The 72089-nt window shown below is 46.8% G+C and overlaps 1 protein-coding gene across 1 annotated transcript; it reads left to right on the top strand.

Moving 5' to 3' along the window:
• The first annotated feature begins 20057 nt into the window (after positions 1 to 20057).
• Positions 20058 to 57898, top strand: LOC126534925 (putative phospholipase B-like 2). The gene is made up of 11 exons (XM_050182129.3): positions 20058 to 20298; positions 24492 to 24738; positions 27630 to 27727; positions 31393 to 31622; positions 36143 to 36234; positions 46619 to 46779; positions 53827 to 53919; positions 55244 to 55315; positions 55808 to 55960; positions 56511 to 56670; positions 57646 to 57898. The coding sequence occupies exons 1-11, from the start codon at positions 20072 to 20074 to the stop codon at positions 57835 to 57837; spliced, it is 1725 nt and encodes a 574-aa protein (XP_050038086.2). The 5' UTR covers positions 20058 to 20071; the 3' UTR covers positions 57838 to 57898.
• Positions 57899 to 72089: the final 14191 nt, after the last annotated feature.

The following is a 72089-nucleotide window of genomic DNA, read 5'->3' as shown; positions in this document are numbered from 1 at the left end:
GTACACGAGATTGAGCCGCCATCGTCGTCTCACCGTCGCACGCTTTCACTTGCACATACAAAGTGCGACGCGCGAGGACGATGTTATCAAGACGCGAACCCGGTAGCGCCTGCGCAGAAACGTTGAGCGCCGTCAAAAGCGCCAAGCCCCGTTGTACCTACTAGCAATTGTAAAAACGCTCCCGGGCCACGATTCTCTTCACCTCCAGGCGCCTTCCTCGTTTACTTGGTTCACGGCTTCAGACACCGCCGTTTTTGCGAGTTGGCCAGTTGGGCTTGCGCGTAAAAACCGCGTCGTAGGACAGTATGGTAGTACCGTTCAGCAGCGCATGGTGGCACGGTGGTAAGGGGAGCCTTCTGGCATTCCTCCGTGACAGCTAGCGCTTTGAGAAGCTATCGCGGAGACGCTGCGCCTCTTGTCGTAGCGTCTGCGATCAGAAGCGGTGGCAGGGGCTGCAGGGGATTCTGAATGCGTTGCACGAGGAAGTGGCGCTCGAAGTACCGGTTCCTTCCCGCGTACAGGTAAGGCCAAAGCTACCTTTGGTAAGGCACGGTGCTAAGGGGGAGCACCCTCCCCCCCCCCCCAACAACAGAGTGCAATATAGTACAGAAAGGTACCATCTCCAAACGCATGCTTAACGTATCCTTAACAAGGGGCCGGGGTTGATTTTCAATAAATTTTGCAGCTGTATACCTCTACCGCCCAAGGGAATTTTCGTGTCGTTGTAAGCAAAAAAATTGCCCATACGTGGGCCGATACCAAAAATAGTGCAATGCCGGGCCGACCCGCGACGGATGTGAAGCAGGCGTTAAGCACTCCCCTTACGTGGGCCGATCCCGCACTGTACGAGGTGCAGTTCGCCATTGAGGGGCCAACATATACAGCTTCGCTTGTCATCCTTCTTCACAGAGTGAAATGCACTGAGATTTTTTTTTCTATATCCGTTAACAACAAACATTTTCAGCATTGAAATTTCAAGCATATGCGTGTCAGGCTGTGGTCAAAGCGTTAGTTTAGAGAGTAAAGGACGCTTAACAATTCTTACCCTCAGATTTCGGCGTTGTGGTTGCCTGTAGTGCTAATTAAATGTGCAGACGAAATTCACAGACATACCGGAGCCAGCATAGAGGCCCAGGCGCCCTCCTCGTTCGCTTGCTTCTCGGCTTCAGATAGAAACCGCCGATTTAACCGGCTGGCCAATTACGGTTGCGCGTAAGAACGCCGTGCTGTATCAGGTGTTTGCCATCTTGCAGGAACAAAGAATTCAAGAGAAAAGTGTACACATTTCTTTCGCTTTCTCCAGGCATTTCGGTATTTAGATAAATGAATGGAGAAGACTTTGTCGCCCCTATAAGTACAGAATTATGGTGCAATACTAGAAGTACCTTCCGATGTTCAGGATAAGCACTTACAAAGGGCTGGCATAACCTCGTCACACGCAGCGTCTAACCCCTTAGGCAATAGCTTTCATCGTTGTCATACTTGAACAAGAAATGATATACTATTATATCGTGGTATAACATAAAGCTACACGCAGGCTATGCTATATGCCAAACCGGTAATCACTTTGTTGCCGTTAGTTCTCGTAAAGACTGCTACTTTTTGTCACAGGTACAATGTACCATCACGTACGTTTGAAAACGAATGCCAAGCACATTTCAAATCCCAGAACATGACGCAGCAATCCAGGGTGAAAATGCACCACGACAAAAACCCATGTGACCAATATGGAACTGCTACCTTTATCTGTGTGGTGGCCAAACGAAACGTTGTTTTATTTGGAGAAGCGAGAAAATTGGACTTTCTTGTCCACATACACGGATGTATTGATGTTAGCATGTGCTTGTGCCTGCCGAAGAAAGATGTAGTTTTTCATCTTCGCAAGAGGCAGGTTGGCAATAAGAGGTGCCTGTGAAAGATGGCGAGTCATTAGGACTTTGTTCGGTCAGAGAAGGTTGAACAAATGGCAATGTGAGAGGACGCCAAACAAATCAGACAATTTACAATTGATAAAGTCGATGTTGAAACAAGCAACTGTTGAAATATACACAGATCGCTTTTATGAGTTATGCTTGCATGTCTTACGAATTGAGATACCTGCTCGACACATAGGTCGTTTGTTAATAGCAACATCGTCTATGAGCGAAAAATTGGGTTCCACCTATCTTATATACAATTAGGGCAGAGCAGCAATTCAAGCAACAATACTACTTTAATCAATTTTACAGGAAGAATTCAAATTCACCACGCGTTTCTCCAGCCTGGTAATTAAAGAAAACAACGCGCTGGAATGAGACTTTTGGCAGGAGGACTACTGGTTTGAGAAATATTTCTGAGCCAGTCCGTTACTGTATTGCGAAAGCATCCGCAAAACGGAATTCTCAATATGTGGCATTACATGCATAAGTAAAAAAATTGCTATTATTTCCGCCATACTCAGAGTTACTATACATATATTTACTCAACTTAACAAAATCCTATCTCCTGCAACAGGTTGTCGCGCAAAAAATCATTTAAGTATCTACGTATTACTCTAGTAAGGTGTTGTTATATTTAGCTCGACACGTACAGTTAGATACGCGTTTGTGGTAGAGGATGGGCCTGAGTCTTGGTCAATTATCGGCGCTACTGTTGCGGAGTTTTCGGAAGACATCAGCCGAAAAAGGAAGTGTAGGGAAGTGGGCCAATATGCAATTTCCGGGATGTCTGGCACACTTGATTGTTGATAGAGGAAACAGGCGCAAAAAAATCTAATTTCGCCCCCGCAATTACACTGCGCTAGCTCCTCACAGAAACTCTCCTGTTTGGACGTGACAGCCTTCATATACCATTCGTTTCCACGCGTAAATACGCACTCATGCTGCTTTTAAAGAGTAGCTCACGGAAAACACACCCCGTCGGCTTCCTAATAGGGTCTCGCGTCACGTCACCTTGTGCTACCGGCTCAGAAGGGATGCAGCAGCTGTGTTTATATTCGTGAAACCTCATTATGGTTCAGTTTACGTTGGACGCGCCCGCAAGATTCCCCGCACGTTCAATCACTGCCTGTCGAGCCTCGGCGCGTGCAGATGCGTCTATTAAGTCCAAAGACCCTGCAAGTTCTTCAAAGTTCGCTGAAAAATGACATTAGCAATGACAATCCCTTTACTGTCTAGCAGTTTAATTTGCGAGTAATCAACTTCTCATTTCCGCCCTCACATCTACGCTGCTTGCTGTGGGCAGTTAGCTATTGTGATTCAGGCATACAGGCTGTTTATTGAAGCTTGCCACGCTCCGTACACAGACATGTTGGCTCTGGCCCTTCGTCCATGTCTTGATCACACCTATCGCTTTGCAGTAGTAGTACAGAACGGTGGGAGCTGGCTCTTGCTATACATAGGTAAACTGCTGACAATTTTGATGAATGTAAGTAGTGCCCCTACCCGCACCGACAAGAAATAAAAAATCCTCGACACTCTCAATTAGCCAGGTGTTTTAAAATGCTTAAACTGAATTTCTCTCTGGGGTGAGTAACTCATTTATATAGATCAGATGTAAATGCACGACTAAACGTTCATTGTTTCTTGCTTACCGCAAGCCGTTCACTTCATGAGTGCAGTTTGGCTTAATGCAGCTGAAGCCCAATAATGAGCCTACACGGATGATCGCCAATCTACAATGATGTCGTACTACAGACGTTATATCTGAAAGTCTGCCAAAGGCAGCTTCACATGCGTCTTGAATGCTAGGAAGTACACCGTATTACAGCGAAGCTTTAGTACGATAGCTGATATGGAAGAGAGAGATTACATAAACTCGAGTAGACTTATGTCGACTTACGTAAAACTGCATCAACTTATGTATCAGTTATCACACCTTCTTGCGCTGTGAACAGCCTTTTCTTGCTCTCAAAGTTTCTTAAACTTGATTGAAATTGCTCGATTTGATGAACGTATACATTGTAGTAACGAAATCCTCGACAGTGTCACGTCAATGAAGCTTTCCTCTTTGATTGTGTCTCTTTTATTTGCGAACAAATCAAAGATGCCTCAGCAAACAGGTCTGTGGTACTAAAGTAGGTTGGATTGTGGCATTGCGCAGTTGTCACCAAAACGGCATTATCTCGGTTAATGCTATGACAATTATATCATCCTGAAATCAGCAGATTGGAGCTCATCCTGAAATCATTTGCAGATTGGAGCTCGTTTTTACCTGAGTCCTTGTCCGTGTTGTTGTGGCGCCGTTATTTTCCTTAGGTATGATATCTACGTTTATTTTCAACTACCCCCGCAGGGGCGTCTGCGTCAGCAGGCGTTTGGTGTGTTGCGTCACCACGTACCCGAGCACACGACGGTTGGACCCTCTCGCGTGTAGCCGTGCGCGGCTTAGCCGTGTCTGGGGAAAAGGGGATCCTGGGGGTTGAGCCGATGCTGGGTGTTTGGACCTTTAAGGTCCCCCGGCGGAGGCAACACACCTCTTCGGCCTCGGCTTCACATAGACCGAGCCTCCAGACTGACCCACTTAAAGGAAATCGGCACTCGCCTTTTCCTGTCTCTCTCTTCCTACAACCTTCGTCTTTCCCTTAATTTCCACCTTTCCTGTCTCCTTCTATCTTCTATTTACTTCCTTCTTCTTGGTGGCAAGGGTTAACCCTGTGTGGCTATACCACCTTGGGTACTCCATATTTGGTTATAGTGGCGGCGTACGACTGGCGTCGTGCAGACTTGCATGCAAGCTCTGCCGCGTCCCCTCGTTGAGCTCCGTGGTGGGCGGTCGGCGCTGTTGCCGAATTTTTATATATTTTCATGGAAACTTCTTTCCCCAAACTTCCTGATCGCCCTCAGAAACGAGGGCGCACCGAAAATGTATTTCAGTTTTCGGACACCAAATCCAGAATTTTCCCCGGTTCCATGTTATCCACTCTGAAAAGCCAAACAAAACAGTGCGAAATATTTCGCAATTCCTTGTGTCAACGTCCTTGACTGATGTTCTTGGTCCAGGTTAGAAGGTGTCCAGGATGGCAAGCGGTGACCTACTCTTGGAGCTCCGCGATTTTAAACAACATGAAAAACTACCGAAACTAGTGTCATTTGGGGAGACCCACATAACAGTAACCCCGCACCGTACAATGAACACCACCCGCGGTTTTGTGTCGGATGATGATTTGCTTGAGCTGACTGAAGCGGAGCTCCTGGAGGGCTTCGGCGAACAAAATGTGATCAATGTCAGATGAATTAAAATGAGGCGAGATGGTAAAGATATTCAGACGAAGCACTTAATAATTACCTTTGGTTCAAGTGTCCTGCCCAAGTCAATTGAGGCCGGGTACATCAAGCTCCGTGTTAGGCCGTACGTGCCAAATCCGCTTCGATGTTTCAAATGCCAGCGTTTCGGCCACAGTTCGCAGAGCTGTCGGGGCCGACAAACATGTGCGAAATGAAGTGCCCATGAACACACCACTGAAACTTGCGAGAACCCTCTCCACTGTGTAAACTGTGATGGGGAGCACGCCGCGTACTCGCCGTCGTGCCCATCCTGGAAGAAAGAAAAAGAAATCGTAACAATCAAAGTAAAAGAAAATATCTCATTCAAGCAGGCACGCAGGCAGGTAGCATACCTGCCAATGAAAAGCTTTGCCGAAGTGGCGCGTCAGGGGGCAGCGTCACGACGGCCTCCGGCGGCTGTCCGACCCACAAGCAGTGAGTCGGCAGCTACGCCATCTGCCCCCGCGGCGGTTGCAGCTAGCGCTGCTCCGCCAATTCAGCAGACGGGGCCATCGACCCCGAAGGTGGGCGCAGCCGAGGCTGCCCCAACCTCCGAGGCCCCTTCCAGCGCGGGCAACGGCCAGCGCAGCCAAATCCCTCAGGGAGGCCCATCGACCTCCGGGCGGGTGGGCGCAGAGGCCTTGCCTTCCGGGGCAGCACTCTCTCGGAAAACCTCTCGCTCGCAAGAGCGCTTGTCCGGAGTCTCACAGGAAGCAATGTACAGTACACCTGTCCTCAAGGCGCACCAAACGCCTAAAGAGCGCCGAGACTCGCTCGAACGCTTCAGAAAGGGCAAAACCCCTATTACAGGGCCTCGAAAGGGCTCTGTAATCTAAGACATCCCTTCCGTTTCCGTAAACACGGCACCAATTTACTTTAACATATGGATACAGAAATAATTAAATGGAACATCAGAGGTCTTCTTAGGAACCTTGATGACGTGCAAGAGCTTATCCAAAAACACAATCCAAAAGTGCTGTGTCTACAGGAAACACACCTAAAACCACAACACACAAGCTTTCTCCGGCCGTATGTCAAGTTTCGCAAAGATCGCGATGATGCTGTCGCATCATCATGCGGTGTTGCCATTTTTATTCATAAAAGTATTTCCTGTCAGCGTCTACAGCTACAAACGCCCCTTGAAGCAGTGGCGGTTCGAGCTGTTCTTCTAAATAAACTCGTCACCACTTGCTCGCTTTACGTACCCCCACCCTACAAATTAAACAAACATGAATATCAGTCATTTATAGACGAAGTGCCAGAACCTTATGTTGTTCTTGGCGATTTCAATGCGCACAGCTGCTTGTGGGGTGACTCTCGTATAGACGCGCGAGGTCGTCTTGTTGAACAGTTCTTTTTTTCTTCAGGTGCGTGCCTGCTGAATAAAAAGGAACCCACATATCACTCTCTAGCAAACAGAACCTTTTCTTCAATGGATCGTAGTATAGTTTCCCCGTCTTTACTGCCCGAACTCGAATGGGAAGTTGCGAGCATTCCTTACGGGAGCGACCACTTCCCCATACTGATAAGAACAGCTAAACAAAACAAATATCCTCCACAAGCTCCTAGGTGGAAGGCAGACACAGCCGACTGAGAGAAATTTCGAACTCTCACTAGCATTTCATAGGCTGACATGCCTTCTTTAGAAATTGATGCGGCTGTGGAGTATCTTACAGCATTCATAATAGATGCCGCATCAAAATGCATATCTGAAGTAAGTGGTTTGGCATGCAAACGACATGTACCGTGGTGGAACGGCGAATGTAGGATCGCCCGTAAGAATCAGAACAAGGCGGGGGGGTTGCTGCGCGCTTTTCCCACTGCTGAGAATCTTGTCAACGTTAAAAAAATGAAAACCCAAGGCAGGCGAACCCGCCGGCAGGCCAGAAGAGAAAGTTGGCACAAGTTTTTATCGAGTATTAACTCGTTTAGAGGTGAGGCCAACGCCTGGAACAGGGTTAGTAGGATTAGAGGGCGCGAAACATATTCACTCCCTCTGGTAAACACACAGGGCGATACACTGCAAGACCAGGCAGACTCACTTGGGGAGTATTGTGAGAGCGTGCCAAGTCCAACAAGTTATTCACAATCCTTTCTCAAATACAAAGAAATAGAAGAACGTAAGCCATTAACAAGAAAAAGTCGAGAGAATGAGCATTACAACCGTCCTTTTAGTATTGCCGAATTGAGATCTGCCTTGAGTGCATGCAAGAGCTCCGCACTAGGAACTGGTAGAATCATGTATGAAATACTCAAAAACTTACACAATGATACGCAAGTTACGCTACTTACACTTTTCAACACCATCTGGGATGCAGGGTACCTTCCGATAGCATGGAAGGAAGCCATTGTGGTCCCTGTTTTGAAACAAGGCAAAGACCCTACCTCAGTGGAAAGTTACCGCCCGATAGCCCTCACAAGTTGCATTTGTAAGGTGTTTGAAAAAATGATAAATCGCCGACTCATTCATTTCCTTGAACAGAGCAAAATGCTTGATCCTTATCAGTGCGGCTTCCGACAAGGACGCTCCACAGCCGATCATCTCGTATGTGTTGAAGGAAGTAACCGGGAGGAATTTATGCATAAACATTTTTTCCGATGTATATTTCTCGATATGGAAAAGGCGTATGATACAACGTGGCGTTACGGTATCTTAAGAGACTTGTTTGAAATGGGCATCGATGGTTATATGCTTAACCTAATAGAAAGCTATCTGTCCAATCGTACCTTCCGGGTAATAGCCGGCAATGTACTTTCACGTCATTTTACGCAAGAAACGGGTGTACCCCAAGGAGGCGTGCTCAGCTGCACGCTCTTTATCGTGAAGATGAACACGCTTCGTGCTTCATTACCACCGGCCATCTTTTACTCTGTCTACGTGGACGACATTCAAATATCTTTCAAATCTTGTAACCTCGCAGTATGCGAGAGACAGGTACAGCATGGCCTGAACAAAGTGTCAATGTGGGCAGACGAAAATGGATTTAAGATGAATCCTAACAAAAGTTCTTGTGTCCTTTTTACAAGAATAGAGGCCTGATCCCAGATCCTTGCTTAGAACTATGTGGACAACAGATACCTGTAAACAAAGAACACAAATTTCTAGGTGTTATACTTGGCTATAGACTCACTTTCGTCCACCACATTAAACGTCTTAAAGAAGAATGTCTGAAAACAATAAACCTAATGAAACTTCTGTCCCAGACTACGTGGGGTGGTGACAGGAAGTGTCTAATGAATATCTATAAGAGCCTGATTCGTTCACGATTACATTATGGTACCGTGATCTACCATTCTGCCGCCCCGAGTGCGCTGAAAATGCTTGACCGTGTTCACCATCTAGGTATCCGCTTAGCCACGGGCACTTTCAGGACAAGTCCCGTTGAAAGTTTATACGCAGAATCGAATGAGTGGTCACTTCATCTCCAGAGAACATACATCAGCCAAACATATTTTCTGCAAGTAATCTCTAATCCTCAACATCCGTGTTATAATACCGTTAACGAGATGACATATGCTACACTCTTTTGCAATCGTCCCTCCGTAAGACAGCCTTCCGTAAGACAGACAGTCATGAAATGCATGTTCCACTCCTCGAGCTTCACCTAATGCATCCAGTCAAGCTGCTACCTCCTTGGGAGTGGCAGCTGATGGAAACCGATGTACTGCATCTGGAAACTAGTACCTTTACGGCTGAGGCCTACGCAGTGCTGTAGGCCGTAAAGCATATAAATAAATCAAAACTCCAGAAATCAGTTATATATACGGACTCCCTTAGTGTTGTGAAGGCCTTGATGTCTTTCTGTAACCACAAAAATCCGGTAATTAATGAACTCTACTCTGTCCTGTGCAAAGCATATATATCTAACCAACATGTGATTATATGCTGGGTGCCTGGACATAGGGCCATCGAGGATAACGTTCTAGCGGACCAGATGGCCACATCAATTTCATTGCATGCAGTTAATCCTACTGCTTCGGTCCCTGTCACTGACCTGAAGCCTTTCTTAAGAAGGAAACTGCGAAACCACTGGCAACGCATGTGGGACGCAGAAGTAAATAACAAATTGCACGTGATAGAGCCACAGTTAGGTTCTTGGCCCTCCGTATCAATATCACGGCGAACAGATGTCTTATTCTGTCGCCTCAGAATAGGACACAAACTTGGGACCCATCATTTTCTACTTACTGGAAGTGAACCTCCAACCTGTGGCAGATGCGGCGAGAGGCTGACCGTCCTCCATGTCCTCTTGGAGTGTCGGAAAGCCGAACCTGAAAGAAAGAAACATTTTCCGCTTGCATACCTTTATCACATCCCTCTACACCCGGCTATGTTTCTTGGTAAGGAGCCGCTTTTTAACACCAAGGCAGTCCTCGACTTCTTAAAGGATGTAGTTCTATACGTTATAAGCCCATTAAATTTGTAGAGCATCCTCGCTCCAGAGGATGCCGCTGCGATAATTGTTTTGAATAGCACATGCCTTCAGGCCCTTGTGTTTTAAGGGCTCTAAGGAGGCAGTAGTGCTCTAGCATATCTTGTATAACCTGATATATTTTTAGACATCATATCATTCTTTTTAAATGCGTCTTATTGTTCATAGAACACGTCATAAGTCATCGCCATAATCTTATTGTACAGATTTTACGCACTTTAGCGCGACCATTTTTAAGGCCCCTCTACAGCGACGTCACAACAACTTCATAGAACTCATGATTTCACTGCAAACTCATTAACACGGACATGGCGCTCTTTGGCCATACTTGACCCTTGCGCCATAAAACATCAAACATTCATTCATTTATTTTAAACTACGGGGGAATTGTTCTAGCAGTAGCTTCGCTTCAGCCATACTTGAGAAGGTCAACGGCGCAAGACAGATACGGTCGACAACGTTAGCAATTTCATTTGCAGATGAAGGCTCGTCCTTACTTAAGAGCCGATGTCTGCGTAGTCGCGGCGCCGTTATTTTCCTTAGGTATGATTTCTACTTTTACTTTCAACCACGAGGGCATTGTTCTAGCAGTAGCTTCGCTTGAGCCATACTTAAGAAGGTCAACGGCGCGAGACAGGCACGGTCGAGAGCGCTAGCAATTTCATTTGCAGATTGGAGCTCGTCCTTACTTAAGAGCCTTCGTCCGCGTAGTCGCGGCGCCGTTATTTTCCTTAGGTATGATTTGTACTTTTATTTTCAACCATGGGGGCACTGTTCTAGCAGTAGCTTCGCTGGAGCTATACTTGAGAAGGTGAACAGCGCCGAACAGACACGGTAGAGAACTTTAGCAATCTCCTTTGCAGATTTGAGCTCTTCCTTACTTTAGCGTCCTTGCCCGCGTCGTTGTGGGGCGATTATTTCCCTGAAGTATGGTTTCTGCTTTTGATTTCAACCACGCAGGCTTCACAAGCACAATTTCGCTCGCACATCACGCGAGCTCTACCGTTCTGCAGGTATTTCCGTGATCCTGGCCGATACTGTGACAGTCTCAATTTTAGCTTTGTGAAGCTGATTCATGTTGCGAAAAATTGGAGGTGTTCCTGACACAGAAACTAAAGAAATAAACGAGTCGGCGGAACAGACGCTTCCGTGATAGAACAATACACAGCAGAGACAATGCACCGGTGAGCTGCACGGAAGCAGATGGGATGTGTCCGCATATGTAGGTATGAATATTGGTTTAAAAGTACGCCGTAAAGTTGTTTTTTTCTTTAGGACGTTCAGAAGAGAGTGGCAGAAGATAGATTACATGACAGTGGCAGAAGCTTGTGTGTAGTGAACTATGAAGGAATTATTAGATAGCACGAGGCCACGGATCGCTCAGTCCGGAGGATGGACAAGTCAACGTCGTTTCTGGGTGGTCGTTCCCTAAATGGAAACGCCTGGCTGACTACACTTGTGCGCAGCCTAATATGCTGCAGCTGGTATCGATTACTCAGAAGGACTTCTCTATCGCTACTGTTTCTCTCGTGACCCAGCTATGACATCCGGACACTAGAACGCACTAGTAATTTCCAACAGCCTAATCAAAATAGTCCGCTTAATAGAAAAAAAGTATTTAGGGTTCATGTGTGCAGTATATTACACGCACTCGGAAAGAAATGGCCCGATATCACCACAATATAAGATGAGTTAGGAGCTTCTCGTTGCTGCATCTTCTGGAACTTCTGAAGGACAGCGAGCGCCAAGGTAGGAAGGGACTGTTTCTTGGCCACCGTGGACGCCTTCTCACAATTGGTAGTTTCTCACCAATTATCCGAAAAAAAGCTTAGCGTCACTTTCCCATTAGCCAATCACAACCGGGTCATAGGTGATTGACTTCGTCCCCTGTAATATCTCCCCTTCTAGAACGCAATGGCGCGAAAAAGGAATGATGACATTTATAAAGAGGCCCTGAAACACTATATCTTGAAACTTGAAAAGCAGGCGAGAATTAGGGCGGCAACTTTAGGGGAATATATTTCCGAAGCAATTTCATAAAGACACAATATAAAGGTAGGTATTCAGAATGCAATTTTTGCCTTTTAAATGCGCAGGCACCTCTATGCCTACGAAATGAGAGGCCCGTCCGTCACGTAAGACGATCGCTTTTAACATGGTGCTTGAGCGGCCGCGCCGTATGTAGCCGCCGCCAAAGTACGGTTGATCACGGTTGATAATGGTTGTACGCGGGTGGATAAGGCACTCAAGAGCGATAACGCCTTATAATAATCGGAACCTCATCAGTGCGCCTGCTGCCACCACCTGCAGTAGTTTTCCTACCTCATGATTTACCTTGCGCCACTGTCCGCAACACATCGTGTCGCCGCAGCGCTGCGGTTAACGCTGGTCGGGTGAAACTTCCATAACATTGAAACGCCGGGCTGCATGGAGACATAACAACACGGGATTGCGTGGAGATGAGCAAGTGGCACAACGCCTACGCGTGCTGCCAGATGAGTTATTGCGTGAATTTTTTCCCAGCCCCCCTTTACATGAGGGGTGTGGTGCCGAACGCATGCGATGTTCTATTTACGACTGCTTTCCTCTATTGTGATTAGCATTCTTCGGAAACGTCACCGGCTTTGCGGTATTCATGTCTGTCGGTATCTAACCTTCCTGACGCCATCATAGGTCACCGGGTATGTGCCACTAGGTAGCGCCAGTTTTCATAAAAAAAAGAGCTTGCGGAAAATTTCTGCGACACTAGGCAGGAATCAAATCCGTGTCACGTGCACTCGTCAAGATACATAGCGCAGCGCGTCCTTCGGAAATCGCGAGAGCAGCAGGCCGGCTGCATTGCATGACTCATATGGGACCCATTTTGGCGCGGTGCAATACGGCATGTGGCAACATTCCTTTACTGCTAATCGCATTACCGTCAACAGTCATCGTCAGACGAGTTTACAAAGTTTATAGGCGGCGACAGGAACGATAGGAGGCCCTAGCAGCCGCCGTTTCCGAGTTTTTTGACATGGATCGCCCAATAGCTGACTGTCACTTAAGACCGCGCCCACTGTAACACCATGTAAGCATTTCTATGCACAAATGCATTCAAAATATATCTATTCAGTTTTCAGACTCGAGCCAGCTACCTTGGACAGTGTATGTAAATGATACTTTAGTGCTCGAAAAAGCGTTCAGCCACCAGAACTCCCCGTGAATGCAAGGATCGTATAAATATTGTCGGCTTATGCTCAATGTTTGTCTTGGTTATCTGTGAAACGAAATGTAGTACTTCACTATACTGTAGTAATGTTAAAATATATCCATCCTGTATATTTTGTTTACTGCTTATATACTTCAATATGTATGTCTGTCTATATTGTGCAACGCTGTGATATAAGCAAAACAAGTGGAAGAAAAATATCACGAAAACTGCACTGGACTTGCATAAGTAGCAGATCCTTCTGTATATAGTGCTTTATATTTCCATGACTGCGTATTTCTGTAACATCAAGAGTGGGATTTTCGCAGGCAATTCACCTCGACACTCCACAATTACACAAAATCACATTGTAAAACCATTCTGATAAATTGTGTTTATGGAACTGTGAATAGCATAGTGTAGTTGTGACTGGAGCTCGGAAAGTTTGAAAGGACGCGACCTTCAATTGGTCGATACCAGATCATAGTTTCGTGAAATTTTGTAACCATAAAGTAACTTCTACGTGGTGTAAAAAGCGTATATTGCGTCCTAAGTAAGGAAAGTTTGAACATTTAGCGCAATGAGCAAATTGTTACTGCTATAAAAAAAGGTAATGAGTAAAGTTAACGCGTAATGGCCGGAAATGGTAAGGAAATGTGTGGACAGGCCGCCATTGGAATATAAGCCTGGCAACGATTAACGCTAGAACGTTATCTAGTGAGGCGAGTCTAGCAGTGCTATTGGAGGAATTAGAGGGCAGTAAATGGGATATAATAGGGCTCAGTGAAGTTAGGAGGCCAAAAGAAGCATATACAGTGCTAAAAAGCGAGCACGTGCTGTGCTACCGGGGCTTAGCGGAGAGACGAGAACTAGGAGTCGGATTCCTGATTAATAAGAATATAGCTGGTAACATACAGGAATTCTTTAGCATTAACGAGAGGGTGGCAGGTCTTGTTGTGAAACTTAATAAGAGGTACAAAATGGAGGTTGTACAGGTCTACGCCCCCACATCCAGTCATGATGACCAGGAAGTCGAAAGCTTCTATGAAGACGTGGAATCAGCGATGTGTAGAGTGATAACAAAATACACTATACTGCTGGGCGACGTCAATGCCAAGGTAGGCAAGAAGCAAGCTGGAGACAAGGCAGTGGGGGAATATGGCAGAAGCACTACGAATAGTAGGGGAGGGTTATTAGTAGAGTTTGCGGAACAGAATAATATGCGGATAATGAAAACCTTCTTCCGCAAGCAGGATAGCCGAAAGTGTACGTGGAGGAGCCCGAACGGCGAGACTAGAAATGAAATAGACTTCATACTCTGCGCTAACTCTGGCACCATACAAGATGTGGACGTGCTCAGCAAGGTGCGCTGCAATGAATATAGGAGGGTAAGAACTCGAATTAGCCTTGACCTCAGGAGGGAACGGAAGAAACTGGTACATAAGAAGCCGATCAATGAGTTAGGGGTAAGAAAGAAAATAGAGGAATTCCAGATCAAGCTACAGAACAGGTATTCGGCTTTAACTCAGGAAGAGGACCTTAGTGTCGAAGCAATGAACGATAATCTTGTGGGCATGATTAAGGAGTTTGCAATAGAAGTCGGTGGTAACTCCGTTAGGCAGGATAACAGCAAGCTATCGCAAGAGATGAAAGATCTGATCAAGAAACGCCGATGTATGAAAGCCTCTAACCCTACAGCTAGAATAGAACTGGCAGAACTTTCGAAGTTAACCAACAAGCGCAAGACAGCTGACATAAGGAAGTATAGTATGGATAGAATTGAACATGCTCTCAGGAACGGAGGAAGCCTAAAAGCGGTGAAGAAGAAACTAGGAATTGGCAAGAATCAGATGTATGCGTTAAGAGACAAGGCCGGCAATATCATTACTAATATGGATGAGATAGTTCAAGTGGCTGAGGAGTTCTATAGAGATTTATACAGTACCGGTGGCACCCACGCCGATAATGGAAGAGAGAATAGTCTAGAGGAATTCGAAATCCCACAGGTAACGCCGGAAGAAGTAAAGAAAGCCTCGGGAGCTATGCAAAGGGGGAAGGCAGCTGGGGAGGATCAGGTAACAGCAGATTTGTTGAAGGATGGTGGGCAGATTGTTCTAGAGAAACTGGCCACCCTGTGTACGCAATGCCTCATGACCTCGAGCGTACTGGAATCTTGGAAGAACGCTAACATAATCCTAATCCATAAGAAAGGGGATGCGAAAGGCTTGAAAATTTATATACCGATCAGCTTACTGTCAGTTGCCTACAAACTATTTACACCTTAGACTTCTGTCAAGCAAAGGATCAGGCAGTATTCCGTAAAGGCTACTCAACAATAGACCATATTCACACTATCAATCAGGTGATAGAGAAATGTGCGGAATAAAACCAACCCTTATGTATAGCTTTCATTGATTACGAGAAAGCGTTTGATTCTCTCGAAACCTCAGCAGTCATGGAGACATTACGGAATCAGCGTGTAGACGAGCCGTATGTAAAAATACTGAAAGATATCTATAGCGGCTCCACAGCCACCGTAGTCCTCCATAAAGAAAGCAACAGAATCCCAATAAAGAAAGGCGTCAGGCAGGGAGATGCGACCTCTCCAATGCTATTCACAGCGTGTTTACAGGAGGTATTCAGAGACCTGGCATCGGAAGAATTGGGGATAAAAGGTAATGGAGAATACCTTAGTAACTTGCGATTCACTGATGATATTGCCTTGCTTAGTAACTCAGGGGACCAATTGCAATGCATGCTCACTGACCTGGAGAGGCAAAGCAGAAGAGTGGGTCTAAAAATTTATCTGCGGAAAACTAAATAATGTTTAACAGTCTCGGAAGAGAACAGCAATCTACAATAGGTAGCGAGGCACTGGAAGTGGTAAGGGAATACATCTACTTAGGGCAGGTAGTGACGGCGGATCCGGATCCTGAGACTGAAATAATCAGAAGAATAAGAATGGGCTGGGGTGCGTTTGGCAGGCATTCTCAGATCATGAACAGCAGGTTGCCATTATCCCTCAAAAGAAAAGTGTAAAATAGCTGTGAATTACCAGTACTCGCCTACGGGGCAGAAACCTGGAGGCTTACGAAAAGGGTTCTACTTAAATTGAGGACAACGCAACGAGCTATGGAAAGAAGAGTGATTGGTGTAACGTTAAGGGTTAAGATAAGATCAGATTGGGTGAGGGAACAAACGCGAGTTAATGACATCTTAGTTGAAATCAAGAAAACGAAATGGGCATGGGCAGGACATGTAATGAGGAGGGAAGATAACCGATTGTCATTAAGGGTTACTGACTGGATTCCAAGGGAAGGGAAGCGTAGCAGGGTGCGGCAGAAAGTTAGGTGGGCGGATGAGATTGAGAAGTTTGCAGGGACGACATGGCCACCATTAGTACATGGCCGGGGTTGTTGGTGAAGTATGGGAGAGGCCTTTGCCCTGCAATGGGCGTTACCAGACTGATGATGATGATAATGATGAATGGCCGACGTCCGACCAATTTCGTCGTCATTATGGTTTAAAAGCTACACCAAAGGAGAATGGAAAGTTCCACTTTCCTTTTCCTAAGCTGGTTACCAAGGTTTTGTTCACCAAAGCAATACCAAAGTCAATTTAAGGCTAATTGACAAATTCAAGCCGACATACGATTTGTCCGCCGGCATAAATATTATGGCGCGTAAGAACGAGGGCTATGAAACAGACATGGACAAGACAGGTGCAAACTACCAAGTAGTTTTTTGTCAACCTCGGCTATGGGAGGAAGTGTGTCCACCCACGGCCCAAGCACACGCGTCCCCTGGCCCGACGCTCGGCTTTCTTTAGAGATGAACAGTTCGGCGAAAGAAGCCTGCGCCATGAAAATCAGGTTGCTCAATATCCTTCACACACACACACAAACGCACAAACACACACACACACACACACACACACACACACGCACGCACACACACGCACGCACACACACACACACATACACACACACACACGCACGCACGCACACACACACACACACACAAAACACTCTAAAATGTGGTCTAGGCCGCTCCCATGACGGCAGTTTCCCATGTGGCATCCCGACCGTTGTAATGACCGGCCCGTAATGGCCGAGCGCTTGGCCGAGAGCGCAATTGTACTAATTTCGCCGGTAGGTGGCAGCTCTAGTGTGCCTCCCACAGCCACGGCGAATGTTCAACAACAGTGCCGTCGTCTAATAGACTAGAGGCGCCCACAAACTACACCACGCGAGCACCAGGACAGGGGGATATATCTACCCATTACACAGCCGTTCGGTTTTTGGGCAACACCGAGATCCGAACCCAGCACCTACCGCATACGAGGCGGCTGTTCAATCAAAATGCTATGGTATCGCAAGTAGTTCAACATACACATGAAGCACGCGAATAATATTCAAGTTCACATACAACCTGTGGCGCTTTGAAGAAGAAACAAAAAGGCACACTTTAGCAATATGCACCTGTTTCTACGTATTAAATGGTGTTAAAATTAGGAAATAAATCTCATGTTTAACGTACCTCGTTAATAAGTGGGGCTATGAGGCAACCCTTAGTGATGCGCTCCAGAATGATCTTTATCATGTGGCGTTTCTTAACGTTAAACCAAAGAATAATATATAAACGTTTTTGCATACCGGTGACATTAAGCCCGCTGGGAATCGATCCAGCCCCTCAGACAAAAACATCTACCAGATATACCAGTAAGCGCAATAAGCATAAACCGACGAGAGCATATTGCTTCCTAGGAATCCTTGAGTACTGCTGCGTGTCAGGTTGCATTCACGAAAATCTCAGTGCATGTTCTATGCCCACGTTCTACCCGCGGCGATGGCTTAGTGGCTATGGTGTGGCGCCGCTAAGCACGACGTTGCGGTATCAAATCCCGGCCGCGGCGGCCGCATTTAGATGGGGGCGAAATTCAAAAACGTCCGTGTCCCGTGCATTTGGGGCAGGTTAAACATCCCCTCGTGCTCGAAATTTGTCCGGAGTCCACCACTAGGGCGTGCCTCATAATCAAATTGTGGTTTTGACACGCAAAGCCCCAGAGTCTAATCCGCTCCGAAGTCTCCCACTACGGCGTGCTTCATAATCAGATCGTTGTTTTGGCACGCTGAACTTCAGAATTGATGCTCACCTTCTTGAAGAGCCTGCATGCGTGCGCACTTTCCGATGGCCAGCCTGCGGCGTTCTTTTTTTTTTCCTTTTTATAGCGGAAGCAAATATATGAACACTCCAGGCACATTATATTGAATAGCAATTAAATGGGCATTCCAAGCGCATTTGTGCCGTTGCCGTCACTGTGAGGCTACGTATAAAGTCCAAGGGCGATAATATCGTTACCGCGCGCAGTATTTTGTATGTGGGAGTGAAGAAGTTTATTCACTGGAAAAGGCAGAGCGGTCGGCCGGAAAGTGAAGCATCTTATCTGGCCTGATACTATGCCTAAGGGAAGGGGAAGAGGAGAACAAAGAAGGTCAGTGGGGGATGACGGGAGAAACGAGATGAAAGAACACATGCCACATGTGCTAAAATCGAGCAAGGGTTAGCTGGCGATCGTGGTTCATTCTGGCGCACGCAAGAGAGGAAGGCGAAGAGGAATCGCGCCATCTTCACACGAGCGCAAGGCTCCATGGGGGGGGGGGGGGGGGGGGGTAGCGAGGGGGAGCATGTTCTAGCCCGGGCGTCGGCGCGCGTCCGCCTGGGTTGCTGTATCTTAAAAGCCCCATCTGCGGCGAGGACAGAGTTCACCCGTGCGCTGTGTTTTCATGGCTTAGTTCGTATGGGTGCGAGACGCAGTACGAACGTGAATTCACTCGCTGCTGCTGCCTCGCTTCCTCATTCCAGCGTTTTGGCAGCGAATTTCCGCAGTGATCAAGTTAGATGTGTTCATGTTTGCCTGTGCGCGCGTGACGCCATGCTTGTTAATGTAATTAGGATGTGGACGTTTAAAGTTTATACGGCCGATAAAACTACGATCATTACTTTGTATGGCTGTCTACTCATTTACTATCGCAGCCGATGCTTCGGCGTTCGGACGAAACTGCGACTTTTTCGCCGACGCCATCGGCGCCACCGTGACGTTACGTATCAAGTCCAAGGGCGATAACACCGTCTCAGTGTGCCCCATGCAGTAAGTGCAAGTGAAAGCAAGTGAGGGGAGCCGACGATCGCGGCTCAATCTGGCGCATGCGAGGGAGGAAAGCGCAGAGGAAACGCGCCGCTTCCGTCGCACGAAATGTCGTGGATGATGGGAGGGAGGGAGAGGAGCGGCGTTGTGCTCTGGCAGCAACTGCGTATATCACAACTGGACACAACGGGAACTGATGCTCCCGGCTCCATCTCACGCGCGCAAGGGAGGAAGCGGTGAGGCAGCGCGCGAGATAGGGATGGGGGCGGCTTTTACTCCGCCAGCAACGGCATACTCTGCGCGCCCTATCTTGAAAGCGATCTGAAGGCGGGGCATATCTTTATGCGTGCTGTGTTCTCGCTCCTCAGTTCGCGTTGAAGCGATAGACAGCACGAAGGTTACTTCGCTCACTGCTGCTGCCGTGCTTGCTCACGCCAGCCCTTTGGCAGCAAGTGACCGTAGTCATCGAGTTCTGTGTTCATGTTTGCCTGTGTGAGCTGGCACCATGTTTGTTAATTTAATTAGCAAGCGAATGTTTGCAAGATTATACGACCGATAAATCTAGTCTACTTATGTGCTATCGCAATCGATGCTGCGCCTTTCGGGCGGCACTGCGACTTTTTTTCACTGGATATTGCTATTTGCAATATAAAATAATAATTTAGAAAATGCGTGAGTTACTACTGGGCACTTCCTTCGAGTGAGTGCCTGCAGTACGTACTAATCTTCAGACTCAGATTTCGTACTTTCCGGAGATCTTCGTCACGATTGCCAGCCGAATAATTTAGCAAAGTGCAATGTCATGTCTCCTGCCTAGTCAGTGTTATGATATTTAGATTGATTACACAGTTCTGGGGGGGGGGGGACTTTTACAGGGTTCAAGAAATACATATTATAGGAAGTGGGCATGAAAATATTAGTACCTTAACTGCACCTAGTGTAATCGTTGTAATAGAAGCGTTGCTTTTGACTGTTGGGTATGAAGAGTTAGTTTTGCAGCTCTCTATTAATAACGATCTTTCAACACTTCCTACATGCAATAGCACTGACGCAGATTCGCAATGGAGCAGAATCATCTGCCTGTGGTGATAGCACTGGCAATCTGGGTGAGCTGCACGATGATTGCATCGCAAGGACAGGCGCCCAAATCGGCATGGGTGGCACTGGAAACCGGTTCTCAGAAGCTGCAGATACAAGACGGTCAACCGCAGGATGCAGACTTCTCTTCTGACTCACCTCAACTACCCGTCGCGTGGGGCACCTTCAAGAACGACATAAACGAGAGCGGGTACGAACATATAATCATTGTTCGCTAGACAGGTGGTCTCACGTAAAAGGTGATCTGCCATAGGGGGGTGTTTTATCAAACGCCAGGGAATTGTTTCGTGGTAGCCCTTTCTCATATGCATGCGGGTAGGCCACACACATCTATGTTCTACAAGGACATGTCATTGGACTAGTTGGCGATATTCAAAAATAATCATTCTCGATGCAAAATGCGCACCACACAGAGAAAACGAACACAACTCGCGCTCTGTCATGTTCGTTTTTCCTGTGTGTTGTACATTTTGCGAGCAACATGCTTATTGCTGAGCTATGTGTAAATTGGGCCGGGGTCATGTACGTGCGTTTTAATAATCTGGAAAGCTGAATATGTCAGAGATGTAGCGTAGTTGAAAACACTGATGTTTGTTCAACAATAAGAGAACTGGTAACTGCGAGACTCTTGAGGCATGTAGAGGCCCAACGCTGCACTAGGGAGGCCGATTCTTGATCTGGGGAGGGAGTGTATTGTTAAGTTCAGAGCGCCTTCCTGGTGTTGTCGCACGTAAACTAGCATAGTCTCAGGGTCTCGGCAATTTTTTTTTTCCTGATACGCCACTTTTCACTGCGGGATGTGGCCTGGATGAGAATTCGAAATCGCGAGATTGAGCACAGAAATCCGATGCTTTAGACGAGATATTAATATACAGGGAGGTAGCGACTTGGATTGGACAGCAAACGAAGGTATGCGATATTCTTCTGGATATTAAGAGTTATTTAGGAGTTCTTTCTGCTGGCAAAAGGGGTATTTATACAAGGTTTTGCTGGCGCGGATCCCAGCGCTGGTTGTTATTTGTACAATGCACCCTTTCCGAAACCGTAACGTAATAGAAAGAATACAAGAATGCTTAGCGCGGTGCGTGCTTTGAAGAGCAAGACGGCCCAAAGTGGATCTCTAATACTACATATATAATAAACATGCCTTGGTTCACCCTTTAAACGTGTTTTGAAAAGGCGTCGGTTGCCCCCGGTACATGAAATCTGAACTGTTCAGTGTGTTTTGTACAATCCTTAAACACAGGAGGAGGAGGAATAAACTTTATTAGTAGAAATGAGCCGACGGTAAAATCGTCCGAAGTGGGCGGCGTCCCTAGTCCAGGATGCCGTAGGCCTGAGCCGATAGCTTGGCCCTGCTCACCAGGCGATGCTGGTCTTCAGGGCTCGAGCTTGTCAGCTGGGCCTCCCACTGCTCGACGGTTGGTCCGGTGATGGGCGGTGTCGAAGGGTTTTGTTGACATTCTCATACCATGTAGAGAGGGTATTGGGCGTAGAGCAGAAGGCGCATTTGTGAGTTTAGCTCGTAGGATACATGGCGTGTAGCAGGGTGCCGTGCGAAAATGTGCCGGTCTGTAGTTTTCGAAAGATCGCCGCCTCTTCTCTTGTCAGCTTGGGATGCGGGGGTGGATAGATCCTCCTACCCAGTCTGTAGTGGCTTAGGATATCGGCGTATGTTTTTGGGACGCTATCTTGTTGGTCTACCGATGCTCGTGAACCTGGTGGGATAGCCCAGTGAATGCGGTCTCGGGCAGCGGCATTAGCCGCTACATTAGCCGCCAGGGACTCGTGTCCCGGGGCCCAGACAATGTACAGTCCTGGAAAATTGTCTCGCTTTTCGATGATGCTCAGGGCTTGTTTGAAAATGCGGCCCTTTTGGTAATTTCTACATGCTGTTTGTGAGTCGGTGATGATTGTGATTGAACCTTCCTCTCGCTGGCCCGTAGTGGCCGCCAGGGCTATCGCCGTTTCTTCCGCGCAGTCGATGTCTGGAGTGCTTACCGAGGCCGCTGCTACCTCTTGTCCTTGGCCGTTGATCACGCTGATAGCGTGGGCCGCTCGGTTCTTGTACTTTGCCACGTCGGTGTATCGGATCACGGTGGCCAGCATCCCGAGAAACATGCACCCTGAATACCGCAGAGAAAGGAGGCGAGCGAGAGTGGAAGCTCTAAGTAAGGCCTACGAAGGACCGAAACAAGGAGAAGTCCTTAAGCACAAAACAAAAAATATAAACGTAAACGGCACATGTCGCTCATTGATTGTGCGTAGTAAAAGTTGAGCACCGTTCAATACTTATCTACTGAAAAACTAGCAGAAAAAAGAAGTAAAAGAAGTTGCAGTTTCGCACGAAAGGCGAACCATTGATTGCGATAGCAAATTAGTAAACAGCTATGCGACGTAAGGAAATTAATGTTTATCGGCCGTATAAACGTGGAAACGTTCGCTTAGTAACTGAATTAAAAAGCATGGTGTGAGCGCGCACAAGCTAACATGAGCACACCGCACTCGATAAGCTCGAGAGCGAAGTGCCCTTCGTTGGGTACATCGTTTCAACGCAAGAGGCGCGTGAACGCAGCGCATACAAAGGTATGAGCCGTCTCCAGATCTCTTTCAAGATACGGCGCGCGTTACCGCGTGCGGCCGTGCATAGTACGCACTTAATAGCCGAGTCGAAGCGGCCCCCTCCTTCCTCCCGTGCTGCCTCCATGCATATATGACTTTCCTCCATATATGGAGCGTGATGATGAGGCACGATCGTCAGTTCCTCTTTTGCCCCTTCGCGAATTTAGCGGATGCTTCCGGAGCACAACGCGTCCCCTCCCACCCTTCCGACTGCCCCATGGCCTCTCACGCAACGGCAAAATGCTCGTTACCTCTCCGCTTTCTCCTTCGCGCATCCCACATTGAGCTGCGATCGTCGGCTTCCCTCACGTGCTTTCACCCGCACATACAGCATACGACGCGCGCCGACGGTGTTATCGCCCTTGGACTTTACACAGAACAACACGGCGACGGCAAAATTTTTTTGGAGTGTTCATATAACTGCTATCACAAGCAAAGTGAGAAAATTAGGAAACTTCGCTATTGTTTGTGCAGGACGCGAATTAGCAACAATTACGAAACTTTGTAAGTAAATTACTTAACTGCTCAAAAACAATCTGTTGACTTAAAGTTAGATCAGCAGCTTTCATAACGCTGGTTTGCGACAAGAATTCAATGAATTACAAACGCTTCATTGCTTAGCAGATCGAGTCAGCGAAAATATCGGAGGCGCCAATTTGGTCGATGGCACCGCCGGATGGACACCTCATGCGGTCTGTCGTTCAGTCATCTGTAGAACAGTAACACTTATCCACTCATGAATTGTTGGTCTGCATAGTGCAGTCATTTTGCCATGCCGAGCATCTGAATTCTCACAGCTATCGTAACCCTTAATCAACGTATTATTGCTGTTCCTTCCTTGGTCTCTTGCTTCTGCTAACAAAGTCAAACTAGTTGACGAATTCTAGGTAACCGCTTGAGCTCAGCTCCTTACGAAATGGCGGTTCAATGTTGCAGATAGCTCTGCATGTAAATATCCATCACTACAATTATTAGTACAAATGCGACCTACCTGCACGGGCATCCATATTTAAAAAGTGATGCACAAGATAGTTGATACAAATTGCAGCTCAACACTTCGTGTGTAGCTACCGCCCGTCACCATACGTTGTCCCCGCATTTGGGAAATCCAGTTACCTCAACAAATTCACCAAATTTGTCTGCTTTCAATGATCTAGGGGATGCTGTTTGAAGAGCCACGATATGTGTGTTTGATGCGGAGCTATTATTTTTTGTAAACGTCATGCTTCTATTTTTTTTTCAAACTTTCAAATTTTTGAAAATATTTTTAACAATATTGAGGCTATAAATCGAAATTATGCTTCCACCAGTTATTAGAATTCAACTTTATCTTTCAAGTGCAACAAGTTTCATTAAAATTGGTCCCTGGATTATCTTAGACAAACGTTTGCCACACGGCAAACATGCTTTTACTTTGAAATAAAGCCAGTCGACTTTCCGTTCACAACCTGTAAAAATTGGTATTGCCTCCGCTAAAGCGAGCTCCCAACACGTGTACCTACAGATGCTTGAAATAATGTTTTAGCTATATCCACCGTGGGGCTTTGAGGAAGCAAAATATATTGCCCTGATGACTCCCAAACCATTTTTTATTGTTCTATTAAGGACGTACAGGGACAGATGTTTCGACAGCGACTTGCTCGTTATCTCCCTAACGTTATAATGTTTGTCTCATGCAGTCTTCTTTGCTTGGAACTGTGCGAGCCTATAATTTATTACAATCCTCACGAAGCTTGTTATCATTTCTATCCCGAATTTTAGATGGGCGTTCCTTCAAATCGAGACCAATGAACGTGCGAAGGATGAAGTCCAAGCATATGCAGCAGGGGCCCTGGAGGCGTACCTCACGCGGCAACTGATCGAGAATCACTGGACCAACATGTTCGGAGGGTACTGCGACAGCCAACCCGAGTACTGCCGCGATTTGAAGAAATTTTTCGACGAGAACAACAAATACTCCCAACAGCAGCAGCACCTCCGAAGACATAACGAGTCGTTCTGGAACATGGTAAAGTACCGTGCTCTACTTGGAACAATATTATACCTGCTCAAAATACACTAAGGCTGAAAAAGTGAAAGATTGACTTGGTTTGGGTGTCCCTTAACATGACTTAGCCTAGCTATAAACTGTAAATTCTTGTGAGTCGGTCAAATTAAGTTACGTTGCTGTATATTCTAGTGATAAATTTGGATATACTGACACCTTTAGTTTATCTTTTTCGTGTGATCGCTTTTCACCGTCTAACAAATGTTATCCCTCAGCGCAGGAAGCGGCCGCATGTGTCGGAAGTTTGTCGAATGTTATCGATGTTTCTACCCGCTGTCTGTTGTCACCCAAGCTTGTGTAATCTGATTGCATGTTCGACGCGAATTGTGAAGAATTTGCTAGTAGACACGCGGGAACCAGTGATTACTCTGGAACCTTCGATGACTCGTGTACAAAAGCCGACGCGCTTTTGAAAAGTTGCGCTTCCACATAAAGCGGCACTATAATTGTGAAGGCTAAATCAGATACTGGTGTGCGAAATGGCTCGGTTCATACAGTTTTTTTTTCATCAAGTCGTGCTCTGTTCATTACAAAGAATTCCGTTTCGAAAACACATTTCGCACGAACGCTTGACATTACGGAGGCCACCTGGTTCACTGAAACAGTTCTCTTCTTCTTTCCACGGCAAAGGATAGAAATTTAGGAAATGGAAACTAGCACCCGTAAGGATTCCCGAACCGGCAATTGGCGTCGTACCTTCATATATTTAAGGAATATTTATTCGGGTGAGCTACGAGCTGCAATGCATTGATACGCTTATTTCTTACATGTACGTATAGCGGTGCTTCATTCATGTCGTCCAATTTTTCGCCACATGCTGGCGACGCGCCGTGGTGGCTTCGGTGAGCCCACGGGTGGCGCATCAAAGGGCGAAAACGACGGCCGTACTTAGATGAGGGCGAAAGGCGAGAACGTCCGTGTTGCGTGTATGCGCGCACGTTAAAAAAACCCAGGGTAGTAAAAATAATACGGATACGCTCAATACAGCACGCCTCATATCACGGTTTTGGCGCGTAAATCTCGAGAATTTAATTTCTGACATACTTTCAATGTTTGATAACTACGGTAAATGTTCTAATTTTGTGCACAAGCTAAAGCGCACTGGAATAAAATTGTTGCATTTTTCAATGCCTACAAACAACATCAGTTTGTGGATTTGAACATATGCCTCTGCAATTTATATTTATCTGAAATTTTGATAACTAATATATATTACCAGCTGCGCGAAAGTTGAATAAATATAGAGCGGCATTGTTGTGCCATGCTTCGTTATGGGTACTAGCGCGGTTTTCCGACATTTCTGGGTTGTTTTTTGTTGGAGTCCAAACCAGTTCGGCTTGAAAAATACATGGTACTTTATCGCTGTTATTACGAGTGCTTTTTTTTTGTGAAACGCTGGTTCCAGTGTCCAGTGATAATGGCCAGTACCGACTTCTGGACTGCATTCTCGAATCGTAGAGAAGGGTGGGCTACAGCGCTGCACACGACTACCGCTACGTCGCACCGAGTATTTTTTTGCAGACCACGCTTTGTAGCACACTGACTCGACTTACTGCTATTGCGAACGACTGCTCGTACAGGTGCGAAAAGCACCAGCACAGTGGCTGAGGACTGCAGATGATAGTCGCGCGGGAAAATATTACTTGCTACCCTGCACTTTCCGCGAATACATGATACTGACTATACTGAGCTCGGAGAATACGAATAGAAAAGCCGGCATACATGAAGCTAACAAATTGGAGTCCACACTGATCCAGCTGGCTCTTAAGTACTCGTGGAGCGCTGTCTGGTCAATGAAATTCAGATTTGTTTTCTGCTCTAAATCATTTAATAACAGCCACAAGCGCTGTTGAGGTGCGGCCCTTCGCATGGCCAAACATCACAAGCGGATGCATTTTTATCTCCTTCGTGCCTCCGCGCGTTTGTTTATATTCTAATTTAGGCGTTATTTCCTTTCCTCCGCATTGGCACAATTCCCAGGTAGCATAGCGAACTGAATGCTACAAAATTCTTGCGTTCTTCCTTTTTTTACAACCGTTAGTGACTTCCATCAAGAATGACCTCGAACTTCTGGAGACATACTCTGCGTTTGCGTTTTTTATCCACTTTGCTCGACAGCTGTATTTATTTCAGTTGATGGTCTGTCTTCAGGGACATGCAAGCGTCTGCCTGAGAAGTTGCAGTGACGCCAGGAGCTTTTAATCGCCTTTTATGTGAATTCATTTATCAGTCCGTAAAGCTCCAGTGAAAGTTCAGTGATATTGCTGGGAATTTCCAGTCAATATATCGATACCATTCTTTGCAAGTTCTTACGAGCGCCCCAACTCGTTCCCGTCATCATCGTAGCAAATGTAACTTGAACAAGCAAAATTACTGGAATTCATGAGCGTGCGTTTCCTTGCAGGTTACAAGGGACCACATCCCACGCTACAGCACTAAACATGGCTCTCAGCTCTAAATGTTTCAGAAGTTAATAATGACGGTCGTTTAAGCCACGTTTTCAGTAAAATGTGCAATAGCAGTACAAGCTGGTACTGTATAGAAGTTTGCATTTCTCTAACAATTAGAAAAGGATATTAGTATTAAGTACTGCGGAAGACGTACCCGTCGACAAATTCGGGTACGCTGGAGACAGCAACAATTATTTTTTATCGGAGATTGCCGGCCGCTTCCGCTATCACATGCTCCCGAAAGCCTACCTACGCGTATAGTTTACTTTCAATTAGTGGCTCTGTCAAGCCGTGAAAGACAAAGGCACATGCGCTGAACATTGACCGCTAAGCAGAAACGTCACTTCCGACAGAGTACTTCAATGTTCTGTGAATTATTTGTGTCACACGTTCCCGCTGCAGGTCTATCTTCAAATGAAGCAACTGGCGGGTCTCAGCGACGAGTTGGAAAACAAGACCCTAGACTTTTCAAATGAGGTGACTGATGCCCCGAGAGCTCAGTAAGTATCGAGTCTCATGACCGGAAGCGTTTGTTTGTTTCGCGGCTGGTGGTATTTTCTGTTCATAAGAGCGTTGTAAAGTGGAGCTTGGCGGGCATGGGTGTTTTGCATATAGGCATAACAGTTTCATGTTGGGCTTTCCGTACCTGGATTTCTAATCATTTACGCAGTTTTTTTATTGGAAGTATGTACATTGTCTCTTACAAAGGCACTACTGCACACAAGTGAGGGAGATTTGTCTGCTTGTGTTAGCTGACACGCGGATCACAATAAATAGACGAGTGGTCTTAAGTGCTAAGGCATGTTGAAATGAGATCGCAGTGGTTGCTGGCATCGGGCGTCTGATATTATTCTGAAAAGTAGAACTTCCAAATTAAAAAAAAGTATGCGATGGGCACAAAGCAGAAATTCGTGCAACGTATTCCAAGAAATAGAAGCCCGTTGAAAGTCGGTTATTTGGGCTACGTCGCATGAATGTCAAAATATTGGTCATATTAGAATAAAAAATAACCTACATTACCCTGTTTCTAGAATATTGGTTCTGCGCACTGAGGCATTGAAACACATTATTAAATCAGCAGGTGCCGCAGTTATTTGGAAAACAACGATTCAATATTACTTCGCAAATGGTAAACATGATTTTATGAAAAGGTAACTATATTGACGCAAATACAGTCTAAATTTAGGCAGAATTTCTGTTAATTACTCATTAGCGGCGCAATGCCGACGGAAATGTAACGCAATCGCGAAAATGTACCACAATGTCGCAAACGTTTCGATGTAGAAGCGGCATGCATATGAAAGCGTCATGAATGCACTTTAAATTTATTAGCACATGCGCACGTTCCTACGGCGAAGCTTTGCTGCGTAACGCATACCTTCCTGTTGCGCTCGACGCTTTTTCCAAGCTTTTGTCTCCTCCACACCCGATGCACGCTTTGCGCTCATTAATTTCATTTTCCTTCTTCCCTCACACTCTGCCACTTCTTCAGAAAAGCCGCCGAGCGACTTCTGTGTCGCTCAACGCTCCTCGCTCAATGCACCCACTGCTGCAATTCTGTTCACTTTGCTTCCGTCACCATGCTCGGCTGCTTCGGTTCACTGGTTCTTCACTACACACAAACGGTGTCTTCAACTTTCTATTTTCCTATTTACTTATTGCACGTTGTTTTGCTCGTGAAATTCGGGCACATGGCCATTGGCACATACCCTTTGATGCAAGCTGTCCACTCGGTAAAGAAATAAGGAGCAAGTACACTCAAAATAGGGGAGTAGGCAAAGAAAGCCTCGCTTGAAAACGGCCCCTGTTTTTCAATCTGTCGACGCAAGCACAGTGTTCAAGTGCGGGACGCCTGAACAGGATGCCGTCGTCGAAAATGTTTTGGAGCCACAGCGCCAGTGATAATATCCGACAGCTGCCGCTGTGGCAGTAAATCCGTCCAAGAATCTCTTGGGGTTCTAATGCCTGCGTGTGTGACAAGCGTATTCGTTCTCATTCGCGTGAGTTCATCGACGCGGGTTATGGCAGGTCACGTTCTTGCGTCTTATGATACCTCTCACGTTCACGGTGACTTCAAGTTTTCTGCGAAGGCTCTACATGTAGACGGTGAAGTATAGCACCGCATAGCACCGTATAGCACTGCATGGGGGTCTTATATTGCAACCCAGACCCTGCTCGGACCCGCCGTATGAAGGCCGAGCCCAGCCTGGGACCATGGCTTCAAGCCGAGTCCGGCCCGGGCCCGCCAATATTGATATAGAGTCAGCATTATTGATGATGCATCAAAAGATGCTGCAACAAAATTGCAGCGACCATACAACAATGCGAAGAAAAGATAATTTTTCTGTTCACCTAGAGTACTCCACCAAGCTGTACACCAAGCTGTCCTCCTCGCTACAATATGTAGAAATGTCTTCACAGACCACTCGCTTTCGGCAATTTCTCCACAGTTTTTCTTTCTCTTTTTGACGAAAACAGTGTTAGACCTGAGAGCTAATTCCGTTTCGTGTAGTTTTGATTGCAACGTTATCTATATATTTTAAACGTTAGTTTCGTCACAGTTTACTCAAACGGTAAGACTTATCATAAAATTTTATACCGACTGCAATACTGGAAAGAAGTAATATTTTTATTCAGTAGTAAACAAATCCTTCAATCACGAAAAAGAAACATTAAGCCAGTAAGGAAGTACGAAAGTAGCGTGAATTGGATGACTGCCTTTGAAACTTTAGAGTAGATATTATTTTTCATTAGCAATGATACTCTAAGTAGGTATCGTCAAGACGGGAGCATGATTTGAAAATTCGTGAGATTCGTTTTAATGAAGACGTCTTTAAATAAACTTCTTTTTTTTTGTAGTCAGCAAGAGACTGCAACGGTCTATCACGCGGTATGATTTTACGACTTTTATAAGTGACTTGGTCAGGCTTTAGGAAAGTGATCCTTGTTTCATCAATTGTACTTCCTCCCCTCCCGCTGCAATGCCTGCAATGACGAAGTAGATACGAATGCGAAATAAGTAAATAAATATACCAAACAATGAATTGCTCAGAAAGGCAAACCGTATCTGCAGCAACATAATTATGCTGAATCATAAGAGAAATGTGTCGTGCTTTTCATTTGTATATTAGGGCCGTTTTTCAGTGATTCTTCCTAAAGCTCACATACAAACACTATCGTAATTCGACGACAATGGCTCGTACAACCCCACCATTTTACGATATCGTTTCTCACCAAGACCTTCAGTGGTGTAGAATTTTCACAATAAACATGGTTAGATCTTGCGTATATTTGCTTTTTGTCACAACGTAACAATACCTTAGTAACTTGCGAATACATTAGTAACTCAGGGGACAAATTGCAATGCATGCTTACTGACCTGGAGAGGCAAAGCAGAAGGGTGGGTCTAAAACTTAATCTGCAAAAAACTAAAGTGATGTTTAGCAGTCTCGGAAGAGAACAGCAGTTTACGATAGGTAGTGAGGCACTGGAAGTGGTGAGGGAATACATCTACTTTGGACAGGTAGTGACCGCGATCCGGATCATGAGGCTGAAATAATCAGAAGAATAAGAATGGGCTGGGGTGCGTTTGGCAGGCATTTTCAGATCATGAACAGCAGGTTGCCATTATCCCTCAAGAGAAAAGTGTATAATATCTGTGTCTTACCAGAACTCACCGACGGCGCAGAAACCTGGAGGCTTACGAAACGGGCTCTACTTAAATTGAGGACGACGCAACGAGCTATGGAAAGAATTATGAATGTAACGCTAAGGGATAAGAAAAGAGCAGATTGGGTGAGGGAACAAGCGCGAGTTAATGACATCTCATTTAAAATCAAGAAAAAGAAATGGGCATGGGCAGGACATGTAATTCTGAGGGAAGATAACCGATGGTCATTAAGGGTTACGGACTGGATTCCAGGGGAGGGGAAGCGTAGCAGCGGACGGCAGAAAATTAGGTGGGTGGATGAGATTAAGAAGTTTGCAGGGACAACATGGCCACAATTAGTACATAACCGGGGTAGTTGGAGAAGTATGGGAGATGCCTTTGCCCTGCAGTGAGCGTAACCAGGCTGAGGATGATGATGATGATGATGACGACAACAAACTGCACGTGTAAATAGAGGCAATAATTCGACGCTTCAAGCCATCGCCTACCATGCAGGTTCCTCAACGCTCAGGGAGACATCCAGGATTTGGAACACGGCCTGGGACGGGAGGAAGACTTCTATTCAATCGATCAGATAATGGCTTGCTCGGCCGTAGTCAAGGTCGTAGGAGACTCAGAGGGCCTGTATTTTGGCCACGACGCCTGGTTCGTTTATCGAGCCATGCTGCGCTTCCAGAAACATTACATTTTCCCCTGGCACCTCACGGCTCTCCAGACGGAACCAGGTAGGAAAAACTCCTTTGTCCGTTGCTGACGCTGGAGGAAAGCACGAAGGAAAGCGCGGTTTGATGCCGGACAGTGACGGATATAACTGTTTTCAATCTTTGTCCACAAATTACTTGATAAATTTTGAGGGAAATTACTTTTTCTCTGCTGGAACGCTGAAAAGAACACAGCGTCACGTACTGGAATGTTGACATCTATCCTAAAGTAGCACCAAGCTACAATGCAAGATTGCAAACGCATGTGTTCTTTCTCTGATAGCAGGCTTTCAATTTCACATGTCACTCTGGTCTATACATTCAATTCGGCGCGACTGCGTTTTAAGGCACTCGCTCTACCGACATTTGCATCCTGTGTATCTGAGACAGAGAAAAGCGTGCATTTATGCCATGATCCAATACTGCCGTTTTTCAACACTGCTACTTCTGTAGGACTAATGACACGGGCTTCGAGCGAGCTTGCAGGTTGATCCTGCTCGTTTACAGCAATATGGATATCGAGCAAATATAAAAATTTCTGTCGAGCAATATATGATCTTGCAATCATTGTATATTGGTCGACAAGTATCAAGCGACTTCCACGTTATTTCACATTTAATTTTTGAGCACACTTTTCTACCAGCAAAAGACGGAATCCTCACACCAGTGTTGTGTTTTCGCTGAGCCCCTACTGTTAATCGAAGGTAAATGGATTGTGCGACGCTGCCGCGGTTATGCATTAATGCGAATGATCAACACAGCCACAACAAATGTGCATCTATGTCTCGTCAAAGGTGTAGTGGTTAAAGCCAAACAGGATGTACAATAACTTGGAATGCTAGGGACGTTCCCGTTAAAAAAAGGAAGAGCTTATCATGGCGATTAGGAATTCGCTTGTTAATAATACATGGGTCACATAGGTTCTAACCTAAACTTCAGACTTGTGCCTCAGGTGACGAAAGTACGGAATGGAGGGTGAACCACATCAGCCACATCCCTCGTCCCCTATTCCCTCCGAAATTTTCTCTGGGCCAGGGTAACTGGCATACAAATGCGTGCGATAACGCCTGCCTTTAGCACGAATTGGCCGCTTCGTACGTACTTAAGAATTGTTTAGGTCCTGTAGAAAAACCCAAATAAATGGGCTACTGCACCGAAGTAACGAGGGACCATCGATTGAATCTAGAGAGCGGGGAGGTTGTTTCACGCTTACACTACCGCACGCAATTTGTGGTTTCTCTTCGAAGCCCATGAACCAGGAGAACAAGTGCTGTCACAATATTGTTAATTAACGAAACTCCATTAAAAATTAACAATGACGTGCAACTGACAATATTTAGGTGTTCGTTAAAGCGAAACTGTATACCTCTACTCCACCATGCATTTCTCATATTTGTAGGCAATAACTTAACACCTGCCGTGGTTGCTCAGTGGCTATGGTGTTGGGCTGCTGAGCACGAGGTCGCGGGATCGAATCCCGGCCACGGCGGCCGCATTTCATCATCATCATCAGCCTGGTTATGCCCACTGCAGGGCAAAGGCCTCTCCCATACTTCTTCAACTATCCCGGTCATTCACTAATTGTGGCCATGTTGTCCCTGCAAACTTCTTAATCTCATCCACCCACCTAACTTTCTGCCACCCCCTGCAACGCTTCCCTTCCCTTGGAATCCAGTCCGTAGCCCTTAATGACCATCGGTTATCTTCCCTCCTCATTACATGTCCTGCCCATGCCCATTTCTTTTTCTTGATTTTTACTAACAAGTCATTAACTCGCGTTTGTTCCCTCACCCAATCTGCTCTTTTCTTATCCCTTAACGTTATACCAATCATTCTTCTTTCCATAGCTCGTTGCGTCGTCCTCAATTTAAGTAGAACCCTTTTCGTAAGCCTCCAGGTTTCTGACCCGTACGTGAGTACTGGTAAGACACAGCTGTTATAAACTTTTCTCTTGAGGGATAATGGCAACCTGCTGTTCATGATCTGAGAATGCCTGCCAAACGCACCCCAGCCCATTCTTCTTGTTCTGATTATTTCAGTCTCATGATCCGGATCCGCAGTCACTACCTGTCCTAAGTAGATGTATTCCCTTACCCCTTCCAGTGCCTTGCTACCTATTGTAAACTGCTGTTCCCTTCCGAGTCTGTTAAACATTACTTTAGTTTTCTGCAGATTAATATTTAGACCCACCCTTCGGCTTTGCCTCTCCAGGTCAGTGAGCATGCATTGCAGTTGGTCCCCTGAGTTACTAAGCAAGGCAATATCATCAGCGAATCGCAAGTTACTAAGGTATTCTCCATCAACTCTTATCCCCAATTCTTCCCAATCCAGGTCTCTGAATACCTCCTGTAAACACGCTGTGAATAGAATCGGAGCGATCGTATCTCCCTGCCTGACGCCTTTCTTTATTGGGACTTTGTTGCTTTCTTTATGGAGGACTACGGTGGCTGTGGAGCCACCGCATTTCGATGGGGGTGAAATGCGAAAACACCCGTGTACTTAGATTTAGGTGCACGTTAAAGAACCCCAGGTGGTCAAAATTTCCGGAGTCCTCCACTACGGCGTGCCTCATAATCAGAAAGTGGTTTTGGGACGTAAAACCCCATAATTTTTTAAAAATAACTTAACCGATCACAGCCGCAGGCACGCGCCAGGTGCGCCGCTGAGTTCCCTGTAGCACCACCAGATGGCGCTCGCCACCACGCATTCTTAAATAATCTGAAACTTCGCAAAGTAGCGAAACTATCCTTCGCTGCTCCTCGTTTCTCTTCTCTTTCACGCTCCTCAACCGTGGCGTCGCCTAGATGACGACCTTTCGCAAAGTGAATGCACACAAAAGCCGTTGTGCTTTAAGCACTCGCGTTGGCTTTGTAGCTTCGAGTAACTTCGTGTACAGCACAGATTTTCTATAGAGAGGGTTATACAAATTCAGCAACTGGAGCTCTTTTTCATGTTTTCATAGGTATTTGTTCAAATGTTTCTAAAATGAACGCTAACGCCGTCTCATGACAACTGCTATTATATCGCGTACGCAACATTTTCGAAGCACGTGTCGCAAGATTTTGTTGCAAATGGATGTAAATAATACGTTTGCGATCGAACGCTAACATTCCGGCCTCCAGAAAGACATCAGTGAACTGGATCATCTGTGCTGTCCTCACCAGGTGAATACGCGGCGCGTGTCAACTATGACGCACAAAGGCAGGCAGAGGCACGAAAGGTAACTACTCTGAATGTTCGATAGAGTATGAGAAATTGCAGTGCCACCTACGTACTAGCCTTCGTTACAGTTGTATGAGTTGCAGTTGCTGGAAAGCGGCAACTCTAGCATGCGAAGCAGGGAGGGACGTAACTACGCTTTCATGTGTAAAACAAGAACCCGCATGGCAACTAATTTCTTTTGTTTCCTGACGGCTATATGGAGAGTCCACACATATTTAGGACTCTTGAATATGCACAGCGGCGTGATGCTTAGGCTCGAAAGGTATCAGTTCAAGGCTACGTAACATTGGTCCATCGGATTAGGTTTTATCGCAGCTTCGCTGGACAGCCACCTTCACAGCCAAGATTGGAGTCCGTATAATAAAAATAATTTTTCGACCCAGTGCCTCAAACGTATACAGAAGTTTCATGCAGAGGCAATTCTTTAATCAACTTTGGTCGCCGTCCTAAGTGTAATTACCTTATCCTAGGTTTTGGAACGCAAATTTCATTTCTGCTGTCGATCGCTAGTCCGCATTCTAAACGGCCCAGCTGTCTCCCAACGTCACGTTTTTTTCGAGGTGCCTCATTATGGGCTAGTTTGACGCTGTTGTTTTGCTGTGCCGTTTCACAAGTGGATGTACAAGTTGAATGGGCTTCGTTTGTAATATGGCTGTTCAATGTAGTGGCCAAGCGCCAACCACAAGTCTCCAGGGCGTGTCAGCTGTTCCGTCAGATGCCGGCCGCATTATTACCGGCGAGCACAACCTTGACGTCTAGCTTATTGATGCAAAAGTGTCAAACGGCTCATTCAGCGTAAATCTCAGCGTCTGCAGCAGCAAAATATCGCCTAAATTCCCATTGACTGCGGCGTCACCTCACGAGCGCGCATCGACAGCGTCCCCACTGGCTGCGTCGCCGCAGCATTAGCGCGTGTCTACGCAGAAGAGCCGGCGAAAGGGAATACCTGTTGCCGCAGTAGCGCGCCAGGTGTTGCTTGAACGTAGAGGGCATCGCAACGACTGCACTTGACTCTCGCTCTTGGAAGACCTTGTTGTGCACGGATTCTTTTCACGCGCAAGCTCTCGCCTGCGTTCAAGTGCACCTTGGTAAGGCCAAACGAAATGCGCCAAACACCTCAGCGCGCTCGCTTTCTCGCGAGGAGTTCATAACTCCGGGTACCGCTCAGCCGCGTAAAAGGGGACAATAATGTTTGCGCCTTCACAACCGATAAGAAGTGCTTAGGTGTAATTTCATGCTTGACGGATTGATGAGACCGAAGCGCATGAGTGAGGGTGGTTAACTCACACTAAAGACCTGGCTCGTTATTTTTATCTTTTCAGAGGACGTTGTTCCAGGCCACACGTGGACCATATCGTCTTACCCTGGGATGCTGATGTCGTGGGACAGCTTTTACCTCACTTCTGGAGGGCTCGTAAGCTCTACATTATGTTCAATATATAATGTAAGGCCAGAATGTTTCAGTAAGTTAGGAATCACAGAAATGCGCCTCATGCTGTTTTGTTAGTCGGAACTTTCGAAGAGAGGTGTCAGGTAATGTGCTCTCCTTCATAAAATTTCTGGGATTCTTACCAAAGAGCGAGAGTCGACCTTGGTTTCATGCAAATGCATTTTATCCTTGCCTTTATTGGTTGTTATTTTTTTTATTTGAATAGCGTGACATTCAAGATTATATGGAATCTCCTAATGCAGTTTTCTTCACCGATGCCAACCATAAACTTCGTGCACATGCACAGCGAGGTCCCTCTGCTTTCTTCAAGTATTGCACACCTCGTTAGAAACAATGCAACGTTTATAACGCTTGCGAAACAAACGACCATATAAGTCTACTTTATTGGGAGGAAGGTTAGTACATTAGAATCGAATATTCGCGCTTTAAAACGCCCGATTTCGACGCAAGAACTCTGAATACAGAAGCCGAAGCAGAGGTTAAGTGATCAGATATTGGCATGTGTTGCATGAACTACGATCTGATATATATATATATATATATATATATATATATATATATATATATATATATATATATATATATGTGTGTGTGTGTAAACATTATTATACTGTAAATGATTTTAGGCAGGGGTGGTCGGAGCCCCACAGTCCAGGGCCCCACTGACCTTCGCAGCCTGCCTGACCTGGCTAACTAAGGACTTTTTTCTTGCCAGGTCGAGCGGGCGAGCTGTGCCTCCCGCTGCTCCATTGTGTTACTGTTGTTTGACCTATAAGGGCGCTTATACAGTAGTACTCCCAGGTTGCACCTACTGTGGTGGGTATGCCACCACACCAAGGGCAGTTGGCCCTATACCGAGTGGGATGCATGGCATTTAGCAAATTTAGATTTAGCAATACCTTTGTCTGTATTTGGTCCGATCGGTGGTCACTTCCCCGCTAAGTTGCGGATAAGGTGCTGGGTATTTTCTGTGGACTCCGCGCTGATTACTAAGCACTTTTACTTGGCTCGGAGGATCTACCCCTTCCCACATTACAAACTCAATAGACCTCAGACTTTGACACTAAGGCTTCTAGAGACGGGGGCATATCCAACCCCCTACTTCTTCACAAGATGTACCCCGAAATTCAGACAAGAAATGCATGTGCACTATGCAATGAATTAGCGAATTTACCTCACACGCTCTGGCGATGTTCCGCGTTACGCGGCGGTGAAAGCAACACTTCTTCACGTTGGGATGCGGTCCTGCACAGTCCCAACATCGAAGAACAGTTATGGGCTGTCCAACGGGTCCGCGACGCGTCGGAGAGGCTCGGCCTCTCTCTCCCGACGTGGGAGCTGCCCGCTGCGCTCTAGTGCGCCCCCTAAAGGACCCTAATATCCTTCACGTTTAAACTGATGGGATTTTGTAGGAGATTGTGCGAGTGTCTGGGATCAGAAGAGAACATCGTCTCTGATATACTAGACCCCCGAGCTAACGCGCTAGCCTGTTCGTTCCATGTACACCCACGTGACCCGGGCAGCACAGTAGGCGATGAGGGCGGTTGAAGGATTTGGGGATTATATTGCCGCCAGCATTGCGAGAAGAAAAAGACGACCAACATATCCCAACTGCGTAGCCGCCACACCGCGAGCGTCAAGCAAAGCACCGCAAGGCAACGCTCGGTCGGTGCTGACAGGCCGGCGGCTCGTGCGCGAGAATCGGACGATTGGCACGCGACAGGAGGCGACAAAGAGGAGAACGACGTTCGAAGGACCGAAGCTCGAGAGACGCTTTTTGTTGTTGTTGTTGTTGAGTTCTCAGTCGGTTTTTGGTGACGGGCAGAGGTTCGCCCAGCATAAATCAGTTTTCGTAAAAACGGCTGTTGTAACTGTTGGTTACATTATGTGTTACTCAAGGGACATGTGACTGCGGCTAGCTTCGTATAGTACAAGGTTTTATCCTTATAGGCAAGTCACGTACTGCAACGGTATTTTAGGGGTTATGGCGTTCTGCAGAGCCTAAGGTCGCGCGTTTGAGCAAGGCCGCGGCTGCCGCTTTTTGATGTGGAGAAACGCAAGAACTCTAGTGTAGTTGTATTTGCGCACACGTTAAGGTACCTCACGTGGTCAAAATTAGTCCGGTGTCCCTAACTATGGCGTGCCTCGTCGCGATATCGCGGTTGCGAAACGTAACTATCTATAATATAATTTAGGCAAGGTTTGATAGCACAGATGCATTGACAGGGACATTAAGATAACTTCAGAGATCGCGATTTATCATTTGGGCCACGTACCAATACAGGAAACAGACAACCTCGCACGGCCAGATAAAGATAAATAAACGCTTGACCCTACAAGTTTTGACCTCTCTAAGTGGTTAGAATATTAGCTTAACTGTGCAAATCGATGTCCTAGTGTAAAATGAGTAAGAAATACCAAATTGTAACGATATAGAAATGATGGATGGTAAAGAATAATGGAATTCTGAAAATAGCGGGTAGTACCCTTGTCATTAGCAGGTAAGGAAGGCTCGGCCTGGCTAGCCGAGTCTCTCAACGAGGCTTGGCCTTACCTTAGCCTTACCGACGCGCAGTTAGAACACAGGCGATAACTTGAACGGGCAAGAAAGCTGCGGATAACATAGGCTTCTTAGAGTGAGGGTGACGTGGCATCGTGGCGATGCCCCCTCCCCCCCCCGCCCTTCTTAACGCAACACCTGGCGCGCTTGCGCGGCAGCCGGTGACCCCTTTCGCTCGCTCTGCTCTGTCGAGGCGCACTTGTGACGTGGCGTCGCAGCCATAGGGAATTAGGTGCTGCTTTTCGCTTCTGCAGACGACTGACGCAGGCTTTTTCGCTCAATGAGCCATTTGACGCTTTCGCGTCAAAAACAGACTTGCAATACGCGTAGCAGCATCCATTGTTGTGGTGATAGTAAGAAGCGCGCGGATTATAGCTAGTAGTCCTACGCTGCTAGACTAAACGGCATTAAATCCCTGTAGGCGATAAGTGAGATCTTACATAAAGAAAAAGTCGTATAAAATCCACTAGTTTCCGCCGAGAACATTGAAACGCTTCGTGGTTGAGCATTTCTGCTTCACTGTTGGTCTTGGCAATATCAATGGGATACGCTACCCGAGGTTCCGATCTGGCCCCAGAACTGACTTGCTCCACAGAGACATGAAAAGGTGATCAAGGAAAGTTATTATTGGAGCGAAGCTCTCAGGCGCCCTTTCCTGCTTTGAGCATCGGCTTACCTTGGCGTCCCTTGTCTTCCTTCGCCGTAACCAAGCGAACGAGGATAGCGAAGGATGAAAGAGCGAATGCGAGACGCAGTGGGGGATGAAAAGCTACGATAGTGAAAAGAGCGCGAGGAGGAAAAAGGAGGAGGCCGTGGTGTAGCTAGGTCGTCTGGAACCCGGTGCCCATAGGTCTCCTGTCAGCCCCCCCCCCCCCCCCGGGTGTAGTCGAGGAAGGCGAAGATATCGACAATTTCCGGGTCTTCAGACGTATATGACACCCCCCCCCCACTGGCCCCTTGCACCCCTCCCCCCCGTTGCTACGCCACTGAGAGGAGGCTACCATGAAGACGACCACATGACGCTCACGTCCGCTCATCCGCGGTAGCGGCGGCACCAGCCACGCTGGGGGGCAAGGAGAAAAGCAAAGGATCAAAAAGCTCGCCTTCGCGCGTAGCTTTCGCCGCAAGCGTTTGCGGGTGGAGATTGCGGTTACATAAGTTGCAGAGAGACATAGAAAGAAAACAGAGCTCAGAAAGGCAGGGCGGTTAACCGGTAGATATTCTGTTTGCTACCCTACACTGCGGAAGGGGTTAGGGGAAACAGCTAAATATATAAGGAAGTGCACACACATAGAAAGAGTGGGGATGGGGAAAAAAGAAAAAGACATGCACGCACCAAGGAACGCAGGAGTGTCACAATCGTTCAAAGAGGTCTCTGGAGGCACCGCAGTATCGCCTTCATCGCTTTCTGGTGTAAAGATCGCATCAGGCGACACACGAAGATCGTCTATTCAGAAAGTGGCGGGTCATCGAGGCATGCCAAGCCATCACGAGTGACTGTCTCTGGGATCTCAGTAAGGACAGTAATGGAGGATACGTTCGATTGTTTCATCGCTGCCGCAGCTATCCCAGGGTCCCACTGCATGGTCCCGCTGCAGTCGCTTGACTTTGGGACCCTCGCCTGTATACTATTAACCAACACTGTTAGCCATTCTGATGCGGCAAGAAAATGCACTCGTCAAAGACACTCCAAACCACAGTCCGCAGAGAACAGTTCTTTCGATTCGGGAGCGTCCAGATGGAATGCGTAGTCCGAGAGATGGGTCGAGGCGGGGCAGTCGAGTATGCCGGAAGCCTGGCGCATTCCACATGGTTAAGGGGCATCCCGCGCTAATATGCGAAGCTTTGCTGCTGCAATAGTTCTTGATAGCGGGATGGGTTCCTTCACGGCATCCTCGTGAGCCCTCCTAGCAGCTTCATCGGCGTTTTTGTTGCCGATGACGCCCCAGTGGCCTGGGAGCCAATGAAAAGTGATGTCACGCCCTTTCTCTGCCAGGTGGTGATATAGCTGCATTAGTTCCAGCAAAAGTTGGTCTTGAGTTCCACGACGTAGTGCTGATAGCAAACAATGCAGGGCTGCCTTCCAATCGTTGAATGTGCTCCATTTTCATGGTAGATCTTTATCGGTCATGCGAAGAGCGCTGCGAAGTACAGCAAGCAACGCAACTGTCGCCGTCGTCCGGTGAGGAGTGTTAAGTTGAGTGGTCACGATTTTTCGGGAAGAATTACAGCTCCTGAACATCCGTCCGCAGGTGTCGAGCCATGGGTGTATATCTGAAGTTGGTCCTTCTATGTCTCGTACAACATGAGTAGAGTTAGCTGCTCGAGAGCTGGCGAAGAAAGTCCTGCTTTTGTTCAAATTTCCAGTAGTTAGAGTCGAACTTGTGGGCAAGCCAAACGCCGAGGAGGTGCCAGGAGCCTCTCACGCGTATAATCTCTAGGGAGGCAGTCACAGTGCCGCTGTTTCGGCAGTGCGGCGAGGTGGTGGAAAAAGGCAAGGACAACGTGCCTGATGTGTGCTCTGAGCACTTCCAATGTCGTATGAGTTGTACCTGGGTAATCGTGAGCTACCGCAATTGTCTCCGCTGGGGATATCCAGCGCGGCAATGCAAGACAAACCCCGAGTGCCTGCGCCTGATCTCTCTCGTTTGTGCGGATGTTACTTCTGCAGGTACTGCTCAGTACAGGTAAGCTGTACCTCAGCTACCCGAGCAGCAGAGTGTTGTAGAGCTGTCAAAGCGCGTGTATTGACGTACCCCACGTTTTCACTCCAAGAAATTTGAAAACGTGTGAACTGGTGGTCAGACGTGTCTTCACGTAGCCCACATGGGGACTCCAGCTGAGGTCTCGATCAATGATCACCCTTAGAAATCTGTGCGTCCTGGCGTAACAGAGATTTTGCCCATTGATAAATATAGCGTAGGACGTCATTGGCTTGCACATTAACGCGATGAGCGCACATTTCTCTGGGTAATTCAAGAGATGTTGTTTACTAAAATACGCCAATATTGAAGTCGCGGCTTTCTGAAGCCTCTCGCGCCACTGAGGACGTGTTACACCTTATGTGCACACGCAGATGTCATCGGCGTACATTGATATCTGGACAGCACTAGGTATGCCTCCCACGAGGCCAACAAGAACAAGACTTAATAGTGTGGTACTCAAGATGCCACACAGGGGAACACTATGGTGCGTGTAGTGTTGAGAGGTCCGGACTGCATCCCTCTAAACAAAAAAGAAGACCTCACGTTTAAGTCCACCGTGTGTTCGGCCGCCAAGGCCAACCGATTCAAGATCATCAAGTATAGCGCCATGAGCAACATTGTCAGGCGCTCCGTTTCGTCCAGATACATAGCGACAGATAACCGTTCACATCTCTTGATGTTTGACGTAAGAGACCATATCGATTGCCTTTATTTTCGGAGCAGCGGGGACGTCGAAAAGCGGCCATAGCATTTGGATAAACTTTGTAGTTTTCCACGTACCACTCCAATCTGGTAAGGATCATGCGTTCCATCACCTTTCCTACGCAACCAGCCTGCGTGATCGCGCAGTATGACGTGAGCTCTGGCGCTGACTTGCAAAGATTAAGCAATGATACCAGACGGATTGCCTTCCATTCTTGAGGAACGTTTCCATGCCGCCAGGGTTCATTGAATGTTTCCAGTACAGCATATTGTGCTTGCTCACCCAGGTCGCCTAAGATGCGGTACGATACGCCACCTAGTCCAGCCGACGATGACTGATTACACAAAGCAAGAGACCCGCCGTGGTTGCTCAGTAGCTATGGTGTCGGACTGCTGAGCGCGAGTTCGCGGGATCGAATCCCGGCCACGGTGGTCGCATTTCGACGGCGGCGAATTGTGAAAACACCCGTGTACTTAGATTTAGGTGCGCACGTCAAAGAACCCAGGTGGTCAAAACTTCCGGAGTCCTTTACTACGGCGTGCCTCATAATCAGAAAGTGGTTTTGGCACGTAAAACCCCATAATTTAATTTAACAAAGCAAGAGCCTCATCGAGCTCCAAGGTAGTGAATGGCAGGTCCATGCGTGAATCTCGTTTTTTCTAGTCTGCACTAGAAGAAGAATGAATTTGAATGTGGCTTGATGCTATCTGTAGTATCAAGGGAATCTGTGTACGTTGATTGGCCTGCAATCATCTTTCAAAAATTTTCCGTTACCTTGATGTAGTTCGGACATTCGAAAAGCACCAGGGCTCTTATTGGGACGCGTTGTTCGGCAGATACACGTAGGCCTCGAATGCTTATCTGTATGCGAGAGAGACGTTTTCGGGCGTCTAGGGATTCATAAAGTTTCACTCACCGTTGAGACTCCAGTTTGGCCATACGGCGCTGAATTTTCTTATGCGTGCGTCTCGGTTTTCTTAGATCATGAATGGAATTTGTGCGTCGGTATCTTCGCTCTGCACGCCGACGAATTGTAGTGAGTCGCTCCAACTCCACGTCCACATCTGCAACATTGGAGGAAATGCGAGCGTGGACATCGCATTCTTCGTTGCTTCCTTGATCGCTTGTTGAAGATCAGAGGCAGGCTTTTGTGGCAATCTTTTTCCATGCTGGTTTCGAATGTTGACCAACCAAGTAGGCTGATTGTGTTTGCCGAATTATAGCTAGCCAACCGTTTGATCTTAAGGTAACTGCAGATATGAACACTGCCATGCGTCTCAGTGTCTAAAAACCACTCCACACGATTAGCAAATCGACGTGACACAAACGCCAAGTTTAAGCAGCTGCTCGACGATGTCCCTCATAGAAAGGTATGGCTGCCTTCATTAAACAAGGACAGTTCATGATCATATTCAAATGAAGATGGTTGCGGGCTTATTGCGTTAATTTTGGAGCTTCCCCAAATATGATGGTGGGCGTTAGAGTCTCTTGTGATAATCCATGGACTAGGGTTTGCTGTCAAGGTGTCTAGTCTCTTGCTGTTCAAGCTGGTTGACGGGGATAAGCAGGTACCCGCTAGACTGAAGAATAGCTTTTCGTTCTTAACACTCAGGCAGACATACTGGTATTGATCGTGAGGCGCCAAATGCTGAACGACGTAAGTAAGCTCCCGACAAATAAACACAACGAGCTTGCTGCTTTCGCTTTAGATTTAGGGCATGTTTTATTTGAGTACACTACCTCTGAGTACACGACCGTGGACATGTGAGTACAGGACCTCTTTGCGGAACGATTGGTGATTGTTACCCGTGGTTTATTAGAGGGCTGCGAAGACTGGGCCCAGCGCGTCCAACACTTGCAGGCCACTTCGAGCAGTTGAAGTAGTAATGCTTGTCAGTATTTCTTATGGCTAGGGGTGGCCTTCACGAAATCTTACTCGTTTCGCATTGGAATGGCCGACAACGCTCTCTGCAATGCCTGTCTTTGCGAGGAGACGCTGGAACACATTCTGTGCGACTGTCCTGAATATAATGTTCAGAGACAGTCCATGGCGTCCGTTCTAGCGCACCTTGACAATAGACCATTGTCAGTTGCAACCATTTTCACATATCGCCGACTGAAGACATCGCAGCTGAAGGCGACGAAGGGACTGCTTCGGTTTATGAAGGATACGGGCTTGGACAAGCGGCTGTGACAGTGATGTCACGTACCGCACAAGAGTGACAGACTGTAACCAACGATGTGTGTGCCGTGTTATGTGCCCTCTATCTCTTCTCCCCTTCTTTCATCCCCCCCATCCCGCTCCCATGTGTAGGGTAGCAAACCGGTTAGGCTAAACTGGTTAACCTCCCTGCCTTCCTTCTCCACTTTTTCCTTCCTTCCTTCCTTCCTTTGCTGACATTCAGTAGCGTCGACGATTTCGCCGGCATCGTATAGCTTTTGCAGCTCATTTGTGGTATGAACTGTGTATAACCATTTGTTTGAGAATGGCAATTTCTCTTAATTTGCGTGCAGCGTTTGATTGGGGCATCATTTAAGCCATCACAGTTACGCACTTTAGATTTGTTGCGCGGCGAGCGTCCGCAGCGTGCGACTCAGAGCAGCGAGGACAAAACGTAATGTTCGCACAGAAGCCTTTGACATGGCCATTCTGATGCAGTTAGGGCTCTGAAGTGGTCTGGGGACGAATGGCCTAACGGCATGACGGAAGTGTCCAACGGACATGCGAAGGGATGGAATCACCCTTGAATATCTGCTTTATGCAGCGGTTGTTACCAAGGTGAAGCACATATGCGCGATGATAACTCCTTTGATCACGGGTTTGATGAGAATTAGGAAGTCCCAGTTCATCATTGTCAAATCGTTCTAGTAGATGACGCGCACCATGCCGGCTGCGTGCAATGGTACAATCGCTCAGACTTTGATGCCGCCTAAATTTGTTATTCTTGGAAGCCTGTCCAAGGCGCTACATTAGTCGCGTCCACAGCGAGAATATTCCTTCGCGTGTTTTATCAGACTTCCCTTATTTCATTCGGCGTGATCCCCTCGAGAAGCAGGGAGAGAGCTTGCCGGTTAAATGCTCAAAGGCTAATGGAGGAGTCTTTGGGCAGGAATAGGGTGCTGTGTAGCCAGCTTTACCTTTTTTGGCCTTCACAGTTAGTGTCTTTGTTGGTGAAGACACCTTGTGGATCCTTATTTTGGCCTTCCTGCTCATCACCGCCTCAAAGTTGTAATCTGACGAATCGCCGCCTGTGACCGAGTACAGTTCGGTGTCCTCGCTGGTGCTCAACCAGGTACCTCGTTTCCTCAATGATGTCACCGTAGTCGACGTCTGGACGGGTGGCACCGCAGTTGACTCCGCGTCCGTAGCCACAAGACAGTCAGCCTCCCTGGTGACCTCGCTGGTGCTGGACCTGGTGCGCTAATTACCCAGAGAGCTTGCCATAGCAGACCTCAGACTTGGTGGGCCTGTGGAAGGCTCCGCGTACCTTGCCACTGTGGAGGAAGCAGCGTCCCCGTAAAACGTGGAAATTTCGATGAAAATGCAAGGAGCAGGGACAGAAGCATTCTACCAAAGAGGCACTTTGAAGTTTTCCTACTTTGCATAGTTCATAAGCTGCGGTTCGCGGGAAGCGGCGACTATGTGGCCGGTCTGTATATAGCGCCGTGCGTCGGGACTCTGCCAGTCGGTGCGATGATCGATGCGTTGCCTCAATATAGAGCGAAAAAAACACGCATAGAGCTGCGCTAAAATTTCGCATTACGGGATATCGTAGTCAACAGTGAATTTTTTAAATCTGTCTTTACAATTGAGCGAGAGCCGTGAGTTTAATTTGTTCATATCTCTATCTACTGGACGAAGCTATCGCTGTCTCCATTATGCGGAGAGTACTTAGGATGATTAAGCATTCGGATGACGAAGAGACTGTGCAAACAAACGACTAATCTAGGCGAGAAGTATAGAATAGTGTCAAGCTGTAATAATGGCGAATAGCCACAGTGACGCAAGTCAAATCACAAAAGCGTTTATTGGGTGTACTCACCAAGACAAGTAACATTTAGGATAATGATGGCAAGCTTACCTTGTAACTTTTTGTTAATACCGGCATTTCGTAAGTCATTGCTTTTTTAACCATTGTATTTGTTTTTCTTTAGCCTTACTTTGCTAGCTGTATTTGTTCATTGTTGTCACATTTCTTCTTCCTCCTTCGAACACACACTTAGCTAATGATGCAATTTATGCGACTCACTATTACGGCCTGAGCAAAAAAGCACCATAATTTTCATATAAAAAAGTTTTCAGCGTGTCTAGGTTGTGGTTCCATTTAAAGTGTTAATGTAACACAGCCTATGCAACCTTATTTCATGAACGTCACACAGGCTATCACGGAGACACAATTGTTGAACGACAATCAGGAGCTGCACAAGCTGGTCACTCCTAGCGGAGGAATCCTTGCATGGGTAAGGGCAGCAGTCTCATCTCGCCTCGCCAAGTCCGGTGAAGAGTGGGTGCGCACAATGGCAACGGAAAACAGCGGAACGTGAGTATTTCATGAGCAGAACTTACAGTTGAGTGAGGGGTTCATTTTTTTTTTCGGCACACAAAGAAACACGAGCATCTTCGTTTTTTGAGGCTAAACTTGACGAAAAACAATTGATTCTCCATCCCAGCCCTGCTAAAGTGGATGCCCAGCGAAGCTCTTGAAAACGACCGCTACAAGAGCTGAGGGGGGTATGCAGTGCTCAATTGCTTCAGAGTAATGGTGGTACTGATAATGTAGAGTAATGGTAGTAATGAGAGTAACGGTAATTTTGACAGAACGTCGCCGCTGGTCGTATTGCCGTTTCCTTTTCCCTTTGCTGCTCCTCGTCTTCACACTGCTCCTCGGGAGGCCTAACTATGCCTTGCCTATCCACAGTGGTGCTGCAACAACAATGAAATCAGTTGCTAGGCTGGTTCCCTTATATACGAAAGCCTAGTGGCGTCACTGTCAACGCCGCAAACTGCCGTCGCCGCGGCAGCTTGCGCAACAGTAATCTTTACAGGGAAACGCATGCGCGGAGGGATATGTGCTTCGGATTGCTATCAGGAGCGCCTTATCATCAGTATGTGGTTTGGATGCTTGTTTTGTGCTTTTTCTTTATTGAAACGAATGCTCTTCTGTATGCTATGTGTGCGTAATTACAATGTACGTATGCACTTTTCGCTTCCCTTTGCTGAGTGTTTGAAGCCTGCTTCATCTCCGCCGCTGATTGACCCAGTATTACACTACCTCCGGTATCGGCCCGCATTTCTGTCCACGGACATGAACATGAAAAATGCCCGCCAACGAGATGCTAACGATTTCGCTGTAAAATTAATATTGCAGTATTACAGAGGGGTAACAGTCTTCATCTGCAGCTAACGTGAGCAACAGGGCTAGTGCACAGACCGCAGCTTCCCGCGGGCATTGCTACGTCGTGCTTGCGATGGGTACACTTTCATTCGGTTAGTATTCTGACGGTTAGTATTCTGACGGTATTCGGTTAGTATTCTGTAAGTTGTCAAAAGCTAGGGTCTACCGCACTGGCAGTTCCGAGCACTACATGTTTCAATTGACCAGCCACAACAGTCGCGTGCCCGAGGAAAATGATGAAAACTCTACACTTTCAGGCAAAATTGTCGTCATTATGCCCACTTTTGAACCAATGACTCTCTCGATGATGGCCAGTTGTTATAAATGCCTGCTTCGCATAGAAAATTTAGCATTTTTTTACAATTATGCTTTTACACACGGTGAACTCCTCGCACGTGTTCTGTCTCATACTGACAGCGGACAGCAGAAATTACCGAGCATAAAAGCGTACCAGCAATGCTAATGTAATGTTACGTTGTAGAAGCTCATCAGTCCACACAAACAAGAGGCCATGGTCGCTTCTTGAATTTTTTGTTAAAGGTGTGCCTTTGAGTGGAAGCACTGGCCTTGTATAGGTGGCGTCGCGTCACGTGATGCGCAGATCTTTCCGCAGTCTACGTAGCATTTCGCATATCCAGAAAAAGGCCGTCACCGTTCATTTTCGTTACGCTCGCATAAAGGTACAGTTGGCTTCTGTTGCGAAGCTGTGCCCCTTGTTCTACTTCTTGTCGTTGGATGTTCTGGAACACAGAGACCTGTGCGTTCTACGAGAGGCAAAGTCACAGGAGACGCGTTCAGTGACGTAACTTTTTCACCTATATGAACGGGTGCGCCTGGTATGCGTTCGAGTAATCATTCTCGTTGATGTAAATGTCGCAACCTCGATTTCGGTGTCCGGAAACAAAGCTGTTGCGATGGCTGATCTGTCGCGAGCGTCTTTCCTCGCTGCCACTTGCGACGCGGAAAACATTTATGTGAGTTATTGGAAATCTAGTGTTTACTTTCATATCAGCGCCTCGTGTACTACGGCTAACTTTGAGGACAATCAGCAGCAGAGCAACAGCCATTTTCATGCAGAATAGAAAACTGAAGATTGCCAACTGTGCAAGAAATACTCTTGCTTTTTTCATGCGCTTACGGATGCTGTGTGGTGTTTATAATCTATACTACCGCGTCTACCGACGCGGAGTACTTATCCCACACTGCTTTGACGGCTTCTGTCCGGCAAATCCATTCCTGGTCTTCCAGTGGACGAAGATTTCAGCTTCCATGGCCCTGTGCCCAACGCCGAAGACATGCGTTCAAGAAATTGCGTGACGCACTGAGCTAGATTACATAAAGTTGCATTCAAGCTGTAACCTGCCGAAGAAGCCAAAAGGAATTTTATTCTCGGTCCTTGACAAAGAAGCGTCAACGGGAGCCAGATTCTGACCGTGCGCATACCAATAGACAGCGCGATTTGGTCCTGTTGCTTTGCCCCATGCACTTTAGCTTGCACCCCTGAGCAGTGCCATCAAAACGAACACAGCTCTCTGACGTCCACGGGATATTGAGAAAAAAGAGAACACGCTCCAGAGCCGTGAGTATTGAGATGCTGTCAACACTAAAGATTGGCTGAACTGCGGTGAACAATTCTATGGGTCGGTTCTTGTCCTCACAACGTAACTAATGACAACGGGCAGGTGTTCCTGGTGTCCATAGTCGCTCGTCTCATCGCCATACATTGAGCGAATGAATGCATCAGCGCAGCATGCAGCGACTCGATGAGGTCGTCCTGCGCTCTATTGCTAGTGTATAAAGCGTTTTTACAGCGAAGCTGCATACCTCTACCCTCCAATGAAATTTTGGTGTCGTAAGCAAGAAACTCCCATACGTGGGCCGATTCCGAAGATGGTGCAATGACGGACCGACCCGCGGCGGAGGTGAGGCATGCGTTAAGCACTCGCCGTACGTGGACCCATCCCGAAGATAGTGCAAGAACGGTCCGACGCGCAGCGTAGGTGAAGCAGTCGTTAAGTAGTCCTCATACGTGGCCCGATCCCGAAGATAGTGCAGTAACGGGCCAACCCGCGTTGGAGGTGAAGCAGGCGTTAACCACTCGCCGTACCTCGGCCGATACCGAAGTTAGTGCAAGAACGGTCCACCACGCGGCGGAGGTGAAGCAGTCGTTAAGGACTCATACGTGGCCCGATCCCCAAGATAGTGCAACGACGGGCCGACCGGCGTTGGAGGTGAAGCAGACGTTAAGCACTCGCCGTACCTGGGCCGATCCCGAAGATAGTGCAAGAACAGTCCGACGCGCGGCAGAGGTGAAGCAGTCGTTAAGCGCTCCTCACATCTGGCCCGATCCCGAAGATAGTGCAATGACGGGCCGAGGCGCGTTGGAGGTGAAGCAAGCGTTAAGCCCTCCCCGCACGTGGGCCGATCCCAAAGATAGTGCAATAACTGCCCGACGCGCGGTGGAGGTGAAGCAGTCGTTAAGCACTCCCTATACGAGGCCCGATACCGAAGATAGTGTAATGATCGGCCGACCCCCGTTGGAGGAGAAGCAGGCTATAAGAACTCCCCGTACGTGGACCGATCCCGAAGTTAGTGCAATACCGACCCGACCTCCGTTGGAGGTGAAGGAGGCGTTAAGCACTCCCCGTACGTGGGCCGAAACCGAAGATAGTCCAATACCAACCCGACGTGCGGCGGAGGCGAAGCAGGCGCACTCCCTGTACGTGGGTGGACCAAGAAGATAGTGCTATACCGGCCCGACGCGCGGCGGAAGTGAAGCTGGCGTAGGCACTCCCCGTACGTGGGCAGACCCCGAAATTAGTGCAATACCGGCCCGACGCGCGGCGGAGGTGAAGCAGGCGTTAAGCACTCCCCGTACGTGGGCAGACCCAGAAGATAGTGCAATACCGGCCCGACGCGCGGCGGAGGTGAAGCAGGCGTTAAGCACTCCCCGTACGCGGGCAGACCCCGAACTTAGTGCAATACAGACCCGACCCGCGTTGGAGGTGAAGCAGGCGTTAAGCAGTCACCGTACGTGGGCCGATCCTGAACATAGTGCAATACCGGCCCGACGCGCGGCGGAGGTGAAGCAGGCGTTAAGCACTCCCTGTACGTGGGCCGAACCCGAAGTCCAATAACGGCCCTACGTGCGGTAGAGGTCAAGGAGCCGTCAAGCACTCACCAAACTCGGGGCGATACCGAGGATAGCGCAAAACTGGGCCGACCCTCGGCGAAGGTGAAGCTGGCATTAAGCACTCCCCATACGTGGACCGATCCCGAAGATAGTGCAATGCCAGGCTGACGCGCGGCGGAGGTGAAGCAGGCGTTAAGCACTCCCAATAAGTGGCCCGATCCCGAAGACAGTGCAATGCCGGGCCGACCCGCAGCGGAGGTGCAGTTCGTCATTAAGGGGCCCACATACACAGTTTCACTTGTCATCCTGCGTCATGGAGTAGCAGGTCACTGAGTTCATTAGTTCATAATTAGGTGAGTTTCAAAGACAGGATCATATTGCTTCAAGAGATTAACGATCTTTAAGAAAAGACCTTTTTCGGTACTTTCCTCACTTTAGTTATTGCCTCTAAAGAGCCCACCACTCTTCGCGTGTAGAATGACGTCTGCAGTACGTTATAGAATTTCCCGTTTGTTTTGCTTTTTTCTTCTGTCAAAGCGACACGCTGTTCCTGATTGTCATCAAGCAATTCACCTAAAGATTTGTATTTTCTGTATGAGTTCCAGCACATGAAGATATTTAAACGAGTTTGTAACTTTTCCTGTAGCCTGAACTTTTCTACTGCTTTCTTCTATGTGCTGAAGCCGACAGAGACGAATGAAGAAACTGAATGACCCTTCCACGCTGCGTTCCACTGCAGAAAAGCGCGACAGTAGAAGCAAAACGCAGTGTCTCTTTCGATGCTATATTCATACCAGTTAAACTCGTCTAACCACCGTGCGCAAAACCTTCGCATTTTGCTTGCCGTCTCTTTCTGCCGGTAGTAAACGAAAACGAGGCTGTATGGGACAACGCATAAGCCTGCTGCATATGTCACTGCGACATACGTCGGAAGGCAGCAGCCGCGAAGGGTCATCACTCAGTGCCCAGCTGAAACTCTTCATTGGAGAACGCTGGTCTTCTTTGTAACTGAGTTCAGCCCGGCAGTTGTCGTCCCATTGGCAGGAGGGTGCTCCTAGAGTGATCTGCCCTCGGGGAGCTGATTTGCGGCCACTCGGTGATCTAGTTCACTGCCAGTCTCACATACATGGCGCGATGAAAGAACTGTGGTGCTTAGCTCACGTTACTAGCGTTACCAAGTTCGACGTTAAAGAGTCTATTCTGTAAATTCAAATGCAAGTATGAAAATAGAAAAGCTTGCCCGAAGCATGACTCCTTGCACTCTTTCTTGGGCCAACTTTTTTCTGCGGGAGTGCCGAAACGGGTCTCCGGAAGGCTTTCCTCATGCCACGGAATCGCAGCACTTGGATTGGGGACGGCGAGTGGGCAGAAAGCACGCGACAGGTACACCGTTGCATGATGCGCTTGTAGGTGTGGTTTTACGCTTGCTGCGGCCGTGCGGTTGCAGTTTGCCCGGCGTGCAGCCCAAAATTGCTTACGCTGCAGCGGCTATGAGAATGCACTTCTCGAAAATTTAAAAACTGATGTGGATGTCGTGCTAATTGTGAAGCAAGCTAAAGTTGGCCACAATTGTTAGCGCCAAGCGCTGAAATGCAACAGCAAGGCGCCTTTTGCGCGCAGTGCTTGTTATCGGTGATCTGCCACCCCGCCTTGACATGCCTGCCGTTTGTTACTCTCGCTATACCGACTTACCGACTCCCAAAACACACACGATCTACCTGTAGTTAGATGGGTATAAACTGAAGCACAATATGTGTCTATGCTGCACAAGCCGGCTTGTCTAACAAAGCCAAATCATCCGCTCTGTCGGATTTGCTAGGCCTTTGGTTAGGCGAGGAAGTAAACAATTAGCACGTTTTATTTTTGTGATTAGATGGTTTGACATCTCGGGTACAGCAGTATGGTGCACACGTAACACACGTAATCTGGGGTTCTCGGCCTTCATTCTCGTCAAAAGCCTGCATTTCCCATAAACTTGAAGAATGAGGGGACACGCCCTACTGAGTAAAGTAATGGGCAGACTTAGCGCCCCTCTTAGATAATCAGGAGCAGCGGCCGCCCTCCTCCCCGCCCCACCCGTGTGCACGCCTGCGCGTGGTACGTGCTGTTTGCATCATATTTTGACTCTTTTAAGTGGTATGAAATCGAGGTAGCAACATGACAGCGTCTTTGCAGTTGCCATTTCTTTCCCCTAGCTTTTCCTCTAGAGCCAGTATAGTAACAATGAGCTTTCGCTAAGGTGCAGTTTGCATGCTTAATTTGTATTCGTTGGCTGGTCCACGTCGCACTTGCCTGCTGCAGCGCGGTGCAGGCTTGCGTTCTGAAAGCTAGAACAGGAAAGGTGTGCTGTGCCATCCTGTGCGAAGCGCTGTGCATTGCACAAACATCGCTCGTGTTCGAGTACGTTTTCGAACACCCGACGGCCAGGTAACGCACCGGCGTGCTGGCAAAATATCAAAGCGCGTGCGGAACAACAAGAAAGCTCGCCAAGTGAGACACCGATTAACCAGCAAATGCCGAATGAGAAATGTGCCTGGTTCCATAAAGGCAGTCTGGTACGGTTCTCGGATGTTTGCCATATTGCACCAATACCGCTCGCCGCCAGGTGCTCGCATCATCTGCTTACGAGCTGTTTAAAGGTTTCTAATGAGAAATTAGGACAAGTTCTAGACCTGCGGCATCGCCAAGGTTACTTTGATAGTCTATGCTGTGCAATTTATAGTTAATTTAGCGCAAGAGAAATTTAGTTGCAGTTGTCTGTTAAGCGTACAATATCACGGTACAGATGCTAGAATGGCTACTGAAATTAGGGGCTTTCATAAAAACAGTAGTATTACATAGGCATCTGAATATAGGTTTAGTACCTCCCTCTTCATGCTAATCACTTCTTATCCGTTTTTTGTAGTCGTTATATTGTGGATTGTAAAGTAGGAGCTTAACGGCACAATAGCATGTGCCCAGGTACAGCCTTCTTGCTTTTCTCTTGCATTCAATTACCCACGTTGGAGTGGGTGCAGTGCTATCAGTCCGAGATGTCATTGCGTTTTTATTCCCTGCAGAGGAAACAGTCAAAATTTAGTTCTAGACTACAAGCTCTTCAGTCCTGGAAAGCCTATCAGCAACGGGACACTTTTGCTCCTGGAACGAATGCCGTGAGTACTGAATTGTTTAGCTTTTTTCTCCGAGCCATCCACTAAATCCTTTCGGATTAAGAATGCTAGAGAAAACGTGGCACTAGTGTCCTGTTGCAGCGAGCGCCTAGCTATTCCGTTCTGCTAAGAATTATGGGCAGTGCGCGAAATCATCGTAACTTCATGTCAAAGACCACAATAAACCTGGACCACAAACAAGAAAATTTAGTAGTTATGGCTGAAATGTCATATCTAATAGCCATAACAATGTATTCTGCAGCACGAAGTAGAGCTCCTAGCAGCATAAATTAGCATAAAGCAGGGGCAGCATAAATTACAGTAAATATTCGCTGGCTGACTAAAGAAGCGTGGTCTTATACAACGAATTACTCTGCATTACTCGCTAAAATGAACTTACTGAGAACACATCAACACGTCAATATATTATCACAAACACATCACCCTCCTGTTTCCGGCAATATAATCTTAAGGACTCAGTTCCTGCAGAAAGCATTGTAAAACTCGCTATATTTATGCGAACTAGCAGAGCGTACATGTTGAGTGGGGAAGCCCGATTACGAGGGAGGCGGCCGGCGCGAAACAGATGTTTGAAAGGCGAAGCGAGCCTGGTATTCCATCGGAACAATAGTGAATAGAGTAGTGACATGATGTCTGGAGTGCCTCTGTGATGTGGAATTGGTCGTGCTTATGGCAGTGCTCTTTCTGTTCTTTGTGACCGGGTCCGCCGTGTTCCTAGAATGGCTGCTAGAATGGCTTTCATAAAAAACCATGTAGGTATGTAGGTATCTTTCATGTAGGTATCTCGATATATGTATACCCTATCCCACGGTAAGATTGGGACCAAACGTGGGGCACTTGGTTAACGGGCCGCTTAAGAGATGATGGTCTACTGCAAGGGACTAAAGGTTGCAAATCTTGCCAGGTATTCCTTTAATACCCCTGGTGTTTCTTTAAGTGCTTGTACCATTTACAGGACGAGAATGTTCGTCACATTTTAAATTACATATTTCTCATGCTTGCTCATACTTCTGTTGGTCAGTTTGAAGTTTGTTATTTCATTTCCTTTTTATGTTATGCATATAGCGAACAGCTCCTGTGGTCCAAGCAGGCGGTTCCTTTATTCATAGGAAAGAGAACAACAAGAACAAAAGAAGAACCAAACATTCAAAAGAAATGCAGAAAGTGGGATTACATGTGCAGGACACTACATTTAGCAATCGTTGAAGTGGCACTCCAGTTTGAGGACAAAAATAGATTAGCATCAAAGATATTTGCAGTATAGTTTGTGCATTCATGACGCTGCGATGATGTTATGTGCTTTCAGGGGCATTGCCAAATTTGAAGACATAAGTCATGTACTTCGAGACAGCAAATATTTTGCTGGCTATAACGTGGCGTGAGTATTCATTTATCTCAGAGCGGTTCCTGTCTCTACGAGTGAATTTAAAAAGATCACAAAAAAAAATGCTGACTTGTTCGGGTATTGTGGAATATTTATGTTGTGTGCAAAAGTGACATCTTTTGACATTATTTTTCTTGCCCGTAGAATAAGAACTATAGCGAGAGCGCGAAACGAACACGGATTAGTTATCACCATATGTGTACCATATGTCAGTAAATTAGTCGCTTTGGTCTAAAGCTTCATCTTTGTTGGTGGTAGTGATAACTGACAAACTTAAATTGTTGTAAGCCCTAAAGGCAAGTTCATCTGGAAGAAGTTAGCACGCATTTCTTCAAGAACTTTATTTTTTTCACACACGTCAAGTATTATTAGGTTGAGACGGCAGTCAGTATGAAACACAGCTTTAGACCTAATGCATCTGCGTTGCCTGTAGTCACTTGTTTCCGTGGCATGGAATTAAGGGAATTCAATTTTTCTCGTTTTCAGATATTTTCCTGAAATATTTGAAATGACATCGCAACCAGAAAGTGTGGAGAAATATGGCGACTACTACTCCTACGAGAACAGCCCACGCGCCAAGATGTTCCAGAGAGACAATGGCAACCTTACAGACATGGACTCCGTCGTAGCATACCTGAGGTAAGTGCAAGGCTGTTCCGGGAAACGCACCTGGCGAAGCTGGTTGGCCGTTAATTAAGAACACGAGTGCAGCAGCGTAATTTGCCTTTTTTATGGTGATTTGTATGTTCCAAAATACCTTTCAGATTGTTGTCACTACCTTCTGCGTATAAAGCAACCGTCAATTATATAAAGAAACGTGTCTCTGGCCCACAATACATAGCCACAACAATCGCATTCCTTCGCTAGTAATAGCCTCCTCAAATAACCGCGGCTTTGTTTACATTACCGTCTCTGGAGGACATTAGTTTCTTTTAGATATAGGAATACCGGCGTATTTTTCACCGTTCTTCCAACGCCAACATCTACGTCTTTCAATGATATGTCAATGTTATTTTTGATATACTTTTGCTTCAGATCATAACGACTTTGCGGTATAGCCTGTAGTTGAAGTCATGATTGTAAATGTAAAGTACTCCCCCTCAGCTATGCCCAACCTCTTCATATGATTTATTCACCCATTTATTTACCAGGTTAAATTTTGTATCGATTTCACGCGCTATTTTCCCAGGTACAATGACTACAAGAACGATCCACTGTCGCAATGCAACTGCACCCCACCGTACAATCCGGTCTACGCCATCGCAGCGCGCACTGACCTGCTTGACGCCAACGGACAGTACGACGTCCCAGGGATGCACCGGCGGGCTGTCGGTGGCATTGACGCCAAGGTGACAGTTGTTAATACAAAACGAGGTCATTATTTTCTACACGGACTGACACAGTGCAAACTTGCTTTTCGTTTCACGAAGGTCGGACTGCAATTCTGTATTATTGCAAAGGAAAGCATTCATGTTAAATGCAGGCCTCTATTTCAGCATTGACCACTGCCAGTGGTACCAGGGTCGCAAACTCTTACAAGCAAAAGTGCTCGCGTTCATAGTAGAGGTAAAGCTGCTTGCTTGCCTTGCGCTTTAGGTATTACCTCACAGAAGCCTAGAGAAGCACATAGCACTTTATTATTAGATCATCCTAGTTGTCTCAGTCGCAGTGCTGGTCTGGTCGAGAGGGACCTTTGTGACAGACGGTATAGTTCTCGGTTTCCTGGTCAGCCATTCTGAAAAGGGTCCGGAGACGCTAGCATGTCATTCTCACCTTGTCATCGCGCCTTACCTTTGGAATCATTCATGAGGTGCGTGTGAAACCGAGCAACCTCATGCTAGTGAACTCCTCATTTCGCATTTAGATTTGTTCGCCAATCACAAAATTCCTTTCCTATGACACCCCGCATCATGCAGAATCATAAAATACCTGGTTCTTGTTTGGTGGCCCAGCTTGATCTCTATCCTCTTCAAATGCGCTTTCTGCATACATTTGTTGTACATGGCTTCAAGTCATCACTGAAGCGTGAAAGAAATTAATTTTCGAGGCAATAAAGCTGGCCGATTGATACAAAACGACACTTTTCTGTGTGGCCAAGGCATCTACAGCCCACCTGTTCAGGAATATTGCATCATAAATTATGTGTCGTTGTGTACCCTGAGGCACAGAACTAGCACTTCGCGTGAAGTACGGCAGTTGACAAAACAAGTTCCGTGCTGGAGAATGCATACGTAAATTGACGTAGCCTGTTAGCGTTCTGCAAAGAAGAAGTGTGGTTGTCCCTTTCATCGTCCTATCTCAGACGCGTTTCTCTACGTATGTAGGTGACAAGTCATGAACTGTTTCCGTCGCTGGAGTTTGTCGGTGAGAGTGGGCCCACGTGGAGGACCCAGCCACCGTTCCAGTGGAGCACCAGCGGACTGGGAGGCAGCCACGTCGGGCAACCGGACAAATGGCAGTTCAAGCCTGTTCAACACAAATGGGAACCGGCGAGGCGCACCAGCGCGAGCAGCTGAAGGCCGCTAGGAGCGGTCGTGTTTCGGTGGCTGGGCGGTGACTTTACACAAATAAAGACATACTCTCACGCTTTATATGATGGTCCTTAATAAAGGGCCGTTCAAGTCGTCTGCTTGTCGAAAAAAAAATAATGATGACTCGGCACTGGTGGAAACTGCGAGAACTCTGGTATAGTCTGTGAGCTTAAAGGTCGTTTGATTTCTCGATATCCGATGCGCAGTGAATATAAAGCTCAAAGTAGAGTGCCCATATGAACTACGTAGTCGGTGACTTAATCTGGCGAAGAAACAGAGCAAAGAGGGGCCGACGCCTGCAAGACGAATGACGGCACGCTGATTACCAAGTAATTTATAGCGACAACTACACCAAATACCAATCAACGCGCTAGAAAAGTAGGAACAGAGTGGGAAAGCAAAAGTACACGCAGCATGCGCATAAATCATGAAAACTCCTTTTCCATCCGAACAATTGACGATCACACTCGCGACGCTGTACAGTTGCTTTATTGCTCAGTTTTTCCACGCCCACATACTCGTTAATCCTTGCGCACATACAACTGACGTTCAAAGGAAGGTTATAGGCGCCATTTCTGTTACTGAGAGAGGGAATGGGAAAATTTTTTTCATGAGAGTGCAGCCGCCGAGAAGTTCACGGAATGTAATTAGGCTAACGTCAGTGCCCCTTAACATGTTCAGTGCGCAGCGATAGAAACGCGATACTCAGAAATAATGGCGGCCGGCACTTCCTGGCAGCATTACTGAACGCTGGGGAAATTGAGCTGATGCACTTTTGTGGTCACATGAAAACGGGAGTCATTTTGATGCATTGTGATGCAACTGGGCCCCTCAGCGACCACTCAGCGCTCACCGGTGACGCAAGAACGACCGGCTGCCATACTGCCCGAGTATCGCGTTTCAATCGCTGAGCACTGTACATATTTACTTTCCATAGTGAGACATAAAGCCGTTCTGATCTCTTTCAGTATGTCATTAGCAGGTCATGGTGACTTATTATACTAGGAAAAAAAAAGATACAGTAATCTCATGGCTGAAATGTCGCTGCTTGTGAGTGGTTTAAGCCTCTAATGTGGCCGAAATTGTACGTGACTGCTGCTGTAATTTGCAAAAGCTGTCCTTGCTCTAAAACGCGGATGTCGACGACAATAATTACTCCGTGTCCCCTGAAAGCCGCGCGGAAAAAAAAATGAGTTTGCAAGGCGTGCAAGAGCATGACATTTGCAAATATGTTTCAAGATTTCAGAGAACAATGTGAATGGGCAGCAAAACAATTGCGTATGGTGTATAAACGCTTGCACCGCAAAGACATGTGCACAGTCATTTGTGTGCTTATTGTGGTACTTGCGTGGCACTCGAGCACCTCATACTGTAACGTCCAGCTTTCCTTGTGCAGCGCAAGTTGCTACTGAGGGACTAGCGTCGTCTTGGCCCTGCTGTGTGCTGCTATCAACGAGTGCCTGTGCAACATTCATTCTCCGTCTCGCGCGATTGGGTTCAAAGCGCCCTCTTTAGATTTCAAGTAGAAACTGATTGGTCTCTTCTTTGGTAGCGTATGTTATCCCTGTTGCAAATGACTCGTCATTTCTCTTATTTATTCAGTCTGTCTCTGATAGTGCGACCTGCGGTGATCGTTTATTCTTTTCCTGCTGCGGCACCCAATTTATCGACGCTGTTTTATCTTTGTCTTTACAATAGGTCGTCTCGTTTTTACTTTCCTCATTCCATCCCCCTTTCTTACCTTGGATTTCCATGCTTCTATATCCTCCCTGTCGGAAGAGTTGCAGCCTGCTTCACACCTAGTTTTGCTCTGCGTCAGCTGTATACACATACGTTTGCAAGCAATAATGACAATCATATCAATAACGAGCTTTAATGGGCAGCACGGGTGCACTGTTGGTACTACATTGTCAAAGCTTCAGAAACGCGACTGATGCTTCTACATGTTCATAATAGAGAGGTAACCTGAGAACCTTTGATTAGGAATGCTACGCGAACTTACGCTAGTGTTAAAACTGCCCAAAGCAGCGATACAAAGCTGTTTTGAAAGTGGCGAATAAATGTCTGCAGCGGTCACCTGAAGGGCCACTCATCCACGGATAGTTCAAACAGTGACGAGGTCATCCACAGGATGTTGCAGTTCTTTCGTCACACTTCGTGGCGAATGCCGCGAACGTGATGTCGCCGGAGCGACAGCTGCCGATTGGTCTAGATACGAGAGACATCGGTTCCTATCCAGCACCAATCTTGCTCCGTGGCTAAGGTGGCGATCTCATTCCGGTGGAACGCGCTCCACATTTGATTGTTTGCGGACGCATTAGGCTTTCTGCACTAATTTCACGGATACGTGCTATATTTAATTAGAAAGGTTACTTCCTGGGCTTTTGTATGACACGTAGTATTATCGCTTATCACGAAGCGTTACCTGACGGCAATCAAAGCCGTGTGAGCAAAAAACGGCGTTTTTGCTGTCCTAGCCACAGTTGTACGGTGTTTCCAGCCAAACTGTTCAACATAACTCAATGAAGTTTGCTGCGCCTTTAAATTAAATATTATGAAAGGTTTCTATAAAGAGATATAGCATGTAAAACATTTAGAAATATATGTAGACTCAAGTAAATATACGAGAACAATAAAAGTTTTTGAGTGAATATCTGGCTTTCTTCTTCAACGCAGAAGAACAATATTTAGTGGTTTTTTTTAGGCTACGGTGCAGTTATCATTTACGCGAAGTTTGGTGTTCTGATGAACAGTTATTCAGTTATTATTACTTGTTATTGGCAATTTATGGCTATACTTGGTAACTAATTACGGAGGAAGGAGCAAAACTATGCAAGCTGAAACTCTGAAGTTTTCAATAATCAAGTAGCTAGCCCTTCTCTCCATTCTACGAAGACAAAGTTGTCTTATGTTTAATAAAAAATCTACAATGGAGCACTGCATTTAGGTAATCTTTCTGCTAACCAGGTCCATGCAAATTGGCATTCTTTTTCAAGTGCACGCGAACTCACGAGCGTTGCACAGTAGCGTAGCCATACATTGTTTTGTAATTAATAGCACTCCCGAGTTTTACTAAGGAGTGCTCGAAAAAAAGTATTTCTAATTAATAATAAATCAAAGGCGTTTCTTTGTGGTGGCGCCATCTGTGGGAAAAAATATCAAGCTTTCTCACGTTGGTTACAACACTTCGCAAATGTGCCGCTGCAAAGCATTACAAAGGGGGGGGGGGGGGGGAACGCGGATGGATTCTTTCTCCAGATTTGAGTCTCGTCGCGGCGCATACTCCACATTCCTTGAAGCACTGCTGTCTGCAAACATGCCTTCAACGTAGTCCTACGGTAGCTAACTCAACTAAAGAAAAAAAGGAAAACAGCGCCATGCACGGTATGTCATTCGTACATAGTAGCTAACCAGCAGATTAGGCTATTGTGCCATTATTGCCCTTTTCTTTACCTCCAGTGCAGGGTAGCGAACCGGGCGCTCGTCTGGCTGACCTCCCTGCCTTTCCTCTGCTTGCTCTCTCTCTCTCTCTCTCTCTCTCTCTCTGCGCCCAGGAGAAATGGACATCAAGTATTATTCATTCAGCAATTTCTGGGTGCTCTCTTTTCTTTACAGGTAACTGTGGAAGCGTTCTTCAAGTGCACACAGAACATGCCCTTGCCGCCTCCTAGTTCCCAGGCTAGAATAACGATACCTTGAAACTTGCTTTCCCAACGCAGTGAGCTGTGATGTCTTTGTCAGAGTACTGTGTTTGCCCTATTCTGCGCGACGCCGGTTGAACGATAGAATTAGCAGCAAACAATGAGCGTGCCTTACATACCCCGACTGCAGCAAACAGTGCGGATGGCTGCGTGACCTGCAGCATTCCAAGCAGCGTGCATCAAGCCGAATGTCACGTGTTCCGACGCCCAGTGGTGTTTTCAAACATGTGATTTCCTTTAGCTAGGTGGTGTTCTCGTACAATGATATATCCTATTTACCCGCGTAATCATCGCACTCGCCCAATGCTGGGACCCCTACATTGCACACTTTCTTTTTCAGGTAATGATCGTACCCTCGAAAATTGCGGCAGTTATTGCCGCCTGCATGTAGCGGTGCATTGCAGTCGATCGAGCTGTGCTTCCACCCGTTTATTTTTACGAAGTTTTTCCGCCATTGCACGCACAACAGCGCGTGTGTGCTCGAAAGCCTTCGAATTCAGCAGAAAAAAAGAAAAGAAACCCGGGCGTGGCGAGAAGTGCAGAGAACACGTGCAAAATTTGCGCTACGTAGACTCATGACTTCTAGAAAAAAGTACTTTTAGCAAAAAATCTGTTTATTCAGTTCCTGCTGGTGTAGAGCCTGTGATCTTATTCCAAGGGCAAGTGTGAGCACTTGGCACTGGACGCCTGTGTCATGGGAAGGTACAGAAACTGTCCTTCGTGAAAGCGAGGTAAACGGCTGTCGACGAAACTTGGGACACATTTAAGGGCTGTGCGCAAGGTTATGCCTGAGGGCTAGCGGTGGCCATTGCGATCATAACGCTTGCGTGATGACTGCTAGAATCGGTGAGCGCATGTACATTGCTGAAAGCGAACATTTTGTGCCATCGGTTCTTTACGATTTCACTGTACCGCGGCTCTGAAACTCGAATGACGCGACAGCCGGCGCGGAGCCGGTGACAAACTTTCTCAGGGAATTCACTCCGCCAATAAACATTCTCCTTTTTTTTCTTTTACTTAGTCGTTATCTTGTAAAAATTTCGTTTCTACTCCATTCTGCCTACTAATATTTAGCCCTATTTTTTTCATCGGCACCCCTCCTCCACTGCTCGGGTGTCCGCAGACTGCGCTAGATATCTTACCGCGGTCAGTAGCAATTTCCTTCCCTTTGCTTTATTGATCTCTCTGTTTATAGGCAGAAAGCTATATTTACCATTTCAACCTCTGAACCTTCATTTAGCGGGACCGTAATTTGCGGAATGCTAAAAAAAAAAAAGAAAGTAGACACTAGGAAGAAAGAGAAACAAAACTAGTTCACGATCAGCGGCAGTCAAGGTTCCCCCCATTTCCGTCTCAATCTATCTTTATTATTACAGTTCTTCTGTTCCGCCGAGCATTGCGGTCTGCCCGCCGTCTACCGAGACGGTTTTCGAAGCAGCGGCCCGCACTCACATGACAGCCACATCAAAAGTGGGAGTGACGAACCACTTACCACTGCATCAGCAGCACTGAGCATTTTACACAGAGAAAGGGTCGACCGGGGCCATTGCTGAAAGTATCAGAGGGACCCGCCGTGGTTGCTCAGTGGCTATGGTGTTGGGCTGCTGAGGACGAGGTCGCGGGATCGAATCCCGGCCACGGCCGCCGCATTTCGATGGGGGCGAAAACACCTGTGTACTTAGCGTTAGGTGCACGTTAAAGAACCTCAGGTGGTCCAAATTTCTGGAGTCCTCCACTACGGCGTGCCTCATTATCAGAAAGTGAATTTGGCACGTAAAACCCCATAATTTAATTTAAAGTATCAGAGGGAAGACGATCACCACGCGCAAAGAGCAGCAACACAACGACAATGGTGCCAGCCACAACTTGCCCTCAACAAACGGACGGAGGGGGGCATTCTCCTCAAATACAGCATATAACTTGTTGCTGCGTCGCAACAAGGACAGACTGGAGCATGCTGCGACGGGGAAGAGATTCCTGTTTTTTCCTTTTCTATGGATGGGTGGATGGAAGGTAGGATCGTCCCCGTTGAAACGGGGTGATGGCAGTTGCCACCATGCTCAGCTTTTTATTTTTGTTTCACTGTATTGCAAGTTATTAAAACTCGTCATTTTCTTTAAATACGTCTTCCTACACTTTTAACCTTATGTCACCTGTCTGCTTTTGAGCCACCAATCTTCCAATCGATTTTTGCTAATTTCCACCGCATATTTATTTACATGACTATTGTTATCTCTTAACCCTAGGACCTCGGGATGCATGACTGTGGCCCCATCGACATGGGGATGGATACCATAGCATTTTAGTATGAGGTATTCTATTGTATCTACAGATTTACCACACGCAGCACATGCGTCTTGTTCTTCGTTAAATTTCTTTTTATATCTGCTCGTTCTGAGACATCCTGACCAAGCTTCAAAGAGTAGGGCACTGCCTCTTGAGTTATCATAACACGCTTCCTTCCTGATCTGCTGTTTTCAGTATGGGTATAGTTCAACACTATGCTTCTTTTACATTGAATTGATCCAATTTCTACGTTCCGCGTTTTTAACTTGTCCTTTAATGCTCTGTTTTTCTCATTCCTCGTGTCTGGCATACTTACTGGTTAGCTTCCTAGTTCTGTTCCGACATTGTGAGTCAATGCTCGTTCTGTATAGGTATTTAAACACCTTAGCTGCCCACCTGTTATCGTCCGATTTCCTCAAGCGTTTTTCTATAGGATATTACACTGAGCTTCCGGTGCCTCGTTAGTGGTTTTCCCGTGGGCACCTAGTGCTAATCTTCCAACAGCTCTCTGATTTACTTCTAGTCTCGACTGAACTTCTGCCCTTAAGCACAGGACCGCATTCCTGAAAGGAAGCCCCGGCACCACTATTCCTTTCCAAATACCTCTCAGTACTTCATACCTGTTGTACCCCCACAATGCCCTATGTTTCATTATCCTGGCGTCTCTTCGCCCTTTTGCTATGAGAGACTATTCGTGCTTTTCCGTGTACATCTGCCCTTTGTTTATCCATACCCCGAGATATTTGTATTCGGCCACTCGGGGTATTTTATGGCATTGTATTGTAAGCTCCTGATCACTTGTATCGTTGAAAAACAGCCCACCTGACTTAGCTGAAACCTACACTGTCTCCTTCGTCTCCACAGTAATTAACCATAGTCTTCAAATGCTCCTGGCTATCTGCTAACAGAACAATATCGTCCGCATACATTAAACCCGGCAGTCGTTGCTCAACAAGGAGAGACAAAGAGGAGGAAAGACAGGGAGGTTAGCCAGTGTAAGTACCGGCTGGCTACCCTGTGCTGGGGAAAGGGGTAAAGGAAATAAAAGAAGAAAGAAGAAGAAGAGGAGAAAAAAAAAAGAGAAATCGGAAAATTCACGCAGTAACGCGATAGTACGCGATACAACGCTCAAAGGCGATCGCACAATTCGCATGTCCTTAAAAACTTCAGCAATGCCCTTAAGGTTGCTCAACAAGCTTTCCGCCTAATCAGTACGACAGATTATACCCTAGATTGCTTCGTTGTAACCTTTTTTCCATATTTGTCATATAAAGCATGAACAGCCGCGGGTATAGAGGACCACCTTGCCTGAATCCTTTGCGTACCTCGGCAGTTGTCGTACTCTTAATTCCTTCCTGTGTTATTTCAACATTATTTTCTCGATGTGTTTCCTGTAGAAAATCAATTACCTCATGACCGATACCTTCATCTTTTAATATGTTCCATAGGAGTTCCCTGTTCACGTTGTTGTATGCACCGCTTATGTCCAGGAAGGCTCAATACAGAGGTCTATTTTCCGCCTTAGCGATTTCTATGCACTGGGTAAGCACGAACAGGCTATCATCTAAGCGCCTACCACTTCTGAACCCGTTCTGAAGTTCTCCGAGCATTCTATTACTTTCTACCCATGACTGCATTTTTAATTTCACCGCCTGCATCGCCATCCTATATATTACAGATGTTATCGTAATTGGTCGGAAGGATTTTATGTTCGTCTTATCGCCTTTGCCTTTTTAAATCAAATTCATTTTACTCTGTTTCCAACTGTGCGGAATTTCAAAACTTGTTATGACTGCCTCCAATGCTTTTAGCAGCGTTTTCGCGCTTCTTGGGCCAAGTTCATGAATTACCAAACATGACTTAGTGGTGCTGCCTGGTGGGAGAGTATGAGCTAGACTCTAATCTGAACTACACGCAAGATGGCGATGGCGCTGAGCGAACTGGATTGACGAGACGTTGATTTGAAGGGTCGTCCGACGTTTGTGAGCAGGCGCATCTAATTGCGGGCGCGAGAGAGAAAATCTGCAGGCTTTTGCTCCTTGAATATATGACTCTGCCTAGACACTACGGAGGAGGTTTGTTAGCGCGCGTTGTATGCGTTTCTCCCTTGCGGGGTCGGCATTACGGAGTGGGGTCGAGCTTGTTTACGCTCGAACGGTGAAATAGGTGAAGCAGCAGGCACTGACGCCCCATTTGGTGACCGCTGTGTCAAACAGACTGTCTCGCACCTGCGGCGCTCGTACGAAGTCAGTCGTGCCGGACCATTGCTTCCTCGCGCCTTATGGTGATGTACGTCGAAAATAACGCCACAGATGTTTCCGTGGGAGCAGTATACGGACCGTAGTAGAGGCCAGGCTGCATATATTGAAAATCCAGATGTCAGACCACCTTAGCAAGCGCGTTTGAACGCAAGTGGCTGAAAGGCCGCCGGTGACGCTCGACGCCGCGCAACCGCTATGAGAATACGTCGGGCTACCCTAACGCCTCTTACGCTAACCTAACCTACTAAGCAAACGTGGCCGAGACGAAAAGACAATAATACTCACGGCATAACCGCTGTGAGAATACGCAGCGCCACCCTAACGCCTTTTACGTTAACCTAACCTGACATAACCTAACGTGGCCGAGACGCACAGACAAAAATCCGCGCGACGTGAGCGCTGTGAGAATACGCCGCGCCACCCTAACGCCGTCTACCCTAGCGTAACCTAACCCTAACCTAAACCTAAGGTAACCTAACCTAACCTGGGCGAGACGCAGAGCCAATTATCCTCACGGCGTAACATCAGGCAGTGGCGTTCAACCGGAGTTGCTAAGGCGCTGTGCCTTTATTTCGCTCAAAGGGGACTACTCAAAAATGCCTCTGAAAAAGTTGCGCACAGCAGCATACGAAAAGCCTGCCAAGAGCGAAGATACTGCACCAGGAGAGCAGGCCAGGCCTCTACTACGGCTTCTACTCTGCCTCCGGCAAAATTAGTGATGTTTTTTGGAAGGTAGAGGACCGCAAGGGACAAGAAAGGTAAAAAAAAAAACGTCATGACTGACTCAGCACCAGCGCCGCAGGCGCCAGAAAATCTGTCCGACGTACCTTCACACACAGCGATCAACAAATGGGGCTTCCGTGCCCACTGTCTCACCGCGCAGGCAGCCAGCGTCGGAGCGTAAACAAACTCGACCCCACTCGATCCCCATGTCTAGGGGAAAAACGCATAGAACAGGCGCGCCATACTGCTTAGGCAGGGTCACACATTCAAGGAGCAAAAGCCCCCAGATTTTCTCTCCCGCGCCTGCTCTTACTCGCGCTTGCGCACAAACGGGATTGGGGCGGAGAAGCGCTTCGGCGGCAGTTTCAACGTTGCTGCGGAACAGCAAAGTGGATTGCACCGGATACTGTAAAACGTTTGGTAACTGTTTAGGAGATTGCAGGGAAACCAGAGAGAGAGAGAGAGAGAGAGAATAAACATTTTTATTGGGTGAATGCAGCTTAGGAGAGGAGTCCTCATTTCAGAATACCTTGAGCTCGGGCCACGTCCTGGGCCCTCGCAATCAGACGTTGCTGATCCTCGAGTTCGGAGCTGGCCAAGGCTCTCTCCCAAAGCTCGTTGGCGTGGTAAGGGTTCGGAGGATTTACTGGTGCCGCTCTGCAACCCCCTACTATGTACCTAAGGAATCCGGGCTCTGCACTGAAGCAGCATTGCGGAGAGAATTGTGTAGGGGCTATGAGGTGATTTCTGGTTGGTTGGGGAATGTATTAACATGTAGAGCTCGGAGGAATCGCTACTGCTCTCTAGGTAGTGAATTGTGTGGGGCTGCATATTTTCTGCAGGTTAGCGTGTAGTGTTGTCTGATGTCTTTGTACGAGACTAGAGCGTGCATGAACTCAGGTTGAGTTTCCTCGGCGTCGGCGCGGTGGGTCAAATCTCAAGCCACGTGGTTGGCGACCTCTTTGCCAGCAATGCCGTGATGAGCTGGCGCCCAGATGATCATGGCTGATCTCGTTAGCGGCTTTTGATTGGTCATGCGGAGCGTAGTGGTATGAATTCTGCCGCTAGCAAAGTTGCGGCACGCCTGTTGGGAGTTGGTCACTATGACTTTAACCTCTGTTTGGGAGAGCGCGAGGGCTATGACTCAGGGAAACCAGTGCACACTTCCAAAGTTTATGAGAGCTCGCTTATGCAGCTTCGCTGTCTCTGAGTGAGGTGCTGCTCAAGTGGCCAAACTGTGAAGTTTTCAATGTAAATATTTTTTTGTGTGTGTAATTGTTGCATAAGCCTCAGCTGTAAGTTGTCCTGCTGACGATGTGTTTCGAATTGCTGGTGCCGTAACACACCCGGTGTAACTGTGGCCAATTAGTATTCGAATTAGTAGGCGAGTGTGCGTGTTCAAATGTCAATTGCCTACGTTGCACAACTTCTCACATTTCGTGATTTGCCGATTACAATTGAACCAGATACGTTTATTGCAGCCGTACTTATATTTCTTTCTCTCTTTTCAGTTTGCATACTGTGGGTGGCCATGGATGCTGTTGATAACATTCCTGAAAGCTGCCTTGGCGCCTACCATGCGACATGCCCAATAGAATACAGGGCTTACGACAGTGACATCTGCGAAAACTGAATCCAGCCACGGCGAATGAACGAACTTTTTAGCTGCTTCACGTGTCACTTTTTTTTAATGGACCCTACAGAGGAACACTAAGTATCTTTAAAATTATTAGGGTATTCCTTCAGGGCACTACTTGCTCTCATTTAGCAGTAATCTGTTGTTTATTAAAAAAATAAAGGAACGTCAAAGTTGTATTTGTTTTTTGTCGGTGTCGAAACCGAGCCTCTAGTACGTCAGTGCCGTGCACAAATTTGTATGTACTCTTTTTTTTTTTTCATCTTTGGGTTCATCTGGGCCAGCAATAGCAGAGTATTTGATGTTCTTAAATGCGACCAAATGCAAAATTATGTCTTACTCGCGTCGCTAAAACTTTCGGCTATATTATCAATGAAACCAACCTTGAGCACATGACTTCCTATAAATATCTTGGAATCCAGCTAAACAGTAACCTTTCGTGGCATGCGCACATCGAACATATCACAAACAATGCAAACAGATATCTTGGCTACATTCGCAGGAATTTTTCAATAGCGCCACCCCATTTGAAGTTACTGCTCTACAAAACACTAATTAGACTGAAGCTGGGGTATACGTCATCTCTTTGGAACCATGGTCAAAAAACATTAGCAGATACCATTGAGTCAGTCCAGAAGAGGTCAGCACATTTGATCCTTTCAAATTATTTCCGCACAGCTAGCGTTTCTTTATGAAGGCAAACGTTGGGCTTACTAATTTGCAGCTTGGAAGAAAAATTTCCCATCTTTGCCTTTTTCAAGTAATATTTTACCAAAATAGCTCGCTTATACAAGAATTCATTTCAGAGCCTTCGTACCAGTCGTCGCGCCTTGATCATCGGTGTAAATTGTTCATTCCTTTCTGTTGCACAAATGTTTTCTCTGATTCATTTCTGCCAAAAACCAGTGCCGAGTGGAACCACTTTCCCCCCTCCATCGCCTGCAGCGAGGAGGCATCACCTTTCAAGATTGCTATAACTGATTATGTTTTGAGTTTATCACCTAAATACTAATAATTGTTTGAACGTGTTTATTTTTTTTATTATTATTGCACCCACCCCCTCTGCAACGTCCTTCTGGACCCTGAGGGTACTGTAAATAAATAAATAAATTCTGCTGAAAATGATTCAGTTTAGTTAGCTCTTTTAAACTTAAATAGGTCTGAGCAGACACCACGAGAATGCATGCTGTCATGGCAAACTTGTGCGGAAAATTCAAAGCGGCTTCACCATGTTGTGCGACTTTTCTGGTTTATTTATTCTCTGGTCGCGGCACAAGTAGATTTCTTGGCATTGCAGAAGGGTAATCCGATTAAAACAGCTAGAATTATTCGTCAGTGTCTTTAAATGAGCACTGCCCGGTGATAATAGCATAACATTTTCCTCCTCTAAACATCAAATTTGAAATGCATGAGTGTATCTTAGGGACATTCAGAAGATCCCAACATTTATTTCATATTCTTCGCAGTCAGCACGGCGACAAATGAATAATCGCAAAGAAAACCATCGAGATAAATAGGGTTTGAATGGTACAAATCGGTAATACAGACATATGTTTTGCAATTTTTCACGTCTAAAGGCATCATACTTCTGCATTTTAGTTTTCAATTGAGCTACGCGTTCCAACTTAAGGAAACTTTTTGAAGTAACCTGAACGACTTAAGTGTAGTTCAAAGGAGAGTTGTCTGTGCAAAAGTATTCGTACACGAGGATTAGGAACAGAATTTGCGAACATGTGAAAGTGGCTAATTTGCGTTATGGTGCTGCGCATAGCATGGCTACGCCTGGAAAGAGTGTGATGAATGCGAAAGGACCTAACGCCGCTATGGGAGCTTATGAATGTAAGGTGTGAAAACAATATTGAAATTTGAGTCAGAGACGTTTTCTTCTTAGGCCATACTCAGAAAACATCTGATATTGTTGCGTTGGTTGTTGCGTTCAATGTTTCCCCCCCCCCCCCTTATGTAATGCCCCTTCCAGGGGTCTTTAAGGACCAATAAATGATTATGATGATGATGATGATATTGCGCGTTGTGCTGACGATAAGTTCTCAAGCTCCATTGTTAACCTCTTTCTGTTCCATATGTTAGTAGCCGAAGAATGTAATGAAGGCGCATTTTGCATCTGAAGGATAGTGGTAAGCTACCGACCATGACTTTGCAAGCCTAGCGTAAACGCTCCAGCCCATTTTTATAGCGTAAATATCCTTCTGAGGACCAGGGTCTCCTGTGAGTAATTGGCTTAGACAAACGTACTCTTGCACAGATCATATAGGTTGTCTGCCAACCCTAGATTATCGTTCTCTTGCCAGGCTACTAAAGGGACACTGAAGGCAAATACTAAGTCGACGCCGTTTGTTTAAATATCATTCCAGAAACCTCGCAACTTTTGTTTCGTGCTAAGAAAAGACATAGTTTACGACGAAATTGCATCTGAAGGGTCCGAATCATCACTCTTTGCAAAGGGTGAAGCATCACCACCTTTTTGCTGCCGTTTCTGAGTAAAACGGTGGTACCGGACCAAGATAGAGCGGTGGTTTCACCGCTGCAGCTGCTTTTGGTCAAGTGGCGTAAACCGTTCGGGCATCGCGCGACGTCACATGGAATTTGCATTCTCTGGTACTTGCAGTTTGTGCAAGTCTCACCAGCTAGCAAAACAAGCGTAGCACTACGCCATAACGAAAATACTCAAAGGCGAAAGCGGGGGCGTTGCGAAATCCAGCGAAAACGAAATCTTTCGACCGCCCGGGTTGTTGTCGACGGTGATTTCAATGAGTTCTTTTTTCTAAAAATGGAATAGAGTTGGAAAGTAGCATTTTATTTCGTCTTGTAATAATGTACAAGGATGTTTTTTGGAATGAGCGGTTGAGTACTAAGGACAGAATTTCACTGAGGAGTGCTTTCTTCATTGGGCAAGTACTTGAACGTCCTGAAGGAGTCGCGTCTTGTCTTGCATTTGCCTCAATTTCTCGATTATGAAGGCTCTGTTCGCCAGAATATTGACACTCAAGCTTTCAAAGACATCAAGGCAGCACTCGCCAGGTTGACGCTCTTATCCCATCTTGTAAAGGAGACTCCCACTTTTGACATGATCTGTAATTCGGATTTGAATGTTGGTGATGATCTCCGACAGTTCGGCGCCGGCGCATGACAGCCCTTCATAAGATAACACCGCAGGGAAGCACTAGGTCACATTCGGCCAGGAGTTGCTGCGTCTATGACTCTACTTGAAGCATTTCCCCGACTACGTGAAATGTTTTCACTTTGTTCATACTCACTTCATAGGCCCCTCACATACGCTGTCGATTCAAGCAGCTCCTGTTATACTCTCCGTCAGCTTTTACATATAGCTTATAGGTACGAATTTACTAGCGCAATTCGTCATTTCAGCGGCAACGACAATGCTTTCTTCCGTACAGGTGGATTCAACGGAGTCTGAATTCAACTGACTCACCCTCTCCAGGCTGACTTCACGTGGATTTCATAGCGCGATGACTATGAGTGTGTCGAAGACATTGTACTCCTGAACCACCTTACCGCTGCTCGTTTGAAAGAAGGTTCGAAAATCACTACGCCAGGGCATCGTAGAGGAGAATTTGCCAAGGAAGACGCCTGCATCACTTCCTCAGCAGC

The sequence above is a fragment of the Dermacentor andersoni genome, chromosome 7, assembly GCF_023375885.2.
Source record: "Dermacentor andersoni chromosome 7, qqDerAnde1_hic_scaffold, whole genome shotgun sequence".
NCBI classification, from domain to species: Eukaryota; Metazoa; Arthropoda; class Arachnida; order Ixodida; family Ixodidae; genus Dermacentor; species Dermacentor andersoni.
The sequence above is the reverse complement of the archived record's forward strand: the minus strand, read 5'-3'. Positions and strand labels throughout refer to the sequence as shown.

What these genes read in the sequence shown, in the direction of transcription:
- LOC126534925 (XM_050182129.3), top strand. Translation starts at nt 20,072, where the DNA reads ATGGAGCAGAATCATCTGCCTGTGGTGATAGCACTGGCAATCTGGGTG. An exon ending in TTTGCTGGCTATAACGTGGC is followed by an intron (nt 55,316 to 55,807) that starts GTGAGTATTCAT and finishes TCTCGTTTTCAG; the next exon opens with ATATTTTCCTGAAATATTTG. An exon ending in TCGGTGGCATTGACGCCAAG is followed by an intron (nt 56,671 to 57,645) that starts GTGACAGTTGTT and finishes CTACGTATGTAG; the next exon opens with GTGACAAGTCATGAACTGTT.